Consider the following 72,089-nt stretch of genomic DNA (forward strand, 5'->3'; position numbering starts at 1 on the left):
ATAACACCCTTCTACAATATTTTGTTTAAAAATGGTCATGTTTGATAATGTGATTTGTGTACTTTCCAAGTCCGTTTATAAAATGAGATTGTTTTAGTTCATGGTAAGACCTGGAAAAGAGTGTTCAAATGCAGAAATTGCAGAGTTGGCACAAATCCCAGCTTCATCCCTTGACCTTAACCAATGTGTGATCCTGAACATCTCATTTAATCTTGTATTGCATAACCTCTCAATATTGCCAGTCCCTAAACCTTTCAAAATTGTCAGCCCTTCAGAATGATTTCCTTCTCATGGTATGATCTTCATAAAAGCCTTATTCATGGGTTCACTGTGTCAGTAGTGAGCATATTTATATTGCACACAACAGGCATGTGTTCCTTTGATATCTAATGGCAACACCATTTGAAAACCATATCCCACTACTAATCTCAGTGTGTCTGAATAAAGACACCTTACGGGTAGCTTCTAATCTGCCTCCACTATCCATGCTACGGGATGTGTAGTGTTCTCCTTCCTTCTAATTGGTGGTCTCTATCCATGCATGAGCACTTTTGCATTCTGTGAGACAGCTAATGTGAGTTCTCTGTCTATTATGGGTTACATGTACCTTTATATACAGTCCTGCATTAATACTACAGGCTGCATACCTTCCTGGATGTTATTGATAAAAAGTATCCTGTATGTACTAGAACATTAACCTCTTCGTAGACTGCTAATGTTGGTCTTCAAATGCTACTTGTTTATAATTCTGAATGAAGAGTCTAAGGGGACTTAAAGGGAGTAAACCTGCTTATTATGATGCAAGACAGCAAATCAACCTGTAGGTTGTGAGCGCGGCGGGTGGGGGCGGGGGGCGTGTCCATTATTCTTGAACCCTTAATTCCTTTAGTTTGGTAGAGGGGGCCCCAAAGATGTCTGTGCCCATGGCCCCAAAAGTGCTTAAGATGGCCCTGCATATACCAGGCGTTTCCCCTGGTTTTAAATCCCTTAACTCCTTATGTAGCAGTTGTTTGGCCTTATTGATCTCTCTGTCATAGGGCTGTGTCTCTTTGGTCCACCTCAATGTTATATGGTTACCAAGGGACTGTGAAAGTGAGAAAGTGAGAAAAGGAAGAGTACCTCTGAGGAGGTGTAGCTGATAGTTAGACTTTTTAGAGATGTTAGAGATGTGTGAGTAGAAGGAGAGAGTGGAGTCGAGGATGACCCTGAGGTTTTTTGCCTCCCGAGTGGGTGAAGGCGCAGGGCCAAGGAAGGCCGGCCAGAGTGAAAGTAGGAAGGCGTTTGTAATATCTTACTGTGCAGTATACTGTGGAATTATGGACTGTGTACTGTGTTCTGTACTCCATCTCTTCTAGGAGTATAGAACACAGAACATGGAATGTAAAGGGAAAAATGCTAGAAAAGAATGTTATTGACATAACTGTATTTGTTGCTGGCAGATCCGGTGGGCCTATATATGTGCTCTTAAATAAAACCAATTTACTCCCTAATTGGTAGGAGCGCAGTATCATTTCAATGGCAACGAGGATGGGATTTGCTATGAACAGCAGCCCACCAAGTAGTTGTTCAATCTGGATTTGAAGTCTCCCACAGCAGCTTCACCAAAGTCACCAGGAAGGAATTTCGGCAGCACCCGTTGTGGCACCCTCAACACGCCTTCCAGAACTGTCATCCGCCAGATGGGCAGGAGACTGATCATGAGGAGTTTAGCTGCAGTCTACGCTCGTTGCCAGGATCCCAATCAGGTCTTCGAGCATGTTTTGGAAAGCGTATCATAATGAAAGAAAGTAAGTTTGCCCTACTGCGTATCACAAGGAATTAAAATGTCCTTCTTCATTGAAGTGCACAAATCATATTGACAGTAAATGTGAAACCAGTTTAGTGACGATTACGAAAGAGTTAAATTCGCCTTTGAAGTGGCATCATTTAAACTTGCATCCAGGAAACGAAAACGAACTCACCAGCTAAGCGCGGTCTTTTCCTGCTTCTATTGTGATGCACAGCATAAGTGCATCAAAGGAAGGGACCTAAGCGTGTAAAGTGACGTGCCGCTATATTGTTGCATTTCTTTTCATTCAGTTACATAGCAACACCGTTAAGAAGGCTCAGTGAAACCGAAACGCAGAATGAAGGTTGCAGTACAGCCAACAATGAGTGCGACATGTCATGTACAATATCTGTGAAAGTAGAACACACACAACAACTATTGTACAGCGACAGATAGTACAAGTGCAACTATTTTCAATAAAACCTATCACAAAGTGTAACAATTCAGAATCAAAACAACATATATATAAAGCCATTGGACAGAAATAAATGTACTGTGCTTTCAGCTGACATTTATATACATCACATGCTCCTGCATACACAGGACAGCTTGCAGCAATTTGTTTATTTTGGCCATTCTTACAGAAAAGTCTTAATACTTGCAAATCTAATAATGCAAGGAATACCACCTCCACATTATTTTTGGGATACCAAATGAGAGCCAGCATTACCATGGAAAAAGTGGTAAAAGCCTTTTGAACACTATGTGCTAGCCGCCCATGTGTTAAATTTTGCCAATGAGAGAAAGAAATGCCTTTTGATACATTGTTTGGGCAATTACGGACAAGAACAGTTCAAAAATGTGCCTGCTTTGTCAGATCAACCTGCAAATGGTCTCACAGAATATGAGAAATGTGTTAGAATGCTAGATCTGCATTATGAGAAATCCGTGAGTATTGTTCTTGAATGGTACCACTTTGGTAAGAGAAAACAAGAATGTGGAGAGTCAGTGGAGCAATATATTACTGCCTTACAGGGTTTAGCAACCTCGTGTGAGTTTGGCATCAATCTAGATCAGAGGTTGCATGACCAGTTTATGCTGTAATGTTGTGATGGAAAAGTAAGGGAGGTGTTATGGTCTAAAGGCAACCCATCCCTAGAAGAGGTTCTTAGGGTTGTGAAAGAGTTAGAACACACGAGTAAATGTGTGAGAGAACTTGAGAAGAGAGCAGAATCTGATGATAAGAAAGTTGAGACATTTCAAACGTCTGATATGCTGTTGATTCAAAGTAAAAACTCTACCAAGAAAAGACAATTTGGGAAGAATGCAATTCATGAAAAGAAGAAAGGAAGAAAGTTCAAAGAAAGAAAAGAATTTCAAGATCATACGAGATGCTACCGTTGTACACAGTAATAGTACACAGCATTTAGCGAGCAGTGAAGATTGTCCTGCAATCAAAGAAGTGTGTAGAGGTGCAATAGGAAGTGACACTTCAGCAGTTACTGCAGGACAAAGCAAGAGAATATAGAATGTCTCTGGGAATTTGTGCGATGAAATAGAAGAATACACCTTTTCCATAGAAGACTCTAATGTCAATGAGATGTATGATGATGATTCAGACTTGGAGAAACCTATGGCAATAATAAAAATGAATGGTGTATATCTCGGCATGGTTATTGATTCTGGAGCTAAGTACACACTTTTGCTTAAAGTACTATTTGAAGAGAATTTTAAGGCCAGGATCACATTAAAGGAAATTGATTTTGCCAAACCGGTTGCACATGGAGGCAGGCACATTGAGCTTGAAGGATGGTTTTGGTCTGTTCTCAAATTTAATGATCGCACAGACGAAGGGGAGGTCTATGTCTCAAAAAAGAGAAGATTTCCACTGCTCAGTTGGTCACATCAAAGGAGACTGAAAATAAGACCTGATCCCAGTGCTGAAGATACTGTATATGCTGTGGAGCAAGACAACTGTCCAGTGTCATTTGAGCAACACTGTGTATTTCGTTAGGAACTGGGTTCTTTGAAAGATTTCTATCATAGGATTCAGATGAAAGATGATGCAGTCCCAGTTGTGCAAAAAGTTAGGCCTCTTCCTCTGACCATCAGGTCGGCAGTAAAGGAAGAGTTGAAGAAGATGGAGGCCCAAGGAGTGATAAAGAGAGTGAAGTCGTCAGAATGGGTGTCACCATTGGTAATTGAAAAAAGTAAATAAAGGGGTAGACCTGCACTCAAAAACCCTGATCCTTCAGGTGGAGTATATAACAATCATAGGAAATGGATCAGTGGAATGGGATGACGCTGGTTAGATTCAATACATATCAAATTTTATTCAGAAACTCATCGCATGACAAATCATCTTGCTGTCATAAAATTTCATAAAAAATCATAAATCAATTCATACCTTCATAAGTATCCACATACTAAAACACATTAAAACATACATGAATAAAACACCCTAGTGTAATTATAACATCAATTCATATTATTCCGAATATTTTCGGTTAACATCTCCTGTAGTGACCCAGTCCATAGTATCAGGTGTCATTATGTAGCTGGTATCAAATTTCACCAGGTATCCCTCACAGAGACAACGTTGACACGTGTTTCGGTCAGAGACCTTCTTCAGGACGTCAGGCAACGAGCAAATACTCCGCCCTGTTCTCCACATATGTGGGCCAGTAATAAATCTAAAATAAATAATAAAAAAACAAACTGTCATCCCTATTTCTTGAAAAAGTTGACAGACAATGTCACAATATGCTTCAATTAAAGGAGCACATATGCCCTACTCACCCCCAAGTTCCAACTTGCGGGATGGTGAGTCAGGACAGCGGAAATGAATCCTCCACTGGCGTCAATATCTATGTTGAGCCTGTGGAACCAACAGAAACAGCTCTCAGTATCTATTGCAGACCAGGTCACATAATGTACCTGCCTACAACACATACAGTAGTAAAAAATACCAAGAGAAACAACGCTTACAAACACAACATTGCTGGTAGAAACTCCTCTCATACAATGCAACCCAGGAAATACCTAGGGTCCACGTAAAAATATGCAGGGTAATTTTAGCTGTGTCTTAATCACAATATCCTCTGCAACACTGCAAAAAGGAACACACAATGGAAGTGTATCAGTGGAAGAACGCTCACTGCAAATCATGTCATGATAAAAAATGACACATCCACTATTGCCCCATACAATAGGGGTAAACCCACTATACACTAAGATTAGCCACATGCTGGAAAAATTTCGGTGTTATAAACTAGCCAACCCAAAGCGTGTTAAAAACTAACAAAATGCAACAGGGCTCAATATACTGTATATATTACTCAACCCGGCACCGCCCGCATGATATATAAGAAACACCTGCTGTATTCATGCGAGGACTCTGCTACAATTACTCTTAAACCTATGCGGTAGAATTCTTAAAACCAAACATAACGTGACAAGCATCTCGTATCTATTCGCCATCAATATATTCTGCTTACATCAATTCACAAAGTCCCGCTCGCTCGTACACGCCTTACCTTAACGGGCTGCACAGCTCCGTGTGTTATGTGGACTCCTTTCTTCGCGCGGCACCAGACTTCAACAAAGTGACAACATCAATGCGCACTAAACAGTGCCAAAGGACTAACACTTATAACATACCTCCAATACTATAAACTACTGGCCCATATAGGTGGAGAACAGGGCGGAGTATTTGCTCGTTGCCCGACGTCCTGAAGAAGGTCTCTGACCGAAACACGTTGTCTCTGTGAGAGATACCTGGTGAAATGTGATACCAGCTACATAATGACACCTGATACTATGGACTGGGTCACTATAGGAGATGTTAACCGAAAATATTCAGAATAATATGAATTGATGTTATAATTACACTAGGGTGTTTTATTCATGTATGTTTGAATGTGTTTTTGTATGTGGATACGTATGAAGGGATGAATTGATTAATGATTTTTTATGAAATTTTATGACAGCAAGATGATTTGTCATGCGATGAGTTTCTGAATAAAATTTGATATTCATTGAATCTAACCAGCATCATCCCATTCCACTGATCCATTTCCTATGATTGTTATACCATTGGTAATTGTACACAAGCAAAATGGGAAACTGAGATTGTGTATAGACCTAAGATGTGTGAGTAAGTGTGTGATCCCGGATAGACATCCGCTGGCCAATATTACAGAAATGTTGGGTACTATCAAAGATGCCAAAGTAATGAGTACTCATGATTTGAAATCTGTGTACCATCCGATAAAACTGCATCCTAATTCAAAAAATCTCACAGCTTTTATTACCACAGAAAGTTTTTTCCAACCTAAATGGATGCCTTTTGGCCTCATATCTGCTGCAGCTATTTTTCAAATAATTATGTATCAGCTATTCCACAACATTAATGGGTTTTTATGTTTCCAGGATGATGTTCTAGTGTATGAAAAAAAAACAAATAGAACATGACAATAGAGTTTGCAGGGTTTTAGACATATTTAAGGAGGCAGGTCTCACTCTTAGCAAGGATAAATGCAAGTTCAACAGGTCCAGTATACAGTATTTAGGTCATGTGATTTCTGGTGAAGGTATCAAACCAAAATTAGAATTGATAAACACTATTATTAATTTTCCCAGTCCCACCAACAGTAAAGATAAATTGGTTTCATTTTTAGGCATGGCAGAGTATTATGCCCGATTCATTCTGGATTTAACAAGTAAAACCTTTAACATGGCAAATAGCACAAGTAACTCTTAAAAAGCAGTGACAGCAATAGATCGCCATCAAGCAACCCAGCAGCCCAGAACTCCCGCCAAAACCCGAAGCTCTGGCCATGACATTGACATTGCCAGTGTAAAAAGAAGACATCATGAGCCTGGGATTTCATCACCATTAAAAATACCAATGGCCTCCCTGCAATCTCCATACTCTGCAAAAACCACCGTGTCCATTGTGGGAAGTTGAGCATGCATTCAGGCCCCCCATGCCTGGGACTGTTCAGTCACTTTGAATACAATCATTGTGGGAAATTGCGCACTTAATAGGAAAAGAGTGATACTGGGTCACCTGCTGGAACTTCTATGGAAGGAGCAGTGCTTATGGTCGAGGAAGAAACTGATCATGATGGTGCAGGACGTGTCGAAGCACATGCAGAATCAGTGAGCACTGCATCAATGCCCATGTCCCCTATACTGACCACCAGGTGTTAGAGAGCGGATATTCCTGCTGGTCTGCTGTCGCCATAGTTGAATACACAAGGCCCTCCTAAGCCAGCACACTTTCACAATCACAGAGTCTGGAATAAGCCAGCATCAACACGTTTTACACTAAGTCAATGAGGTACCACAGAAAGTGAAGTATCCTGGGTTGTAAGGTAAATCATTAATGAATGAAGAACCCCTCCAGACCAGGATCAGTATGAAAGGAATGCTTGTCTCTCAGTTACAGGTATAGCATGAAAGTAGGGGAGCAGTATATAAGCATCCTTCAGGTTCCTCTGTCTCTCACTCTGCAATAACGCTCATTCCCAGAACCCTCACAGCTCACAGAACATACCACACTTGCTACGGTCACTACAGAGACCGTGTGCATTTTCACAATGGGCAAATATGTAGTCAGTGCAACCCCACCCCTATTCTTGGGTGGACACTGAAGGATTCACATCATTTGCTGAAGCTACTTGCCTAAAATATCAAGCATCAGCTGTGCATATTTTTCCACAGTTGCATTGGCTGATCTTCACAGAACACTTATCGTGACAGTCGGGAAAACCCTGACGTCACACCATTAATGTGACAGTGGACATGTGGAAACATGGTCATACAACAGTCTTAATGTGCATGAACGCACACCAGAGTATTTTGGGTTTCTTTTAAGGAAATGTACTCCAGCAAAGCAACAACCAATACCAAGGTTTTCAGATGGCTTGCACCAAAATGATTGACTGTTGGTTTTGTTGTGAGAGCAAATGGTAGCAACTCTGTGCCTGCAAATGGCAGTTACTACTGTGCACAGCAGGTGAGCCCCTCTCCTTCCTTTGATTCCTCTTAAGGGGGTCGCCTAAGCCCCTTTCACCCCCTTTGTTTCACAACCCAATCCACCTGCTTCCATTCAAGGGTGCACACCTTTCTTTTCTTCTTTCCCAGGGCCACACCAGGACCCTCATTGCTTCCCCGTGTCCCTTCGTAACTGCATCCACCATCCTCACCTGTTGGCTGAGCCAATGGGCGTCTAGCAACACAGATGCTGTGCTTCCACCTCCTGCAGACTGCCACTGCACATCAGTGCCACGCGGATTATTTCTCCTATGACCTTTAAACCTATGCAGGGTGATGGCATTCTGTTCTGAGATGTCTAGATCCTGGGATTTACCATGTGGCCTTGAGACCCAGTGCAGATTTTGAATCTTTATGGAAGCAGTTTCAATGTTGGGTAGGTAACAGTGATCACAACAGTTTCCTTAACTCAGAGAATTGTTTGGATTTTGGACTCTACAATGTTTTTAAACATTCTTGTTGGATTCTGAGATCAGACTTAATTAATTATATTTCTATACTTTGAAAGTTGGTGTATAAGTCATACTTCCCTCTGAGTGGGATGGGCTGATTGGATGAATATTTACTTGCTTGTTCAGTGGTAAAAAACACACAAAAAATGTTAGTGACAGGTAAGGCTGTAGAAGTTGTGCCATTATGAACAGATCGTGGAATGAAGCCTTCACATACATTGTTTTGGGCCAGAAGTGGTCTAATAACATGTTCTATGTTATTTTACTGCATTTTGAAGGTCAACAAAAAAAGACCGATTTATCGTTTTTGGTGTTGCCTCCAAAATGCTGTGATATCCCAAACTTCAACAAGGGGCTGAGAACGAACCCAAGTAATTACTGCCACATCCTTTGCTGGATGTTGTGGGTAAGGTGTTTGCCTCTTTCACGTTGAAAACACTAGGGGCCTCATTACACGGATGGTGGTAAGGGTTTACCGGTACCAGTAAGGGTACCAGTGCCGGTAAACCCTTACCGCCTTACTACGAGGTCCCTTTGTGGTTTTACCAGCCATTAAGGAAGGGACCCGCAAGGAGTGTCTCTTGTGGTGACAGGAGTGGAAACGGAGGATGTGGTAGAGGAACTCAACCTACTACGTTGATCACAGGGTACAACCTTGCGAATGGCCCCACCGTGGAACGACCTTAGGTGTCGCTTCATAGATGTCGTACCAAAGCTGTACGAACCAGGCCTCCCACGACTCAGCACCATTTTGCACTGGTTGCAGGTGACCTTGTTCGCACACGCTTTTGACACTCCACACTGAATGGTAAACAACCGCCACACCCAAGACTCACAGCGAGTGCTGGTATTAGGGACTTCCACTACCTCATCCTCTTCATCCTCTTCATCCTCCTCTACTACTCACGTCTGTTCGCCTCTGCAGGCCTTTGGGGAGGTGGTGGTGGTGGAGGAGTTAGGGGTGGTGCTGAGGCAGTTGTAGCACCAGGTGGAACAACAGCAGCCATGGATGACATCAGGTTTCAGCAAAGGCAGCTAAAGAAGGTAGTCTTCAATAGTAGGAAGACAGAATAAAGATGAGCTCTGGGGTGTGGCCTTTTATAGGGGTGCTGATGCACGCTCCGCGGACAGCCACACTGCCCGCGGACAGAATGAACACCCCAAAAAGGCTAAAAAAAGTTCCAAAAAGTATGTAGAAAGGCAGTGTCATTGTCTGGGCAATGGTGAATATTTACTGTAGAACAGTTCTATCTTGCTTGCGGACAGTGCGGACATGTATAGTGTCCTTAGAACACCCCCATTTTGGTTAATTATGGACATTCCGGACATCAAGTGTGTTCTAAGAACAGTTCCATTTTGGTTGTGGATAGTACGGACAGGTATAGTGTTCTAAGGACACCTCCATTTTGGTTAATTTCGGACATTCCGGACACTGTGCGTGTTCTAAGAACAGTTCCATCTTTCTTGAGAACAGTGCGGACGGGTATAGTGTCCTTAGGACACCTCCATTTTGGTTAATTACGGACATTCCAGACACCGAAAGTGTTCTAAGAACAGTTCTATGTTGATTGCATAACTGTGCGGACAGGTATAGTGTCCTTAGGACACCCCTATTTTGGTTAATTACGGACATTCCGGACACCACGCGTGTTCTAAGAACAGTTCCATCTTGCTTGCGAACAGTGCAGACGGGTGTAGTGTCCTTAGGATACCTCCATTTTGGTTAATTAATGACTTCCAGACACCCGCGCTGTCCGCGGACACCCCATCTGCCTTTTTAAAAAAATAAGACACAAAGGACTAAATTAAAACACACATATCATTTTTTAAATTATATACAGAAAATGTATGAAAGAGATGGGGAAGCAGAAACTGACACAAACACAGGGGAATTAGGGGTTTGGAGAGGATAGATGGGAGGGGATGAAGGAATGGATGCCTAATCAAAACGTTTTTCTTGGTGTTGAAGGTATGGGGATAATTGAGTGTGATATCGAGAGGGGGAACAGTTGCATGTGGGACAATGATATTTATTTTTTTCTTTTATGTGGTCCTCCACAAAATGTTTCAAAACATTGAAATTTTCCATAAGCATGTTAATTTTTTGTTCCATGCGCTGCAGAGTATTTTCTAATGTCTCTTTTGGTGTATTATTTTCAGTGTTTGTATGGTCTATTAAAAAATAAAATATATATGTTAAGTACACATAAAGTAATGGTTATTAATTTGCTAATATAGAGAAGAGTGTACCATAAGTATCACTGTCTTCAGACATTTCCTCACATGGGAAATTTTCCTCAAGCAATTCCAAAGTACTGGACATTTCTGTGTAAAAAAATTTATATTAGTTTTAGTGTACGAAATACAGTACGTTTCGAAATATATAAGAAAAATGAAGTTTACTTACTAGTTTCTGGTAAATTGTGTTCTTACTGTTGTGTAGGTCTGCTGTTGCTCCTAGCTGTGCAGTTTCTGTCAGGTAATTATGTTGGAGGCATATCTTTTTTGTTGTGGTATTTTCCATTTTAGTACATATGGTATTTAAATGGATGGTTGATGTGTTACAGATATAGGTTCCATTTCTTATTCATTATTACATACAATGTGTTTATGTGCTGCGTTTTGAACTTTTTCAGTGTTTATATAGCATGATAGAACAATATGAGATACCCCCTGAGTTTTTGGGTAGTGTTGATGTTGTCCGCGTCCGAAGACATCAAAATCACTAGCAGGGGGTTCAGCATGTTCTATATTATATGTATATAAAGTAAGGGAATCCTAGTAAACATCTAGCAAATTCACATATGTGTATTCAGTAAAAAAAAACTTTGATAAAAGGACGTTATGGTTAAGTTGCGTTACTAAAAACATATGAAATTCACTGAAACAACTTTGTTAAAGGGATGTTATGGTTAAGTTGCACTATTAAAAATCTATGAAATTCAGTAAAAAACTTTGTTATAGGGACGCTATGATTCCAAGCAAAACCGAAAAAACCCTGAAATTTGCCAGTTATGGTAAGCTAAGCAACCATAACTTGCGCCGCCACCGTGCATTGCTAAGACTATCACCCAGGACCTCAAAGATGACATCACATTGATGACATTTCTATCCAATCATACCTCAGACAGCCAGGGGTGGATGGCAAAGGGTACGAAATCAATGGTAAGCCCATTACTTTGCAACAATGTAATAGTTTCTTGGGGACAGGCCAGACCAGCCACCTGACATGCAAGTACCAGTAGAATAACATCTATAGGGTCCTATATAATAGTGCTCTCGACACCCAATCCTCTGTGATGATTGTTTTTTGGGGAGGGGCCCAGGTGATGACATCATACTTGTACAAAGCTGTACCGCACGCCATGGATAGCTGAGATGTACTGGAGAATTCTCATTGTCTTGTATTGATTCCTGTTGGTTTTATTTGCAATAAACCACAGTTCTAACTTGCCGATGACTGAGTCCTCCATCTATTCTGGGGAAGGGTGTTTGGCCCTTGAGAGTCAGGCGGACACCCAGACCACTGGCATACCATGGGAGAGATCTCCTCACAACAAAGTAATCATGAATTGTACTTAACTGCACAATGATGTCCCTTTTTGCTTTTGTTGCAAACACATGTAAATCAATGTTACAGGTAACTTTTATTTAAAAGCACCTGCTAAAGCAAAACAGTCCGAACCAGGATCCAACAACAGGCACTGTCCAAATGAGTATGCATGACATGTGGTTTGCAGCCATTTTACTGTTAGGGCGATTGTCATGACAAATGAAATGAGCAGATAGTCCTGTGCATTACATACAAAGAAGGGTTTCATGCTTGAATCACTATTGTTATTGTACATGTAGATGTTGAAGTCATTCTTACGTTACCATAATGCTATTTGATTTTATGCAAATCATTACTAAACCACATTGGTGATATTTGTCCCCTGCCCTTTATGATAAGGGATTTATTAACAGAATTAGGGTGATTTATTTACTAACAGATTGAATTGTTGTATATTGAATGAGAAGAATGAGAGAGTGATTCATCTACAAAAGCCCTGAAAAGATATTTTACAATATGCCTACTGGATGCAAATACCATACAGCATCATGCCGTGTGACCCATACTACATGGTCACAGACTCTTGTGATGCATAGTTTTTTTCAGGTGGTGCCCCTCTTTACGACTGCCCTGACCCTCACTACCACCCAACTTTAAAAAGAGGAAGATAAGCTCTTTAGACCTTAATGTATTGTGGGAAGAGTGGGATCTTGTTTTTTTCCTCTCTTACCCCTGACTAAAATTGAAGCCCCACTACATTACTCCACAATACACCACCACACATTACAACAGCAACAGTATACACAACAATCACATCACCAAACAACCCTCATTACAAGCCACCACTCCACACCATCACCACTGCATACCACCATTCCAACACATCAACACTCATACCACACCAACTCATAATTCCACACCACACTCCACACCCCATTCCACAACCCCACTCTTCCACCTCACTACACTTCACCTCTCAACACCACCACACCCTACTACATGCCTCCTCTTCACACCCCCACTACACATTGGCAATCCGCAAACAACCACACTTCAAGTCCCAACACCTCCACAGCACTCCACCATAAAACACCATGCCCCACACCTTCACACCTTCTACCCCACACTACCACAACACACCCTACTCCACATCACACCCCACCACTCCATAACCCCACTCTATACCACCACCACCACCCTACACCACCACTGCAGCCCACCTCCAAACCACCACACTCCAGCACACTCCATATTGCCACACCATATAACCACCACTCCATACCACCACAACACTTTACACCAATGAAACCCCTATACACCAGCACCCTACCACACCATCACTTCACATGACTGCTTCACACACCACCCTATCATTCCACACTTCCACATATCTGTTCCACACCTCAACACCACCATTTTACACTTCAACACCACCAATCCACACTCCCACTCCATCACTACACCCCCACTCCCAATCAAAATGCCACCACCGAATATCCCCACACCACCACTCCCCACTCCCACACTTCCATCCAAAAACAATCCACCACTCACCACCACCAAACTCAACTACACACCACCATACCACCATTTTATAACACACACCACTCAACACAGCCACTCAACACCATCCACCACCACTTCACACAACCCCTCCACTTTGAGATTTCACACCCCATGCACCACATTATTCCACACCTCCATAAACCAACACCTTCACACTATTTCACACATTCGCAATCCCACTCCACACCACCATTGTACACCCCACTCCACAACACCAGACCACACCACCACTGCACATCATCATAAACATCAGCAAACCCCACACCAGCACACAACACCACACATCCTACTACCACAACCCACCCAATAACACTACTTTATGCCACAACACATCCCCACTTTATAACCCCATCATTCCCCACCCTAACTCTTCCCCCACCACTTGACACCACCATACTAAACCAGCATTTCACACAGCTCATGTAAAAATCACCACACTACACACCAGCACACTACCGACCACCAACCTGCACATTACCACTCTATATAACCACCACTCCATACCACCACAATTCCACACCACATCACCACTTCATACACCTCTCCACCCAATCATTTCACATCATCACTCCATGCACCGTTTCACATATCTGCACTTCAACACCACCACTCCATTCTCTCATGACACACATCAATCAACATTTCCACACCACATCACCACACCCCTATACCACACCACTTTTCCACTGCTCTGCACAACCACACCTTCACACCACACTGCCACTCCACACCACTATGCCATCAGTTTAAACGCCCACTATAACCTGCTCCACTCGAACAACATGCCCTCACTCTATCCTCACTCCCAACCTACACCTTTCCCTGACTCTGCCCCAATGTACTCCTGCCCACTCTATTCCCAACTTCCACTTTAACCCTGCCTACTCCTGTCCCATCTCAATCTACACACATCCATCCTTTTTCACCCAGCTCTAGCCAGACACACAATTCTTCACTCCTATCTTGCCCCACCCTATCTTACTTCTCTATACTATACTCCTCTCTATCCTGGCACACTCACACCTCACCCTATTCCTTAGCTACACACTCCAACCTCTTCCCAACCCCACACTATCCACCCTACTCTACCCAAACCTATCTGGCATCAGCCTATGTCCACCACCATACCATACCCACACTACACCCACCCAACCTTCCTCACCACTGTCTATTCTCAATAACTCCCCACCCCTGCCCCCTTTTGCCTCACTCATCCTTGCAAATCCCCACAGCACCACACCCTAATCTATCCCCACCACCCTTACGTCACTCCTATCGACCCTCCCTTTCAAACCCACCCTACCTCACCCTACACCCAACCACCCCACCTGAACCCTACTTATCTGTACCAATCCACCCTCCTTAGCACACTCTGCCTACATCCACTTAATTCCACTTATCCTAGATCACCCATGCCTACCATACTCACCCCTGCCTATTGTCTCCCACATTAGCTCACTCTTTCTCCCTTCCAGTTTAGCATGCCCTTACACTCGTTACTTTAGCTCACTCTTTACAAATTACCATGCTTCCAAAAATAAACGTGGAACATAATATTTGGTGACAGGCAACATTAGTAATACGTCTTTTTATTGTGTCTATTACTAATGCTATTTTCCTGAGAGCACTAATTTGCAGACATGTAGAGCCCAAGTATTTACTGCATTCTTACTTATAAATACAAAATGCAATAAAGCGCCAAAAATTCAATACAATTGCCAATGCAGCAGGGACCAACATTTAATGGGGAGGCCCTGTTGGTGTCTTGCAAATCATGCATGACATTGGGAAAACCCTAAGATGCACCGAGCGGGTCCGTCTCCTAGATGCGAGCCTCCTGCACGGATATCCCAGAATTCCTGGCAGTTCATGGCAAAGCTGTCATAGCCAATAAACAGTTCATTGCTGTTCCTCTGCTGTCACTGACAGGCTTCATTATTTTCTGCTAAGGTGACCTCAGGCCCAGAGGTCCTTTTCACAAACACTTTACTCGCCGGGCGCTTTTCAACAGGCAGGAACATATACATTGAGAAACCTCATTCTAAGGCAAGTGCTCAGTAGAGACTGTCAGTTACGAGAATAGATGTTTTTGTTCTCACATGGAAACGTAAAGATGGAACTGTACAAAAAGTGTCCCGTGTTCTTTCTGCTACATTTATTAACTGGCAGAGCAGAAGATGGGAGGGATGGCGGAGGAAAGAAGCGCAGCTGATGGCTCCAGGCCCAGTGTGGCTCGGCCGGGGAATCCGGGTGGATGGATGGAGGGATGGGAATCCCTACGGCACAGGATCAGTCACAGATTCTCTTGCTGAACCGTAGATTCCTGGCTCCAGTGCCTCTCGCCGCCACACGCCATGACTCTGGCGTGATCTCCGACGTGCATGCTTGTTGCTGCCGAAAAATCACCGATGGGGGCCACCGTGAACAAGCATTGGCAAAGCCAACCGTTTCTGCATTTATGTAGGCATTAGCAAACCATTGCCATAACAGCACAAACTGTCCATATCATGGCAACAGCTGGAACAGTCTGTAATTATCAGAGCATATGGCAGCAGTGCCTGCAAATGCATTTCTAATGCATTTACACAAGCAACCGCTGTTTGATTTGTTAAAGATTTTTTTTTTTGACAGGCCTTCAGAGAACATATATAAATAAAGCTGCAGAAGGCATACTTGTTAAGACAATGTTATTACAGCAGTAGTGCAATCAAAACTACAATTAAGCAATTAACTCTCAGCCGACTACTATGAAATAACACTGGCAGGTCAAAGTGTGATGTCACTGCGTGATACATCTATTTGAAAGAGATCCCGGGAGGATGTGTTTTGGGCGGGGAAGGGCAGGTAGTGGGTGAGGAGGCCCATATGAACTATGAGACTTCAGTGTGGACTAATACAATATAGCATCTTTTTAACATTATATATATCATACCAGTGGTGTCATTTCAACAAATCACAGGTGTGACATTGCACACACGTGCCCTCTGAATGACATCACACTAAATTACAAAGCATGATTCTACAGTGTCAGGGGTGCTGCTCCATGGTGGTGGATTCTACGGGGGTCCATTTTTGCAGCAGACCGAGGAAAGTGGATCGCACGTGCACATCCTCGTGCCCGGGTGCTTCTTGTATATTGGACCAATCAAAGGATCTCCTTATAGGTTCAAATAGGTGCCCATTTTTGCACGAACACACATTCTGACTGTAAAAATAATTAGCTGGCAAATCCTAACACTGGAGCAATGTTCTGCAAGCGTTATACTTTGAAAGCATGTTGAGCAACCGGGTCACATATTTTAATATCAAACACACATTGACAAATAAACATAATTTTCAGGAATTTCAGTTATTTGATGGGAAATGTATTGTTAGTATTGTTGTCTTCAAAACCCATTTCAACAACCCGAAAACTGCACCACTGGCTCTTAAATGTACATTACACTTGAGGAGAGACGCTTAGGGCTATTTTACTATTCGTGTTCTTCAATGCTAATAATTGCAAGAGCTCGTCTTTTGCCTTTGTTCGAAGGGTCTGCAGTTCTCTCATCACAAAGTCATTCCTCATCATAACAAATTTGGTGATGCTGGAATAAGTGGACACAACACAATTACTGTCACTTGTGTGTGTAAAGTGGAAGAAAAACCTCTAGCACTTTGCTGGAGTATTTACCTCCAATAATGGAGAAACTACCACTGGCACAATTACCACCAGTGGTAATTCCTCAAACCCCCAATGATCCCAAACAGACTCCATAATGGAGAATAGCACCTCTTCGGAATGGTTGGGATTTACCTCCAGTTCCACTGCAGTAACTTGGCAGAAATGGTACATTAGATTGGTGGATTTGCCATTGGTAAATCTGTGAAGCACACTGTCTGTCGACATCCAGCTGTTCAAAGTGAACTTGGAATAACACTACCTCACAGTAGAAAAATCCACTGACCAACACTGCATGGTCTAGGGGTTCAAGTGCACACTGAAATATAACACCACATAGAATAGACTCATCATCTCCCTTGCCCCTTCTCTCTATATTATGATTGTGTCCCAAATAGGAAACTAAAGCGCCGTCATGAGCCCAAATTAAAATAAGTAAAGATATTGATTGCAGGCACACATTTATTTGTATTTTTTATCATCGTCTTCAACTTAGAAAACCTTTAGCCTTAATCTTCCCTCCAACTATTAAAACGTCAAAATAAAATACAAATATCTATTAATGTCCATATTCTTTGGATGGTTCAATGTCCTCACTTTGGAGATTGGGTCCTTTCTGTCGGAACGCAATTGTCTATTTTTCTGAATATGATCAACAAAAATGTAATCAAGGCCAAGGAGTAGTAACTTTCATTTGTGATATGGTTGCTTTTACAAGCGGTCGACCCTACCCATGGATAAGCACAAAGCAAACAATAGAAACATACATGTTCTCCTTGGGTGCAGTCGGACATCCGTAAAGAAGACTGCCCATCACATGATCCTCCTACAGGTGCAAAGCGTGAATAGATAAGTGAAGAAAGGCTCAGTTCAAAAAGTATGTGCAATTGATTTATGCTATACTTTAAAATTCAAGTATGGAGAGAAAATGCAATGCATGCCTCATATTGACAGTATTGATTACACTTCTCAATTTTGATAACTTTCAACATCAACAAGATATTAAAAATAATGTCATATACCTGTTCACCTTCAGTGGTGTCATATGATCCAGTCATAAAAGTAAGCATGCCTTTTTCCTCCTGCAGGAAAAAAAAAACATATTTCTGATGGCGATCAATGTTTACAAATGAACAGGGTTGTTATCCATCAATCGATTTTTAGAGACTGCAAATACCTACTTTGCTAGATATGTTTCATAGAAACATCATATGACATAATACACATTTGCATGCAAGATGAGCACCAGAGTTGGGGATTAAAGGAAGTATTTAATATTGAGCAATCAAATGGGGTGTCCCCCTAAAAAAGAAAAGTTGTCAACAAAAGCTAAAGAAAAATATTGATGACATTATATCACTACCTCCTATATAGCCAGGAAGATCAATACAAAATACACATAACAATACACGTCATACCCGATCATCATGAGTGGTTTGCAATGAAGCTGTGCAACGTACAGACGTCCCAGCATCTCCTGTATCATAGATATTGTAAAGAAAATATAAACATTGCCATTTTAGCTTAGAGATTCCTTTTATGTTGTAATATTTTCTACTTTGGGAAGACACAACCATACATGAGGTTTAGGTCAATTGACCTTACACAATTTAAACAAATAAAAAGTATAAAAGTATAACTCCTGTCAATGAAGTGATACACACATGTATAAATATAATTATTGACCGGTATCAGTACACCCATAACGCTATCCTTGGATTAAAACAAATTGCACAAATAGGATTCACCACGACTAAAACATAATTGTATCATAAAACAAAACAGTATAGCATAAAATATAGCACTGGACATATAGAATGCATTATTGTTAGCAGTACAATATTGATTGAGTTTCAAAATATAGAATGTTATAAAAATGTGAAATCCTGTCCTTGCACACCAGACGGGCCAGTGGATTTAGGTAAAGTACTGTTTGACCCTGTTGACAATGTATAAAATGGCTAAATGCTATGACAAGAGCAACAGCAAAGGAAACACACAGCCAGTTCCAAATAACACATTGGGCCTCATTACGACCCTGGCGGAAATCGAAAAACGATGGCGGAAATGCAATACCGCCATCGAATAGCGCTCGGTGCGATTATGACCCGTCACCGCAAAGTACGATGCCATTAGCGACACCGTAGTGAACGCCAACGCTAACTGCACCAAGTACGCGCCCGCGCGCCATGCCAAACCGTAAATACCACCATGGCGCAACGGTACGCGAATACTGACCCTAGCGGACATGCACCTAACGCCATCAAGCACGGCGGAAAGTACCATTCCGCCATGGTGAGAAGTACGGCATCGCGAACCAACCGTAAACGGCCCCACTGAGTGCCTGTACACCGCTCCCTGGCCACATTGTACAACTCCCCGTAGGTGCAATGAAGTCACAATGCAACCAGTGAAATGTACAAGTCACCCATGCATGCCAACGAACAAAAGAATCTCAAGAGGGGCCAATGGGAGCTGCAGGGCACAGATGGCACGAATACAGAAGCTATTCCAATGGACATGACCTCAGTCTCCCACCAAGAAACGCACGCAAACACAGGCACCTGTGACCAGCAATATTCAGAAAATCACATCATTCCACCAATCCACCTGGCTGACCGGCATCTGTTACACAAAACCTAATCCCCCGCCCCTGAGCATGACATCATTCAAACAGTCATATTGGCAGCCCTTATCCCTGACCTCACTGGGCTTCGTAGGCAAACGCGCCCAGCACAGTACCACGCAACTATACTCCGAAGCTGGAACCCAATGCAGATCTCCTCACAATACATCGCTCCCCAAATAGGAATATGCCACATCACTTGCAAAGAAGAACGCTACACGGCCCATATCAGAATAGAAATTTAATGCACAACAAATTCACCAAGCCCATACAGCCATTAGGCCATGAACTCCAAAACACATTTCACCATTGTGGGCTGCATCCGCAATAAATGACCAGCTACTTCTTGTGTGACGCCCTGTTCCTTCATGGTACACAGGGCCACATTCTCGTACGAAAAGGCAACATGGAAGCGCCCAGAACCGCAGGGCCGACCCAATGGGGAGGCACTAGTCCAGCTGAAAGGCCGAAATGTTGCTCCGAGCCACTAGTACTGCGTAAGGGCATGTGGCCCATTGGCGATCGTCCCATAAGATCGTAATGCTGCTCCACTGATTAACACGAAGCAGCAGGTGTCGGGAGTAAAATCCATCTGCAGGAGTGGCATACAGATGTCAGTGGCAAAAGGGGAGGAGATACCTGTCAACCAAATGAAAAGAAAAAGAATAGAATGGCCATCAGAACTACATTTGAATTACTCACTTCAATGATCACACCAAATCCACAGCCATATGCATGCTAGCCCACTCCAAAGGATCATCACCACCCAAAAACCACTTGCGACTCATAACTATCTATATCGAGGTGAAAACACCATCACAAACGAGTGTACCTGTGCATGCGTCTGTTAAAACAGAATCCATCAGATGGGATTGGTAACGTGCATGGACACAAGTGTCTGAAGGCGCGTCGAGACAGGGAGGGCTCAACAAGGCCAGATAGACGATGGTCCCACTATGGCAGCCCTGCATCACATAGCGCAGGGGAGGCGGACAGATTCCAAGAAGCCCTGTACATGGCAAACTCTGTATCAAATCATCTGTCCATGCATCCATTCATCATTCCCTCATCCCGTAATGATAACGCCTGTTTCCATACTCACATAACATGTGAAAATTCCATTGAGTCTGTGCGTTATGCAGCCTGCATAATCCACTGTGCCCCAGCCCGTAATTCCAGTGTTGTGAAGTAACATGTATTTGGGAACGTCCGGCCTCATCGTCCACTTCGCTATTGCGCATCCCAAACTATTCATATCAATCATTGCATCCTCGCCATGGCCCCTGTCCCAAGGACATTGAACAATAGAACGTTATATTTGCAGTCAGACCTGTGGGCATCTCCTCGCCGCTAGCTGAAAACCGAAAGCGCCGCCCTTCGAATTCCTCATTTGCAACATCACGTCGAAAAGGCATCTGTGGCCGCTTGAAATCACAAATTAATCCATCTAGTGCGGCTGTGTGTGTAAATGGCAACTGCCTTCACTCACAAATGGGACGCCCCGCCCGTCGTTGAAACTCGGTACAGTGATGCATGAGGGTCCACCGTTACTCGAGTACTACGTTCCACTGACCCTTCACAAGTCTGTTCGCGACTGCTAAAATAGTATGTGAAACAATGGGACCATAGCCGAATGAACATATCAACCAATGTTACACTGCCATCGGGTACAAATACATGATTGTAATATCAAGATGCCATTCCTCGAATTGCAGCGTTGTGTGCGGGACGTGCTCGCCCAAAGGGGAGAGCAGCTTGCACAGGTGGAATGAATCACCACAGGTGGAGGCCATACAGCCTGAAAACACATAAATAGCACACCCAGTCTCCTCCCACAACCACACCCACTCCGAAATGCTACCGGCAGGACTCGCGATGTTGGCCCTGGGGGACCTGATAGCACTGCAAGTACTCCAACTCCAAGAAGAAGACGAACACCAACTACAACCGGCCGCACGGAGGAGTCGCAGGAGGAGGAGGAGGGCAAGGCAGGGCCAGCAAGGGCCGCCAGCACAGCCACTACCACCACACAGGCAGCCCACAATCCCACGCCTCTGAGCACATCCGTTCAACCTCACTGATGAGCAGATCCACACCGTCTACCGTTTGGACCGGGACACCATAGCCGCCATTGTGGACATGACACAGGCTGACCTTGTCAGCATGATAGATAGCCCAACCGCCATCCCACCCCTACTGAAGGTGGTGTCTGTACTCCACTTCCTGGCCACAGGCACCTACCAGCACACAGTCGGACAGTTGCATGGCATCTCACAGCCACTGTTCTCACGGACACTATTGCAAGTGCTCGATGCCCTCCTGCAGCACGCAGACGACTACATCTCTCTACCACGCTCGGAGCAGGAAATTACCAACACAAAAGTGGGATTCCATGCACTTGCCGGCATACCGGGTTGCATTGGTGCCATCGACTGCACCCATGTGGAATTGGTCGTCCCACATGCCATGGAGGCCCAGTACCGCAACCGAAAACAATTTCATTTACTGAATGTACAAATGGTGTGTGACTCCAACAGGATCATTACACAATGTTGTGCCCGATTCCCTGGATCAACCCATGATTCTATGGTCTTGAGGAACTCAAAAATACCACGCTACATGGAGCGACACGCAGGGAACAGATCCTGGCTACTCGGTGAGTCTCATTTCATGCATGCTGATGTGGGGTATGTGATGCGGCAATGACCTGGCAGGAAGGGGGGGGGTGCGTACGTAGCAATGGCATTCCACATTATTCGTTTATCGTCCACATACAGGTGATGCCGGATATCCACTGAAGAGATGGCTCCTCACACCAGTCCGGAACCCACGGGACCAGCATGAGGAGGACTACAACCATGCCCACTCACGTACCCGTGTAGTCATTGAACAGGCATTCGGCCTACTGAAGACTCGTTTCCGGTGCCTCAGCAGGTCTGGCGGGGCACTCCTGTACCGCCATGTGAAGGTTGCAAAGATGGTGATGGCATGTGTCATGCTACACAACATGTGCGTACGTAGAAATGTGCCCATGCCCCCTGACGCAGAACTGCAAGCACCTGAAGATGGTCATGATGAGGGTGGGGATGTGGCAGCACCTCAAGGAGTCTGCGAGGCACAGGAGGGCCGTGACATTCGTCAGCATCTCATAGATGCATGCTTCTAGCACTCACGCCTGGTGGCTGATACATGGACACGGGACTCGTGGCACTGTGTGTGTCTGGTACATGCACAATATGGACTGTACGCCTATGATGGCCTCGTACACAAAGATCAATGTCCACACATCTCATTGGTTGATCGTGCATTGTTTATGGCATATGTGATATCATGTTGAACACCCTATCGAACCGCCACCCAAGTGAGCCCAACACACCCCCTCCACCCTCCTACCTCCCCCCCGAACACCAGTGTCCAAAGATGCTCATTGTCAGTGGGCAGTCGCTATTGCAAGCCCCCTCTGCGGGTATCAGGGGCACCCCTGCCTGTGGAGCGCAGGTTCCTCCCAGATCTACGTTGGGGGCTGCCCTGGACGGAACTTGCAACGGATGATGTCTCTGCCTGCTCACGTCCATGCATGTCCCTAAGGGTTTGTGAGAGCTCAGTGAGCACACGACGCACTGCGGCAAGTTCGGCACATACGTCTTTGGACGTCGCATGCAGTTCCCCCCTCAGGCTCTCGGTGCTACTCTCCATTTGGACTCTCAGGCTCTCGGTGCTACTCTCCATTTGGACTCTCAGGCTCTCGGTGCTACTCTCCATTTGGACTCTCAGGCTCTCGGTGCTACTCTCCATTTGTGCCCTTAGTGTCTCTGTACTTCTCTCCATTTCTGCCCTAAGTGTCTCAGTTGATGTTTCTATGTCTGCCTTAGTGCCCCCACATTCATCGGCATGGTCCTTGAGGAGCGTGGCCAGTTGCTGCTGTTGCACGATTAACTGGTCGAGGGACTGTTGCCTCTGCTGGGCCATGGCCATTTGCGGTGGTGTCACAGAGGGCTGTTCGCCTCATGTTGCCCTGCCACAGGGCTTGTGGGGGATGGCCAGTCGTCGTCTTGTGGGTGCCCCTGCGTGGTATCCTCATGGTGTACGGGATGGAACAGACAGGGGGATTGGGACAGGTCATGGATGGATCTGACTTCGACATCCCCGTCTTCTGTGTCGGAGCATGCTGCCATTAATGGAGTGTCACCTATGGTGCTGCTGCCACCAGAGGCAGTGCCTTCTGTGGCATCCATTGGGGGGACCTGTGGTGGTGCTGTTGTGGGCATGCTGGCTGCTGGGGTGCCTGTTGGAGTTCCCTCCTCTGTGCTGCCACTTGATTTGTGCTGCTGCCGTGTCTTGATGCGTGCAGCTGAGGTGGAGGGTCTTTGGCCGTTGGTCTTGGCCCTCTTTGCAGGTGTGCTGGTAGGGGTGTCCTGAAGCTCGTCGTTTGGATCGGACCCTGTGGTGGAGTAAAGGAGGGCGAGCGTTATTAATGGGTCTGTGGGAATTGGAATGGCAATGTATCACATGCATTGGGGTGGTACCTGAGGGTGATTTGGGTCGGGGCCTTGGAGGTGCTTTCATTTGTGTGTGGAGTGAGGGTGCAGTTGTTTGGCAGCCTGCAGTTAGGGTGTGCCTGCTGCACGTGTAGAGGGTGTTTTTGGGGTTTTTAATTATTTATGTATTTATTGTGAGTTTTAAAGTGCGCTGTCAGGCCAATGTGTGTGGACGTTCTCCTGGACATGTGTTACTGTTGCGCTATGTGGACACATGGTGATTCACATGATTGGACATTGTGGATTTGGCATGGTTTTATTTGGGCCACCTACCGGATTCTTCGGATGTCTGCACTCCTTTCTCCATCCCTCCGACTCCCTCTATACTCTCCATTCCAATGGTGGAGGCACAGATTTCTTCCCAGGGGGTCAACTTGATGGGTGATTCCGATCCTCCCCCGGTGGCTGTGGCAATGTTGCGGTTGGCAGAAAGTATGCTACGGACGCGTATCTGCAGGTCGTCCCATCGCTTTCTGCATTGCTGTGGGTTGCAGGGTGCGGTCCCCACCGCACTTACCCGCTGTGCCACCAGGGCCCATATGGCCTTCTTGTTCGCAAGTGCCGTCCTGGTCATTTGCGTGGAGAAGACGGCGGCAGCATTCTCCTGGAGGGTCTCTGTGAGCACGGTGAGTTCCTCACGGGAGAAGTGGACCTGCCGCTTGCGGTCGCACGCTTTCTTCGCTACTTTTCCCATTTTTCTTGGTTTCACTAGGGTGGATGACGGGTTGGGATGTGTCTCAGGGTAGTGTGTTTAGTGGTTGTGTGGATTTTGTGGTTTTATAGGTGTACGGCGTGATGTTTCCCGTTCCGGGACCATGTTTTTACTTCCGTTTCCGTATATTTACGGTCACCGTACTTTCCGGTTGGCGCTCACTGCGGTGTCCGCTAAGATGGGTGGCGGTATTGCACCTAGGGCGCCGTACGGTGGCGGTGTGGGCCGTTTTGGGGTCATTTCCGCCATCGCGGACTTTGCACTTCCGCCATGGCATGGTGCTCGTGCCCGATGGGTCGGAATGGGCCGCACTTTGCTCCATCGTGCAATGGCGGAAACGCTATTTACTCTGTGGCGGTCCGGTCAGTCACTTTCCACCAGGGTCGTAACGAGGGCCATTTTCTTTTATGAAAAGGATTTTCGGGGTGCAACATCAGAAACAATGAAAGACATATTGGATTACCACAGTATCAGGCGAAGTATCTGTTGTTTCACCTACAGTACTTGATAGAGAGACCTTCCATTTGCTTGCTCTTTGATATGAACATGGCTAAGAGCACGTTATGACAAGTGATATATGGATATGTTTAACATGCCTCTCTAACAAGAATTCTGGCATATGGAAGCTGCATCACATGGATTCTGCACAAAATATCAGAGTACAGTAGAGCAAGTAGAAGTTGAAACATGTGAATATAATAGAAACAGAGGCAGCATAACAGATTTGAAACACTGTTCTTTATACTCCCATCACTGTGTGTATTATGAAAGATGTGGGAACAGCATTTTCCAGTAGCGTATGAGCCTGTCTTGGATAGACCTTCTTTGTAAATTGAGAGGCCTCATACATCACATCAGAAGAACGCTTGCTGCGCCCATGCACACTATGGCTGTCAACTTGGGGATCTAGAAAACACAATTGGGAAAGTGTTCAGCACCATACCAGGTGTTTTAGCATGACCAATCACAATAAAGGAATGCACCGTATTATTTCTGGAAAATGTGCGTTTATTTATTGGTCATTTACATAGTGCCTATACACTTAACAAGCGTTTCAAAGCGCTCCAACGCCGGGAGGGTGAGAAGCTAAACAAAGATTGACATTGTGAATAGGCATTGGATATTCAGAATGCGCAAGTTCTATGCATTTAGTGGTACAACATGGGACAGGAGGAATACAAACTGTTACAACACATGACAAAAAATGTTGCACGTGCCTGACAGCCGATACAATAATGCAAGAGCTAAACATGAAGAAATGAGAGAGGGGATCAAATGCTCTCTTTGTTCTGAGATGCATGTGCCTTGGAAATAAAACAAATGGTGTCCATTAACAGCATCCATATGTCACTGTGTATATCAGGGAATTTCTTAACAAATAAATGCAGACATGCCCAGGTTATGAGAAGCTCTCATCAAACAAGCGTTCCATTAAGAGATGCCACCCACACTTGCAGAAACTTAAAGTCTGCCATCTGTTGCCTATAATATGGTCAATCATGCCACCCTCATAAATGGGTTCTGTGATTCCCTTGCCATCACAGACTTGGTTCTGGACTGACTGACCTCCTTCATCTCTGACCAACTCTCCCAGGTTCAACTGGGCCCTTTTCTCTGATACATCTCACTCGCCACCTGCGGTGTCCTTCACGGTTCTATCCCCTCGCCTTGGCTTTTCAACAGCTATCTGGCCCTTTCAGTCCGTTTGATCTCCACCTTCTCTCCTAACTTTCAGTTTTATGCAGACGACATGCAGTTTTCCTTCAATATTACCTCCTCTACATCCCACTCTTCTTCTCTCATTCCTGACTGCCTGTCTGCTTTTCAGGCATGGTGCACTGCTAATGATCTCTGCCTTAATGCCAGTAAGACAGAGATCCTTCTCATTGGGACCCCTGCTCCCTCCTTCCCTCCCACACTCTGGCTGCCCTCCATGAGCCCCCTGCCCTCACCCTCCTGTGAGGCAATAAATCTTGGTGTCATCTTCGAGTCCTCCCTCTCCTTCTCTCATCAGATCACAGACCCTGCCAAGAAAGCCCAATCCTTTTCTCACCTTCTGCCATAAACCCATAGGAGGTCATTACAACCTTGGTGCTAAGTGCACCAACTTTACCACCATGGTGTAAACTCCGTTTACACCATGTTGGATGGCGAATTTACCGCCCCATTCCAGGTGAGTGGGGCGGTAAATCCCCATTTCCCATTTTCCCTTCCCCATTCCCATTTTTGCCCCATAGGGCATAATGGGAGTGGGGAAGGCGCTAATTACGCCGCCGTAAATTACGGCGGCGTAATTAGCACCATGGCGGGTTAGCGCCATGGATTTTAACGCCTGCTAAAAGCAGGCGTTAAAATCAGAATCAGGCGTTAAGGGTTAACGGTGGCGTTAACCCTTAACGCCTGAGTTGTAAAGAGGGCCATTGTCTCCAGAGCCTGGGTCTTATCCAGGCTGGACTACTGCAACACCCTCTTCCTCAATCTGCCTAACTCCTCCTTTTAACCTACTCAAACAATCCAGAATAGGACTGCAAGATTTATTCTTGGCTTCAAGGTCAGGGACCACATCTTTCCAGCCCTAAAATCTCTCCAATGGCTCTGGATGCTGTGAGGATCGAGTTCAAGACCGTCTGCATCATTCCTAAAGCTTTAAGGACTTGAGACTCCACTACATCCAACATTCTCACCCTAAATAACTTCCTCCTAAAGCCCTTCTGTCTTCTAGCTCCAACTCTCTGAAGATCAGACGTTTTTCAAAGCAGAGAGTTGGGGTTTGATCTCTGTCCTCCACAGGGGTCTCCCTCAGTAAGGGCCTCCCTGCCACTCTCAGACTTGAGACAGATCTCATTAAGTTCCAGAAGCTTCTCAGTACCTTCCTTTTCTCTTCCTCCTTTCCTCTCTCTCTTCCCTGCAAATGTGTCCCTGTCTGCCTCTTGACTGACTACATAGTTCCTTCAGATTCGTACAGGGCAACAGGTCCTACTCGTCCTGTGTACCCTTGCACTTGTGTCCCCTGCCCCCCAACCAGCACTTGCCCTTATTGGGGCCCCTCCCATGCACAAGCATGGCTGGGCCCACACCCCTAACCCTTCTAGCCCTGTACCTCGCACTTACCACATGGACCTACCTTCCCCTGCACTCTCTGCATCCCCCTGGTTCTGTCCACCTGGCCTCCCTCGGCACTCACTTATCCCATGGGTCATTCACTCTTTCCAGCACTTCCCCTTTCCCATCTCCCCCTCACTTCTTGTTACTGCACTTGCACAATCCAAATGTCACAAGGCCTAATAGGACCAATTCCTGTTTTGCTCTCCTGCCCCCTCTTGTCTTGTTGCACCTTGAAACACATACTGGCCGATTCATGGAATTAATGTGCGCTGAAAATTCCGGCGCAGAGGTGCCAAAACGTGCGAATCGCAGTGCAAGTGCGAAAATCGCAGGGAAACCAGCGAACATCGATTCATGGAAGTCCGTGCGCGAGAAAAATATTGGATGTGCGCTGAAAAAGTGCACGGCGCATGCCGGCGCACAGGTCTTCCAACGGCGTGCGCCACGGCCACAGCGAAATCGCACATAGCGCGGCGAACATAACAAAAGTAGGCGGAACACGGGGCGTAACGTACAGAATGAGGAACAACACGTGAAAATATGGGCATCACGGGGGAAGTACAGGAGGCAAGTGCGCGGAACGCCCACACGCTCGCCTACAACTCGTATTCATGGAATCGAATAGGGCAAACCAGCGCACGGGCAAAGACGCGCACAGGGCCAAACAAGTCCGCCACGACAAAGCAGGCGGTAGCGTCCCTGCGCCTGAAAAAAATGTTCACCAAAATGTGCGCTAACAAAAAGCACCTATATACAGCAATGATGAATGATCCATACTGTGGCCTCTAGGACAAATGAGGTGCAAAGGGGTACGCGACAAACACAGACACCCGCTGTGTGAAAAATAGCGTTATCATGTATTTCGGGGTGCGCGGGAAGTTCCACACGCGATTGGCCTGGGTACGTGTATTTCGGGGTGCGCGGGAAGTTCCACACGCGATTGTCCTTGGTACGTGTATTTCGGGGTGCGCGTGAAGTTTCACACGCGATTTCAGCAGGGTATGTGTATTCCAAGGTGTGCGGGAAGTTTCACACGCGAATTTGCAGGGTACGTGTATTTAGGGGTGCGCGTGAAGTTCCACACGCAATTTCAGCAGGGTACGTGTACTTCGGGTGCGCGGGAAGTTCCACACGCGGTTGGCCTGGGTACGTGTATTTCGGGGTGCGCGGGAAGTTCCACATGCGATTGTCCTTGGTAAGTGTATTTCGGGGTGCGCGTGAAGTTTCACATGGGATTTCAGCAGGGTACGTGTATTCTAAGGTGCGTGGGAAGTTTCACACGCGAATTTGCAGGGTACGTGTATTTCGGGGTGCGCGTGAAGTTCCACACGCAATTTCAGCAGGGTACGTGTACTCCGGGTGCGCGGGAAGTTCCACACGCGATTGGCCTGGGTATGTGTATTTCAGGGTGCCCGGGAAGTTCCACACGCGATTGTCCTTGGTACGTGTATTTCGGGGTGCGCGTGAAGTTTCACACGCGATTTCAGCAGGGTACGTGTATTCCAAGGTGCGCGGGAAATTTCACACGCGGATTTGCAGGGTATGTGTATTTCGGGGTGCGCGGGAAGTTCCACATGTGAATCCAGCAGCCCACGTGTATTTCGGGGGTGCCGGGAGTACTACACGTGAATTGGCCGTGTGGATCCTCCCAGGTGTTCCCTCTACACCCTCCATGGCCCCTGCAGGCAGCCCACACCACAGGGGACTACCCTGCACCCCTGCACATGTCCCGCAGGCAGCCCATCCACCATGGCCATGCCCCCCAGCCAACCCACATGTCACCTTGCACTACTGCCCACCAACGCATGTCTCCCAGCACCCCCATCCCCCAGCATCCAGGGGCACCCTCCAGCAGGCCCCCACTCATGTCCCGTGCACCCCCACCCCCCAACATCCAGGGGCACCTGCCAGCAGGCCCCCACTCATGTCCAACTCATGTCTCCCTGCACCCCCACCCCCCAGCAGTGCAGGGCACCTGCCAGCAGGCCCCCACTCATGTCCAACTCATGTCCCCCTGCACCCCCACCCCCCAGCACTGTGGGGCACCTGCCAGCAGGCCCCCACTCATGTCCAACTCATGTCTACCAGCACCCCCACCCCCCAGCAGTCAGGGGCACCCTCCACCAGGCCCCCACTCATTTCTCCCAGCACCCCCACCCCCCAGCAGTCAGGGGCACCCTCCACCAGGCCCCCCTTCATGTCCCCCTGCACCCCCACCCCCCAGCAGTGGAGGGCACCTGCCAGAAGGTGCCCACTCATGTCTCCCAGCACCCCCACCCCCAGCAGTCAGGGGCACCCTCCACCAGGCCCACACGCATGTCCAACTCATGTCTCCCTGCACCCCCACCCCCCAGCAGTCAGGGGCACCCTCCACCAGGCTCCCACTCATGTCCAACTCAAGTCTCCCTGCACCCCTACCCCCCAGCAGTCAGGAGCACCCTCCACCAGGCCCCCACTCATGTCCAACTCATGTCTCCCAGCACCCCCACCCCCCAGCAGTCAGGGGCACCCTCCACCAGGCCCCCACTCATGTCTCCCAGCATCCCCACCCCCCAGCATCCAGGGGCCCCTGCCAGCAGGCCCCCACTCATGTCCAACTCATGTCCCCCTGCACCCCCACCCCCCAGCAGTCAGTGGCACCCTCCACCAGGCCCCCACTCATGTCTCCCAGCACACCCACCCCACAGCAGTCAGGGCCACCCTCCACCAGGCCCCCACTCATGTCCCCCTGCACCCCCACCCCCCAGCAGTGCAGGGCACCTGCCAGCAGGCCCCCACTCATGTCTCCCAGCACCACCACCCCCCAGCAGTCAGGGGCACCTTCCACCAGGCCCCCACTCATGTCCAACTCATGTCTCCCTGCACCCCCACCCCCCCAGCAGTCATGGGCACCCTCCACCAGGCCCCCACTCATGTCCAACTCATGTCTCCCAGCACCCCACCCCCCAGCAGTCAGGGGCACCCTCCACCAGGCCCCCACTCATGTCTCCCAGCACCCCCACCCCCCAGCATCCAGGGGCACCTGCCAGCAGGCCCCCACTCATGTCCAACTCATGTCCCCCAGCACCCCCACCCCCCAGCAGTCAGGGGCACCCTCCACCAGGCCCCCACTCATGTCTCCCAGCACCCCCACCACCCAGCAGTCAGGGGCACCCTCCACCAGGCCCCCACTCATGTCCCCCTGCACCCCCACCCCCCAGCAGTGCAGGGCACCTGCCAGCAGGCCCCCGCTCATGTCTCCCAGCACCCCACCCCCCAGCAGTCAGGGGCACCCTCCACCAGGCCCCCGCTCATGTCCAACTCATGCCTCCCTGCACCCCCACCCCCAGCAGTCAGGGGTACCCTCCACCAGGCCCCCACTCATGTCTCCCAGCACCCCCACCCCCCAGCAGTCAGGGGTACCCTCCACCAGGCCCCCACTCATGTCCCCCTGCCCCCCCACCCCCCAGCAGTGCAGGGCACCTGCCAGCAGGCCCCCACTCATGTCTCCCAACGCCCCCACCCCCCAGCAGTCAGGGGCACCCTCCACCAGGCCCCCAGTCATGTCCAACTCATGTCTCCCTGCACCCCCACCCCCCAGCAGCCAGGGGCACCCTTCACCAGGCCCCCACTCATGTCCAACTCATGTCTCCCAGCACCCCCACCCCCCCAGCAGTCAGGGGCACCCTCCACCAGGCCCCCACTCATGTCCAACTCATGTCTCCCTGCACCCCCACCCCCCAGCAGTCAGGGGCACCCTCCACCAGGCCCCCACTCATGTCCAACTCATGTCTCCCTGCACCCCACCCCCCAATAGTCAGGTGCACCCTCCAGCTGGACCCCATTCATGTTCAACTCATGTCTCCTAGCACCCCCTCCCCCCAGAAGTCACGGGCACCCTCCACCAGACCCCCACTCATGTCTCCATGCACCCCCACCCCCCAGCAACCAGGAGCACCTGCCAGCAGGCCCCCACTAATGTCCAACTCATGTTCCCCTGCACCCCCACCCCCCAGCACTGTGGGGCACCTGCCAGCAGGCCCCCACTCATGTCCAACACATGTCTCCCAGCACCCCCACCCCACAGCAGTCAGGGGCACCCTCCACCAGGCCCCCACACATGTCTCCCAGCACCCCCACCCCCAGCAGTCAGGGGCACCCTCCACCAGGCCCCCACTCATGTCTCCCTGCATCCCCACCCCCCAGCATCCAGGGTCACCCTCCACCAGGCCCCCACTCATGTCCCCCTGGACCCCCACCCCCCAGCATCCAGGGGCACCTGCCAGCAGGCCCCCACTCATGTCCAACTCATGTCCCCCTGGACCCCCACCCCCCAGCACTGTGGGGCACCTGCCAGCAGGCACCCACTCATGTCCAACTCATGTCTCCCAGCACCCCCACCCCCAGCAGTCAGGGGCACCCTCCACCAGGCCCCCACACATGTCTCCCAACACCCCCACCCCCCAGCAGTCAGGGGCACCCTCCACCAGACCCCCACTCATGTCTCCCTGCACCCCCACCCCCCAGCATCCAGGGGCACCCTCCACCAGGCCCCCACTCATGTCCCCCTGCACCCCCACCCCCAGCATCCAGGTGCACCTGCCAGCAGTCCCCCACTCATGTCCAACTCATGTCCCCCCGAACCCCCACCCCTAGCACTATGGGGCACATGCCAGCAGGCCCCCACTCATGTCCAACTCATGTCTCCCAGCACCCCCACCCCCCAGCAGTCAGGGGCACCCTCCACCAGACCCCCACACATGTCTCCCAGCACCCCCACCCCCCAGCAGTCAGGGGCACCCTCCACCAGGCCCCCACTCATGTTCCCCTGCACCCCCACACCACAGCATCCAGGGACACCTGCCAGCAGGCCCCCACTCATGTCCAACTCATGTCCCCCTGCACCCTCACCCCCCAGCAGTCAGGGGCACCCTCCACCAGACCCCCACTCATATCTCCCTGCACCCCCACCCCCCAGCAACCAGGGGCACCTGCCAGCAGGCCCCCACTAATGTCCAACTCATGTCCCCCTGGACCCCCACCCCCCAGCACTGTGGGGCACCTGCCAGCAGGCCCCCACTCATGTCCAACTCATGTCTCCCAGCACCCCCACCCCCCAGCACTCAGGGGCACCCTCCACCAGGCCCCCACACATGTCTCCCAGCACCCCCACCCCCCAGCAGTCAGGGGCACCCTCCACCAGGCCCCCACTCATGTCTTCCTGCACCCCCACCCCCCAGCATCCAGGGGCACCCTCCACCAGGCCCCCACTCATGTCCCCCTGCACCCCCACCCCCCAGCATCCAGGTGCACCTGCCAGCAGGCCCCCACTCATGTCCAACTCATGTCCCCCCGAACCCCCACCCCCAGCACTATGGGGCACATGCCAGCAGGCCCCCACTCATGTCCAACTCATGTCTCCCAGCACCCCCACCCCCCAGCAGTCAGGGGCACCCTCCACCAGACCCCCACACATGTCTCCCAGCACTCCCACCCCCCAGCAGTGAGGGGCACCCTCCACCAGGCCCCCACTCATGTCTCCCTGCACCCCCACCCCCCAGCATCCAGGGGCACCCTCCACCAGGCCCCCACTCATGTCCCCCTGCACCCCCACCCCCCAGCATCCAGGGGCACCTGCCAGCAGGCCCCCACTCATGTCCAACTCATGTCCCCCTGCACCCCCACCCCCCAGCAGTGCAGGGCACCTGCTAGCAGCCCCCACTCATGTCCAACTCATGACCCATTGCACCCCCACCACCCAGCAGTGCAGGGCACCTGTCAGCAGGCCCCCACTCATGTCCAACTCATGTCCCCCTACACCCCCACCCCCCAGCAGTGCGATTGGCCTGGGTACTTGTATTTCAGGGGTGCGCGGGTAGTTTTACACGCGATTTCAGCAGGGTACGTGTATTACGGGTCCGCGTGAACTTCCACACGCGATATCAGTAGGGTACGTGTATTACGGGGTTCGCGTGAACTTCCACACGTGACTGGTCCTGGGAGAGTGGGGTACATGTATTCCTGGGGTGGCCGGGAAGATTTACACGCGACTGGGCCTGGGAGAGCGTGTTACATGTATTCTTGGGGTGGGCGGGAAGATTTACACGGTCACCTACAACGCGCCAAAAAAGACGGTCCAATCCAGAAACACGTACGCCAGCATGAAGCAGGCGCACGTCGACTCGCAGGAAGCAGGCGTACGTCGACCCGCGCAGCATAAAAGTGTGCGCAAACAACAAACAAGACCAGACGCCAGGATGAATATAACGTTCCTAGCAGCAGTGGCCGTGGGATACCGCAGGAGGAGGAGGAGGATAGTCAGGGCCAGAATCTTTACACCCAGAACCAGCCTTTTTGGTATGCCTGATGACCAGGTGTATGGGAGGTACAGGTTTCCACCTCACATAATACTCGACCTGGTCAGTGAGTGGGAGGATGACCTCACATCACCCACCCTGTGCTCCCAAGCACTCAGCCCCCTGGAGAAGGTCCTCAATGTACTGCACTTCTTGGCTACCGGATCATTTCAGCGGACAAGTGCCATAGAGCGGGGGGGTGTCACAGGCCACGCAGTCACGGTGCCTACACCAGGTGTTGGCCATCATCACTGCACGCCCATCAGTCCGCAGGCACATATACCTGCCCAGAACACCTGCAGAAAGGCAGGCTGTCAGCGGTTAAATTGCCGATGGTAAAATCAGGTGAGTTAGTGATGAGGGCGACCCCTCTAAATGTCTTTATAATTCCCCAGTAATGTCTTTTGTCCTTTCCCCATAGGGGCCGGGGTGCGGTACCTGCCAACAAAGCGGCGCCGACCCGAAATGTGGAATGGTTCACCAAGAAAAGCCGGTAAGTTTTATGGCTGAAAATTCAGCTTCCCTCCTGTGTTCCCTCTGCTCACCTTTTGTCTCTTCTTCTCTCCCCTAGGTGCAGAGATGTGGCGACCGGTGCTGACAGCCGCGATGGAGCCGAGAGATGTCTCGAGGACAGGTGAGTGAAGGCGGCGCTGCAGCGAGCAACGCAATGCTTTTAAATGGAAGTCTTTCTTCAAGAATGCTGGCGTGAAGATTCCGGATGAAGGTAAGATGTTTGAATAAGTGCTTGGATTTCACCTTTCTCTTTTCTTCTTTCCTTACAGGTGTTCCAGGTTCGAGGCGGGCGTGGCTGGAGTCCAGGTGCAGGAGCAGACACGGTGAGCGTTCAGCTGCTGGGATGCAGAACAACGCGAAGCATGTGTGGCTGTCCGGGCGTGGCTTAAATAGCCTTGGAAGAAGTCCTAGGTAAGTATTCTTCCACAGCCCCACCCAAGTAACAAAATAGTCCCTTCAGTAAAATAGTCCCTCCTAAGCCTTATTTGGCTTGGGTCTTCATGCAGCATGGTCTGCATCAGGTGAGTATGCAGCATGGTCTGCATCAGGTAAGTGCACCAAACACTTTCCTTTATGAGCCTGGCTTTTATGGCGCCAGGACTGATGTCCAACATGAGCCTGGCGCCAAAGGCGCCAGGACAGAGTCCAAAGAGCCCCTATAAGGGGCCGCTGGGCTTCTACCCGGGGGCATGATGCCTGCTCCCGGGGGTGCTGGGCCTGGCCTGGTGCTCCGGGGGTAGGCATCATGACAGCGCTCCCCCCGAAGGCCCCTCCCAAGGTCGTTCCCCCTGGTGGTTTCGGTTTGTTTGGGAAATTCCGATGGAACCTTTTTACAAGCCGAGGTGCATGTACGTGGTCGCTGGGTTCCCAAGACCTTTCCTGAGGCCCGTACCCCTTCCAATCAATTACATAGAAAAGTTTTGATTTTGAGATCTTAGAATCCAAAATGTTCTTCACCTCGAATTCAGGCTCCCCATCTATCTGGATTGGTTCTGGTGGCTTTATTAATCTGGTTCCTGGTTGCACTGGTTTCAAAAGTGACACATGAAAAAGGGGGAGAATCCGCATGTTAGCTGGTAGATCTAGCTTGAATGCCACTGGGTTAATTATAGCTTTGATCGAGTAAGGGTCTAAATACCTTGGATTAAAAGTCCGAGGTCCCTTGAGCGATAAGTGTTTGGTAGCCAACCATACTTGATCCCCTATTTGGTATGGAGGCGCCTCTCTTCGATGCAGATCCGCATTCTTTTTGTATTTCCCTTTCGCATGTTGTAAGTGTGCAGTTGCATCCTTGAAGGCTTGAGTAATCGTAGAATGCAAATGGTCCACTGCGGGCATTTCAAGGCTAAAAGGTGAGTTCAAGTCTGAAGTACGAGGGTGATGTCCATATAGGGTATAAAAGGGGCTCTGACCAGTTCCAGAGTGTATCGAGTTATTGTATGCATATTCAGCCACCCATAAAATATCCTTCCAATTACCCTCCGATTGGTGCAACATACATCGTAGATATTGTTCAAGGGTCTGGTTCGTTCTCTCTGTCTGACCATCGGTCTGTGGGTGGTGGCTGGTTGAGAGTCTTACGTCGATTTGTGCCAGTTGACAACACTTTTTCCAAAAATGAGAAATAAACTGGCTTCCCCGATCGGAGACTAGTATGGACAGGAATCTATGCAAACTGATGATATTTTCGAGGAATTCCTTGGCAAGAACAAAAGCTGAAGGTAATCCTTTAAACGGAATAAAATGGGCCATCTTGGAAAATAAATCCACCACAACCAGAATAGTATTGTATCCATTACAAGAGGGCAGGTCCGTGATAAAATCTAGTGACAAGGTGTGCCAAGGTGCTGGTGGAATGTCTAAGGGTTGAAGAAGACCGGCGGGTTTTGTTTTTTTACCTTTGTTTTGGGCGCAAACTCCACAGGATATCACGAAAGATTTAATATCGTTTCGCCAGGAAGGCCACCAGAATTGTTGTTTAATTTTTTCCTCTGTTTTGGCAATGCCAGGATGTCCTTCCATCAGAGTATCATGATGACGGGAAATAACCAGTTCTTGCAATTGCTTTTATGGCAAAAATAAGCGTCCTTGGAAGTAAGGTAAGCCATTGTTGACTGAAAAGTAAGACCCCCTTTTGATCCAATCCTGCAAGGCTGAAGAGTCCAGGAATTGTTTTACCCGTGCTTGAATGTCTTCAAGGTTTGTAAAGTGGTTATCCCCAAAATTCTTTGTTCGGGAATTATCGGCATAGGTTCTGAGTTTGTGTCCATTTCTCCCATTCCAATTCGAGATAGCGCGTCCTCTTTGCCATTCTTAAAGCCGGGACGGTAAGTGATTACAAAATCGAACTCAGCAAAGAACAAAGCCCATCGGAGCTGTCGTGAAGACTGAGCCTTGGCAGTTTTTAAATTTTGTAAATTTCGGTGATCAGTGATCACGGTGATGGTATGCCTGGCGCCAAGAAGATAATGCCGCCAAGCCTTAAAGGCGGACTTAATGGCTAATAATTCCTTATCGGTGATTGCATAATTTATCTCCGGCGGCGAGAACTTTCTGGACCAAAATGCTACGGGGTGCAGTTGGTTGGTTTTGGGGTCTCTCTGAGACAGGACAGCTCCCATGGCTAAGCTAGATGCGTCGGTTTCGACTATATATGGGAGATCGGGACGCGGGTGTTTCAAAATAGGTGCGGACGTAAATTTAGCTTTCAATTCCTAAAAAGGCCTGTCCAGCTTCCTCGGTCCATTCAAAACGTTTATTTTTCTGCAAGAGTGCAGTGATGGGTTGCACCACACGTGGAAATTCCGGGATAAACCTGTGATAAAAATTGGCAAAACCAAGCATGCTTTGGACACCTTTCACCGAACTAGGTGATGGCCATTTGAGGATGGCACCACTTTCCATGAGTCCATTCGGACCCCTTTAGGTGTCAGGATGAATCCAAGAAACTCAACCTCGGTGGTATGGAAAACGCATTTTTCCAGCTTTGCAAACAGTTTGTGCTGGCGCAATTTCTCTAGGACGGCCCTGACATGTTTTCTGTGATCTGATTCCGAAGAGGAGTACACCAGAATGTCATCGATATACACGACAACACAGACATCGATGAGTTCCCGAAGGACATCGTTCATGAAGAATTGGAAGGCAGCAGGCGCGTTGCACAACCCGAAAGGCATCACCTGGTATTCGAATAGTCCATATTTTGTACGGAAGGCCGTTTTCCATTCGTCGCCTTCTTTTACTCGTACCAGATGATAAGCCCCCCGGAGATCTAACTTGGTGTATACGCAAGCATCCTTCACCTGGTCAAGCAGTTCAGGGATCAGAGGCAGAGGTTAACGATTTTTAACAGTTATCTGGTTCAATGCGCGGTAATCGATACAAGTTCTAAGGTCGCCTTCTTTTTTTGGCACGAAGAACAAAGCCGAGGATGCCGGAGACTTTGACGGGCGAATGAAACCATTGGCTAGGTATTGATCTAAATATTGTCTCAAATGCAGATTCTCCGGTTCAGTAAGGGCATAAATCCTGCTACAAGGGGGTTGTGCACCGGGCACCAGATCGATTTGGCAATCGTACGATCTGTGAGGAGGTAACGTGTTGGCCTGTTCCTTTTGGAAGACGTCCTGAAAGTCTTGGTATTCCGGAGTTAGTTGCATGGAGACAGACGTTACTGATGCTAGACTGATCTTCAGATTTTCTGGGTAGCAGGTTTGTGCACAATCCGGGAAGGTTATTCTCTTCCCTCGCCAATCAATTCGAGGATTATGTGTCTCTAACCAAGGGATTCCGAGAATAAACTGAAACTGTGGAGCCTTGATTACATCAAACACAACTGCCTCCGGATGGCCGTCCGGACCTACAAGTGTCACCTCAGCTGTGGAATGTGTTACCGGTCCAGAGGCAATTTCGGTTCCATCAACTGTGGTGATGACATCTTTGCTGGTTTTAGGATGCAGAGGGAGGTTAATCCTGGAGACCAAATCATGATCCACATAGTTTCCTATAGCCCCACTATCGATGTATGCCTTTATTGCATACAACCGCTTACGCTGTTCCGGATCTACGAGGACCATTGGCACAATGAAATGCGAGGTCCGAGAGTTAGTTTTCAAGCTCAGCAAGCGGACCCCTACGCTTTCCCGATACACAGTTTTCATGGATTTTATCAGCGGCTCCTACCACCTTCTTTGGGCGGCTTTGCCGGGCAATCTCGTAGAAAGTGTCCAAGACATAATTGCATCTGCCGTCTTCTTTCACGTTCCTTTTGAGTTAGAGGTCCTTTAACCCCTCCGATTTGCATTGGCTCAGAGGCTTCAGCCCCCTTGAGGTTAGCGTGGGTCTTGACCAACACCCGGGTCTCAAACTTGGACCGATCTGCTTTTCTGTTTTGCAGTCTGTGATCCAATTGGACCACTAAGTCTATATATTCTGAGCATTCTTGGGGTGGATTTACAACTTGGGCCAGGACATCTTTAAGTTCTCTGCGTAGACCTCGATAAAATAACGAGATTCTTTTATCCTCTGGCCACCCAGTTTCCACAATTAGTCTATTAAAGGTTGCAATGTAGGATAGGAGGTCTTGATTGCCCTGTCGCAGAGATAGAAGTTCGTGATCCAGAGCCTGCCCCTGGGAGTGACGAGCAAATAACCTTTCCATGCTTGCTTGACATCCTTGAAAATCACGAAGAATCGGGTCATCTTGAGTTACCAGTGGAACTGACATTCGTCAGCACTGCCCCTGAGATATGACAATACAAAGGCTACCTTGGTCTGGTCATTAGGGAAGGCCCCAGGTCTGCATAGGAAATGCAAACGACACCGATTCATGAATACGGCGAATCGTTTGGGGTCCCCTGCAAAGCGTTCGGCTGGGGCCAGCGGCATGTTTCCAGGTAGATTAATCTGCACCGGGTTACTGTAAAGCACAGGAGCGGGGTTCCCCCCGGAACCGGGTAAAGGAGTTTGTCCAGCTTGACCTTGCAAAAGCTGTCTAGCCAGGTCATCAGCTCTTTCCTTTGTTACAATCACTTCCCTCCTGAGAGCATTAGTCTCTTGACGAGCGGCGTGTACTTCGGCCCGTAATTCCCCCAGTAGTTGGGCCAACTGGTCAGTCTCAGAAGTTTCCATAGCGCCTGGGTGGGAATTTGTAGGAAGGCTTCGCGTTCTGTAACGCTCACCTGGCTCCGACGGAGGCGCTGGTCTAGTCTGGGTTGCTGTGGCCTCTTCAAGCGTGATGCGCAGAACTCGGACCACCGATTGAACAGGACCCCCAAATCTTGCATTTTATGGCCCGTAGGAATATCCTTCTGCAGATGAGAAAGGGGATTAACTGTCTGCAGAATAGTGTGCTTGCTCCCCCCTTTCCTCCTTCGTTTTTCTCTGACTTCCTCCAAAACCCCCGGTTTAAGCTCACCTTATGGTTTGGAAGGATGAACTCTTCATCCTGCTTCTGGTGCAGGGACGCGCGATCGTCCAGTTACTTGACTGGTTTTCAGAATGGCACTGGCAAAATCCACTTGACCTTTCTGAGCGATACGCCGTAAGTATGAAGATTCAAAAGTTCAAGTGTGAGCCTCTTTTTATGTTGTCTTCCTAACCTGTGATCTGTCCTTTATTTCAGGTGCAGAACGAAGGCGATGCGTTGAGGGGTTAAATTGCCGATGGTAAAATCAGGTGAGTTAGTGATGAGGGCGACCCCACTAAATGTCTTTATAATTCCCCAGTAATGTCTTTTGTCCTTTCCCCATAGGGGCCGGGGTGCGGTACCTGCCAATGAAGCGGCGCCGACCCGAAATGTGGAATGGTTCACCAAGAAAAGGCGGTAAGTATTATGGCTGAAAATTCGGCTTTCCTCCTGTGTTCCCTGTGCTCACCTTTTGTCTCTTCTTCTCTCCCCTAGGTGCAGAGATGTGGCGACCGGTGCTGACAGCCGCGATGGAGCCGGGAGATGTCTCGAGGACAGGTGAGTGAAGCGCGGCGCTGCAGCGATCAATGCAATGCTTTTAAATGGAAGTCTTTCTTCAAGAATGCTGGCGTAATGATTCCGGATGCAGGTAAGAAGTTTGAATAAGTTCTTGGTTTTCACCTTTCTCTTCTCTTCTTTCCTTACAGGTGTTCCAGGTTCGAGGCGGGCGTGGCTGGAGTCCAGGTGCAGGAGCAGACACGGTGAGCGTTCAGCTGCTGGGATGCAGAACAATGCGTAGCACGTGTGGTTGTCCGGGCGTGGCTTAAATAGCCTTGGAAGAAGTCCTAGGTAAGTATTCTTCCACATCCCCACCCAAGTAACAAAATAGTCCCTTCAGTAAAATAGTCCCTCATAAGCCTCATTTGGCTTGGGTCTTCATGCAGCATGGTCTGCATCAGGTGAGTATGCAGCATGGTCTGCATCAGGTAAGTGCACCAAACACTTTCCTTTATGAGCCTGGCGCCTATGGCGCCAGGACTGATGTCCAACATGAGCCTGGTGCCAAGGCGCCAGGACAGAGTCCAAAGAGCCCCTATAAGGGGCCGCTGGGCTTTTACCCGGGGGCATGATGCCTGCTCGTGGGGGTGCTGGGCCTGGCCTGGTGCTCCGGGGGTAGGCATCATGACAATAGTGGAGCGCACATTCGGAGTGCTCAAGTCACTCTTTTGCTCCCTTGACCGTTCTGGCGGGCAGCTGTTATACGCTCCCCCAGTAGTGTGCAGGATCATAGTGGCAGCAATGCTGCAACACGCCGGGGCCTGGCTGTGGACATGGTGATGCCCCCACATCCCCAAACCTCATGGGAGGGGAAAGGGCACAGGGTGAGGCAGCCCGTACGCAGCTGGTGGCTAATTACTTCACATAGAAATCACACCCCTGTGGAGTGCACACAGCCCTGGCACATACCATCTGACAATAAATGATGACTCAATCTGACAATTATGATGAATGAAGGGGCAGTCAACTGTCAGAACCATAGCAGCCTGAGATTATTCACCTGGAAGTGTCACAATGTGTGCATCCCTACCTACACGAACACCACCAATGCAGTGTCATCAAAAGACACACTTGTATGCAGCAAAAATGAATACCCACTTGCAAAATACAACATGAGAACAGTGCCATGTCACCCAACCCCTCCCTGGCACCGCCACACAACACACCATGGCATGTCATGCTATGTGAGAGCAAACAAAGTAATCCCCACCACATGACACAAGTGTCACAAAGTACAGTGTCCCTAATGGAAACTGGCCACACATGAAATGCTCACAGTAATGCAGGACCAACAACACACATTACCAAATATTTAGCAATAACACAAATCACCTACACAACCTCAAACCTACCATAAACAAGACAGTACGGATTTAAAAAATTCGTAGTCTCACTACCTGATAATGGCAGCACTTCGACCACTTCCAACTGTACAGTGTTAGCGCCACGCAAAAGTGTATGTGCACTGTTTACAACATGGACTCCATTTCCAAAGTAGACCGCCTTGTGAAGACATGAGGAATGGACCTGCAAATTAGGAGGATGAGATGGATGCAGAGGCACATATCAATACACCATGCAGTGTACAATACAACAACAATATGCACTAGGAATGTATACACAGTATTGACTACAGACTGCCCACACAGCAAATGGGAGTCCAACGTCACTGACTTGGGCACACCCTTTGCAAGCCCATGGAAACGGGAAGCAGGAGGGGTGCGTGTCACACAAACCCAAGCATCTAACCCAAATTCAGGACAAGCCTGCATGTGCCCAGCCACAATACAGTGTATGCCCACGGGAGCCACACAAGGCAACACACTGTTAAAAAAATTCAAAATTCAAAATTCAAAAATCAAAAATCAAAAATCAAAAATGGCCATGTATGGGCCAGGGGGGTGGGGGAGGCCACCCAGGAGGTCCGAGGACAGGGTGCACACCAAAATCCACCTATGTGGATTTTGGGGAAAAAAAAACACCTCCATGGGCTCATGGCCTGCACGGCTACCCTATTGTGAGAGAATCGCTGCTGTTGCTCTCCTCACCCTCTGCAGCTGCATCAGGAGGTGGTGGTACTATGGGAGGCAGCCCCCGCTAAGCCCTAGTCTGGTCCTCCATGGCAGCAAGCATGCGGGTGTGGAAGGTCTGGTTCTGGAGGATAATTGTGCAGAGGTCCCCATGCAACAACTCACGGGATGCCCGGACCTCCTCCCGAGTTGCCTGCATCTCAGCTGAGAGCGTACGTGTGAGTCGCTCCAGCTGCTGTTCTGTCCTCGTGTCAGTTGAAGCCTCAAGCTCAACAAGAGTCACCCTGAGCTGACGGAGTTCCACCCTCAGGGCTTCCCTGTGGCCCTGGGACTCAATAGAAATGGCTTCCCGCAGAGTCTCCAGTGCCACCCGTCTGTCCCTGTTGGACGCCAACATGTCCTCCCTGTGTGACTGGCAAATGGAGTCTGTTGCCTATTGTAGTTGTTCCATCAGCCTTTCTCGGGGGACAATGGAAGTGGCCACCCTATGCATGGGCTGAGCCATCATCTCAGATGATGCTGCCTGTTGGTTTGCCATACCGTATATGGATTTCTCCCATGCGGTATTGCCAGGTGGCGTACGGCCACCGCGTCGGCAGGCACCACACCTGTCTGGAGCAAGGCGAACTGCGCCTTGCTGTGCCGGCATTGCCTGAGGCTGCAGGACTGCATTCCCCCTCTGATCTGCTGGCCCAGGAACAGGATCAGATGTTGCGGAGTGTGACCCTGCATCCGTAACCACCAAAGGCGGACCTACCAACACTGACATCCCCATTGAGGGTTCTACCCCTGGTGCAGGTGGGTTGGACAGTACAGAATCCCTCCCAGAAACACTTACCTGCGACAGCACATAGGTCTCATCATCCGAATCAACACCTGAATAGAGCTTGGGGGAGGTGCACCAGAGACACCCCTTGAGAGAATGGTCTGCAGCAAGTGTGGGTTCTCACCCACCACCACACCACGTCCCTCACTGGTGCCTGGTCGGGCCTGAGACCCCTCCTGGGTCTGCACCATCTCCACAACCCCAACAGTATCAAGTGCGTCATCCCCTGCAAAGACATGAAAGAAAAGAAATGGGAACAGGCATTAGCATCATGGCAAACAATTAGGGCTGAGAAGCAACAGAACCAGTACTTCATTGACACATGTCCCACATGACTATAACCCTCCCATGCATGCACTGTCACTGCGTATGAAGGGGAGGCAAATGGCACACATTGATGACACCAAGATGGAAGAGCAACACATTTGCTGCATGCTGGCTAGCAGTGCCATCACACATTGGCCTGTGATTGGCATGTCCAATACACATACATGAGACATGCCATCACACAGATGGCATGTACCATAGCCATGTCACACATGTGACAATAGGACTGATAAATGCCTAGTGAAAGTGGTGGAATGCAAACAATCAGCCTGAATGAACACAGAATAATATGCAACAATGTTGTGGCAAGATGACACTTCAAGGGCAACTGGCGTGAGGTTGGGCTAAATGTCTACTGTTGCCAGAAGGGATACTGCAATACTCAAATCCTGGTGCGCAGAATGTATTGGATGAAGCACATGGGTGACCCAAACCACTCAGGCACACACACCCTCACCTGGCACTCAATCAGAAGCCCTCACACACACACCATGCACATGGATGACACACACATGCATGTGCACTCACTGGACAATGCCTCGTTATCTGGCAGGTCTCCCACGCCTTGGATCTGTCCCTCCGTTACGTAAGTCACAGCAACATACTCATGTGGAGTGAGTTCAATGTCCTCTGCTGGAGACCCACCTCCAGTCACTAGAGTAGCGGCATGACTTGAGGCCAGCTTTTTCTTTGCCCTGCGCTTCAGGTCATTCCAGCGCTTGTAGCAATCATTAGCTGTGCACCTCACGAATCCAAGGGCACTTATGATGTCCGCGATGGTCTGCCAGTGTGCCAGACGTTGTGCAGGTGTGGTCTTGCATCCTGCAGTAATCACCATTTCGCTGTCATGTGCGGACACATACTCCACAAGTGCAGCATGTTCGGCCTGATTGAAGCTGGGCTTCCTTGGCGGGCCGGACTGTGTCTGAGGCATCAGCCTGTACTGGACGAGCACTCTTCCTCTTCCGCTTGGAAGGTGGTGGGGATCCTGAGTGTCCTACGCCACTCTGGACACTAGGGGCAGGAGCCCCGGTGGACTGTGGACTAGGAGTGTGGGAATGAACACTCACCATGGGACTTGGTGCAGGCATTAGCTGAAGTGTGATGTAGTCAGGGGGAACGTCAGCAGGATGGACTGGGACCGACACTGTCCTGTCTGGGAGACTCAGAGCTGGGGTGGATGGAGCCGCAGCTGCCCCTGCAGCCTCCCCCCCCTGCCTACTCGGGGCAGCAGATGACATAGCTGCCCCTGATCCACGTGGCCTGGTGACACCAACGTGTACCGCCACACGTGGCCTAGACCTGCTGACCTGGAAGTCAGCCATGGAGTCACCCTGTGCCAGGTCTGGTGCCACAATGGGCTGGTCCAACAAGGGCTGAGCAGGGATGGTTCAGCCACGTTACCCTCAACCAGGGGGGGGGGGCACGGGTGTCCCTGACTGGTCACCCACACATGGGGGGCTAGGGGCACCCTGCAAGTCCCGGCCACGTCCCCTACCGTATCCACCACGCCCACCTCTTGAGGCTCGGCCACCTTTGCCATCCTTACCGCGTGCTCGCCTCCCAACCATGGCACTGATATTGTTGTGCGTATGGGAGTTGCAGTAAACTATTGTCCTGGGCAATTGGGGGTCAAAGGGGTAGGGTACTAGATGGAATTCGTACCCTAGTGCTCTAGCAAGGCTGTATGTGACCCCTGATGACGGGTCACGCAACGCACAGGCACCCCAAAAAAGGGAGATAATGTGCACGCAACCCCTCCTAGACCACGTGCGTGGAAAAATAGACCTGCACTACGCTGTGGCACCCAGAAACACAAAAATTAACGTATGCGTGTCACACGCAGCCTAGAATTACCTCTGAAGGGGTACGCGACACACGGGGCAAGCACAGATGTTAAATACGTGCGCAACTCACCGTCTGCCTGGAAAAATAGTGTGAAAAAGACGGCAACACCCCCGCCAAAAGAAAAATTGTACGCTGTCTGAGGAGACAGGACAACAGTAGAAGTGAACGCTGTTTGAGGAAACAGGCCCAGGAAAAAGACAAAAAGAGAAAAAGCTGTAGAGGTAACAGGGAGTACGAACTTGGAACGCCGTGAAGTAAATCGCCTGTGAACCGACAAGAAGTACAGATTTCACCCACTCGCTCTCCACGAAAAGCACGTACAAGGAAATGGTGTTCTACATGTACCTTTTAAACATGCCCACACGTCCAGCGTCACTTCCGCGTGTACGCGCTAAGGCCCCATCCTCCAATTACACGAGCTGACACTCTGACGTGAAGTCATTGGACGTGTAACATGCACCCGTGTACAGGGAAACGCTGCGCATGCACGTCACAGATGCGCATACGCGCTGAGGCCCTTTCCACCAATTACACGCTATGACACTCTGACGTGCTTATTTTTTCTACGCGCCATGGAAAACGCACGTGCGCATAACGTCATAGACGCGCTTACGTGCTAAGGGCCTTTGGTCCAATGGAATCGCGTATGCGTGCTGACGCGCTTACGCGCTAAGGGCCTTTCCTCGAATTACATGCTGACGTGCAGAATTTTCACGTGCAAAATCACTCCGTATGAAGCTGGCCAAGTGTAAGCACACGGAAGACCACGCTCCTGCCCAAAAGGCCGAATTACTGCCCCCCAGAGCCCCGAGCAGCTTTCCACGAGCCATCTGCTGCTGCCTGCCTGCCTGCCTGCCTGCTGCCACCCTGCCCTGCCATTTGGTGCCTGCACATCAGCCATCTGCAGGGGTCCAGTTGCTGTGTCCACCCCTAGTTGAACAGAAGACTCCCGACTGGAATACCATCGCTTAACAGCCCAGCCCCAGGACCCAGTTTCCCACCCACGCCTGCCTCGGGGGTCACCATGTCGGGGCAAACACCATCCGAGACCACTGGCGACCCCCAGCCAGAGGGGCAGAGGGCCACCCGCTTCAGTCAGAAGGAAGTTGGTGTCCTGGTGGAGCTTGTCCTGGGGCATTATGATGCCCTCTTCGGATCATCACGCGCCGAAAAGGAAGGACGGGACAGGATCTGGGACGACTTTGTGGTTGCCATCAACGCGGAGGGGGTGGCAACCCGCAACATCAAGCAAGTCAAGAAGCGCTGGCAGGACTTGAGGTCCAGGACCCTCATAAAGGCCCGGCGCCTCGTGGAGGGGGGCCGGGGCAGCATGAGTACCATCCAGCTGAGGGTCCTGGAACGCGTACGCCCAGCACTCCATGCCCAGATCCTTGAGAGGCAGACCCGTCTGGAGTTGAGCGGTAAGTGGCCAAGCATTGCTGTGTGAGACAGGGCATGTTGCAGTATGCTGGTTGTCTGATACTTGCCTGTATGTGTGACATGGGCCATGTACGGGTGTGTGAGTGCAGGGACATCATGGTCATGCATGTGAGACCAGTCATGTGTGAAGCACACGGTTGGTGTATGTGTTTAAATGCAACATGGGGAGCCCTATGTGGATTGGACACATGAGAGCATGCCAGTCTCTGTTCCTGGACATGGGTGGGGGTGAGGGATGGGTGCTGATGCCATGTACATGTATGGTGTCCATGTCTGTGTGTCTGACCTGCGTGTCTGTGACTTGTGAATGCCATGGATGCATGACACATGTCTGTGACAATGTTCAGAATCACTGATGCAGCCTAGTTATCCTTGCATCCACTGTGTCTGGGGTGTATGAGTCCAGATGGATGAAAGTACAGTGAAATGTTTGCATGTGATAGGCATGACCCATGATGCATGTGAGTTCAAAAACAACATTGTATGTTTCAAGAGTCCCTTGGACATGTTTGCTAATGTCCATAGCATGCGCCATGCCTGTTACTGCATGTGTTTTGCCTGCACTGACCCATGTGTTGTGGAGGGACATGATGGAAGTGATCTTTGACAGTGCCACTCATCTGCTATTGCTTCCTGTCTAGGGGACCATTGTACAGTACCCTGATGCTTGTGTTCTATGTCTCTCTCTACACAGCGCAAAGTGAAGAAGAGGGCGGAGACGGCGCTGTGGAGCAAAGCGGTGGGGATGCCCCCATGGCTGCAGTGGAAGGGGTGGGTGAGCCCCCACAGGGGCTTGCAACGGCGGAAGATGGGGTGTGGCCATCCAGGTTGGTGGTTTCCACAGAGGAGGAGGAGGCTGCTACTGAGCCGCACATGGGGCCTGGTGGGGACATCCCTGCTGGTGCAAGTGGTGCAGTCCAGGGGCAGGGGCAGGAGGCAGCACAGGTCGCCGTGGAGGTGCCTGTGCATGTCGCTGTCCCTGACACTGTGACTGCACCACCATGCACCAGCAGGGATGCCCCATCCCAGGCCCGTCCGCAGGTTGGGGGGGATGTCCATGTCATCTGACTCCCCGCCACCTGCAGACGAGGGGAACCCTGGCCGTATGGAGAAAGTCCTGATTGGTGTCGCGTTGCGCACGGGTGTCATTCGTAATGAGGTGTGTGCTTCCCGGGGGGAGCACGCACGTCATCACGAAGAGCACCGTGCCAACGTGGCCCAATTGGGAGCGGCCGTGGTCGGGGGTTTCGTACTTGTGTCGGGCACTCTGGCGACCCTCTCCTCCTCTGTGGAGGCTATGCGCCAGTCGTTCTCCATGCCGTCTTCCGGCCCAGATGCCACCAGGGCCCCCTGTGGACCTGCCCCGACCAATGCAGCCAACTTGGTGGGGATCCCATCCCTGCCACAGTCGGGAGTCAGAGGTCACACCAGCAACTGGACCCCAGCAGATGGAGGATGTGATGGCATCATCGGGCAGGGCACGTGCACGACGGCGTCGGTGGATTCCATCAGCCTGGATGCCGTCGTGCTGGCACAGGCAGTTGCGTCAGAGGCAGCGGCAGGCTCGACGTGGGAGGCATCATGGCTCGGGGCCATCAACATCAGGGGGGCAGGCATCGGCCGGAGGGCAAGAGAACCCTGGAATGGGAGTGTCTTCCGCGTGGGAGCAGTTGGGCCAGCAGATAGGTGCGGAGCGGCAGCGGGCAGAGGAGGAACGGCTCACAATGGTCAGGGCGGAGAACTCCATGCGGAGGGCGCTGAGGCGGGCTGAGTGCCTCGAGGGTATTCGCAGGGAGTTGGAGCTGGACACTGCATTATCCCTGCGAGACCTCGGAGCCAGGGAACATGCCCGCCTCCAAGCCATTGAACAGGAGTTCGATGATGCCCTGGCTCATGACAACAACCAGTGAGCAGTCAGACTAGCCCGCTGCCATTGTAAATAGTTATGTAGTTAGTGTTAGGTTTCCTTTGCTTTTTTATTTATTTTGGACCTTTTGGACAATGAACCACATTTTTGTATATAGTTTTTTTATTAGGTAGTATTATTAGATAGGTTTCATTTCTTCATTTGGGATCATGAACCCTGGATTGTTTATCTGTATATAGTTGACTGTTGGATTTTAGTTTTTTTTTTTTGGATTTACCCATGGAGCAATGGTTTTCAGTTTTGTTTTTCCCTTGGATTTACTTTTTTGAACTGTGACTTTGGACACCTTTCCTTCGGATTATGATTTGTGGTTTTTCATTATTTTACGGACATGCTGCTTTTGGTTTTTAATTCCCATTGTCGTTTGTTTATTTTTAATTCCATTTATGTTGCTTGTAATACATTTTTTTCATCAAACTTCAATGTGTAGTATCATCTCATTGGTTTCATGCATATCATGATATGGGTTTTGACATTCACTTAGACCCATTGTGTGTATGTGAGGGACATGTGTTCATTTACATACTTGCCATTGGGGTTGTATCATGTAATTGGCATTTCTAAGTGGGTGGATGCAATACTTGGGTGTGTGTTTGGCATGTGGAGGCTGCCCATAAGGGCCAGGGATCTAGATTGTGATGACGTGTTGGCTGGGGGACATGAGTGGGGGCCTGCTGGCAGGTGCCCCACAATGCTGGGGGGTGAGGGTGCAGGGGGACATGAGTGGGACATGTGTGGGGGGCCTGCTGACAGGTGCCCCGCAATGCTGGGGGGTGGGGGTGCAGGGGGACATGAGTGGGACATGAGTGGGGGCCTTCTGGCAGGTGCCCCACAATGCTGGGGGATGGGGGTGCAGGGGGACATGAGTGGGACATGTGTGGGGGGCCTGCTGGCAGGTGCCCGGCAATGCTGGGGGGTGGGGGTGCAGGGGGACATGAGTGGGGGCCTGCTGGCAGGTGCCCCGCAATGCTGGGGGGTGGGGGTGCAGGGGGACATGAGTGGGAAATGAGCGGGGGCCTGCTGGCAGGTGCCCCGCAATGCTGGGGGGTGGGGGTGCAGGGGGACATGAGTGGGACATGATCGGGGGCCTGCTGGCAGGTGCCCCGCAATGCTGGGGGGTGGGGGTGCAGGGGGACATGAGTGGGACATGAGTGGGGGCCTTCTGGCAGGTGCCCCACAATGCTGGGGGATGGGGGTGCAGGGGGACATGAGTGGGACATGTGTGGGGGGCCTGCTGGCAGGTGCCCGGCAATGCTGGGGGGTGGGGGTGCAGGGGGACATGAGTGGGGGCCTGCTGGCAGGTGCCCCGCAATTCTGGGGGGTGGGGGTGCAGGGGGACATGAGTGGGACATGAGTGGGGGCCTGCTGGCAGGTGCCCCGCAATGCTGGGGGGTGGGGGTGCAGGGGGACATGAGTGGGACATGATCGGGGGCCTGCTGGCAGGTGCCCCGCAATGCTGGGGGGTGGGGGTGCAGGGGGACATGAGTGGGACATGAGCGGGGGCCTGCTGGCAGGTGCCCCGCAATGCTGGGGGGTGGGGGTGCAGGGGGACATGAGTGGGACATGAGTGGGGGCCTGCTGGCAGGTGCCCCACAATGCTGGGGGGTGGGGGTGCAAGCGGACATGAGTTGGTGATCAGTAGTGCAAGGAGACATGTGCCTTTGCTGGGGGGTATGCCTATGTTGGGTGGGCTGCCTGCGGGACATGACCAGGGATGCAGGGTAGTCCCCTGTGGTGTGGGCTGCCTGCAGGGGCCGTGGAGGGTGTACAGGGAACACCTGGGAGGGCCCACACTGCCAAATCACGTGTAGGACTCCTCGGCACCCCCGAAATACACGTACCCTGTTGAAATCGCATGTGAAACTTCCCGCGCACCCCTGAAATACACATACCCAGGCCAATTGCGTGTGAAAGTTCACGCGAACCCCAGTTATACACGTACACCGCTCCCCCAGGCCCGATCGCGTGTAAAACTTCCCACGCACCCCAGTAATACACGTACCCTGCTGAAATCGCATGTGAAACTTCCCGCGCACCCCAGTAATACACGTACCCTGCTGAAATCGCGTGTGAAACTTCCCGCGCACCCCAGTAATACACGTACCCTGCTGAAATCGTGTGTGAAACTTCCCGCGCATCCCTGAAATACACGTACCCAGGCCAATCGCGTGTGAAAACACTTGCGCACCCCTGAAATACACGTACCCAGGCCAGTCGCGTGTGAAAACACACGCGCACCACTGAAATACATGTACCCAGGCCAATCGCGTGTAGAACTTCCCGCGCACCCCTGAAATACACGTACCCATTCCAATTGCGTGTGAAAACACCCGCCCACCCCTGACATACACGTACCCAAGCCAGTCGCATGTGAAAACACACGCGCAACCCTGAAATACACGTACCCAGGCCAATCGCGTGTAGAACTTCCCGCGCACCCCTGTAATACACGTACACCGCTCCCCCAGGCCCGATCGCGTGTAAAACTTCCTGCGCACCCCTGAAATACACGTACCCAGCCCAATCACGTGTAAAACTTCCCGCGCACCCCTGAAATACACGTACCCAGGCCAATCGCGTGTGAAACTTCACGTGAACCCCAGTTATACACGTACCCGCTCGCACAGGCCCTTTTGCATGTGGAAGTTACCGCGAAACCCATAATACATGTTCCCCGCTTGGCGTTTGCTGTTTGGCAGTCTGGTAAACTGGTTTTTGGTTGTCGCAGACCTTTGCGCTGGATTGGGGATTTTGATGCCTTTTCCTTGCGCGAGGGCGTTCTTGGGTGCGTAACTGGCACTGCTGCAGGGTCGCTGCGCCACTCTGCGCCACGGCTGGTTTTGGAGGCTAAAATCCATGAACACGCTCTGCGCTGTAATGGATTTTATCGCACGCGGCTGGCGCAGTCTATCGCACGGGAACACTGTGCGCCAAGCGCCTGCGCCACTTTTGTGCGAATTTCCATGAATTACCCTAATAGTGTATAGGCACATTATAAATACCCAATACATAAAATAAATAAATATGTAACAGGCAGCTGATATAATTACTTAAGAGCCCAGGAACTATGTCACCATTTAGCTCTGAGCAGCCTAATTTCAAAGACCCTTCAGACAATAGTGCCATGACAACTAGACCTCTCAGGGGTCCTAAATAGCCCTGCTCTGAGCCACAAAGGACGGATAGCCTATGGCTGTTCCAAGGCCAGGGAATGGAACTGCTATTTAATATTTTGGCAAACCCATTATATGGACAGGTAAATAAGTGCATCATTGAATTTTACACATGGGATCATATGTCACGCACCCATTCAGGTGGCGCTTATGGAATGAATGGAGGTTAAGCTGCCATTGATCAGCACACCGCTTTTTTTCTGTAACGTGACATGATGGTCTAGTCTTTTCCAACATGGCCACCACCAGATTTCATTAAGCCATTCGGCACCCGGCGGTCGGGGTGTTGCATCCCATGAGCTTTCTGCCTTTGGGCATGATGCTAGTTTTCTGCTGTTGCTTTTCGCTCAACACCGAGCCCTTGTCTCCTTCTGTTTTTCTTCTCACCTGGCCTTCCCCCTTGTCAGCTGTTCCCGCAGGGCGTCTGGCTGTTACTTTGGTTTCTTGTCTGCTCTGGTTGCGGGTCTCGCTCTTTCTCTCGCTGCTCACATGGCATTCACTTCATTCCCAGCCTGGTGGACGCTGTTCTTGTCTTCTCTCTTGGCGCTCCCTATGCGCTCTCTTGTCAGAGCGGTAGCTCCTCTCCTTCTCCCCCAGGGCTACTTTGTCTTCTCTCTGTGGCCTTCCCTGGTCTCCCTTCTTGTCATCTTTTTGGACTTCTGGAGCTCCCTCTCCCCTGCACTGCTCCCTCTGTCTGAACTTACTCTGTTTTCCTACCTATGGTCTACGGAAGGGTTTATCCTCTGGATTTTACCCATTTGGAAACTGAGTATTCACCACTCCAGGCTTAATTCTGCACAAGCCCAACCAATCGGACCACAACGAAAAAGGTGTTTTCCACCTTCCAAGGATTTTCCCTCTTTGTGGCTTCCTCAGAGAAGGGGCCCCTAGCCCGCCAATTTCAGTAGGCAGGCATAGTGGCTTCCTTCCGATGGAGACCCTATCTCTACCACAAGAAATGGAACACGCAGCAGAGAGGAAGAGACAGGAATCTAGAGGCAAGTTCCCACGAGACAGATGAGGATGAAGACGAGTTATCAGAAGTAAGTGATGAACCTATTGAACCTGATATCATATTTTCCTGAATTTCCATTTACAGAAGTGGCACAGCAACTTCCTTTTTATTTAATTGTTCAGAGTGACCATTTCTATCAGCTGAATGTAAAACAATATTTTGTATAATATTATTTTAGTAGATATTTTTGCATTGCAAAGTCACATGTCAGTGATTCATAAATTCTAGGGTCCTTGCCGGTTAGGCGGATATTCTGAGATGGAAATAGAATATTTGTATGAAATTATTAGAAACACAAATCTGTCTCATGCACATCACATGTCAAACCAAGCCTAGTATCATTTGATTCATGTGACTGAGACCAATTTGGCAACATAATTTGTATATTTATCACATGTGTAAAACATACTGTTTCAGAAAATCACAATTGTATAAAATTAAATATCCCAGATTACATCACATCAAATGGGAGAGAAACTGGGTTTGTAATGTTACTCCCATTGAACTGCCCTCTTCACTAATATGCCCAATGAGTACAAAGGAGTTGGCTTAGTGTGATGACACTTTTGAAACACTGTCCAAACACATAAATGGTCATTCCAACCTGGGCGCAAAGGGATACCGGGCACCGGTAATGACACCGGTGCCGGTAATCCCTTTGTGCCCTATTCCGAGGTCCCTTTGCGGGTCCTCCCTTAATGCCTGGTTTTAACAGGCGTTATGGATGGGACCCACAAAAGGATAACGGGGTCAATAACGGCACCGCAATTTGTGGTACCGTTATTGCCGCCTTCCCATTGAGCCCTATGGGGGCTCAAAAATGGAATGGGGAATGGCTCTGGTGAATGGGGAATTACCAGTCCCGCCGACCTCCGACTGGACCGGTAATTACTCCCTTCACCAGACCAGAGTCGGACCAATTTTGGAGGCAGCCATGGCGCTAATAGCGCCATGGCTGCTTCCAACCTCAGAATGAGGCCCATAGACTGACCTATTACATTAGAGGAATGATATACACCTCTAAAGGGAGTAGTCCTTTAATCTATAAAAGTCCAAACTCGATTTAAGGACGCAGACTAATTGACTGACATACTGGCAGGAAGAGAGGGATAGAATGAAGATTCGACAACAACAGAAAGGAGAAGACAATCTCTTGATTTCCTTTGGTTTCCTTTTTGATTTCTGACAGACCACTGTGAGAGAGGTTTGTATGGAGTTCATCCCAATGCCTTTTCTCATTGAAAAATGAAGCAGCCAGGAGAGAAACCAGGCTGTGTCAGAAAGCTGACCCATCTTGCTGAGTCATGCTCATCAGTTATTAGAGGGAGAGAATTGAACCAGTCATTTATAGTGCACCCACCTATCTGTGAGAAATCCAAAGAAAAGAAATTCCAATTAGAGTGTAATGCCAAGGTTTTATATGTTTCTGAGCGGAGGTATACTGTGAAGGGGAATATATTAAATCCCAGCCACTCTTAATTATGAACATACTGGTGGGTATATCAATTTACTGTACATCCTGGGAAATGAGTATATATTTCAGTAAGTGATTCTGGAAACATTTGATAACATAGACTCACATGTTATCTGTATTGGGAGATCCCAGACTACCTCTCTGTGCAATGGCCAAGTACAGAATGGGAGCCAAATAATATCTAATTGTGAACATTCCAAGGAAAATAATGTAACTGAAGTCCTTCCCTGGTTATATCACCTGATTAAATCCTGTTACTGGCACTTTACCATTCAAGACAAAAGGGAAAGTATTTTTAACCGCCACCCATTTATCCCACTTTTTTTGCCCATTGAAAAATGATGAATTTGCAATTCCTACACATTAACGCAGTAGAAACACCATTGACGGAAATCTAGCAAATGTACATGTTGCAAGCAATTTGCACACAGGAATGTTAAGTAGTCTCTGTTTAAATTGATTTTCTGGAGTGCTGTGTGCAACCCTGATATATCCAAAATAAATTATATATAGAGAGAGAAAAGTAAAAGGATTAGATAGGCTGAGATGTTCTGATTTATATATTTTTTCTGTGAAATTAATTATTTTTCCTGAACCCTCATTCACATTTCAACCAATATTGAATGTGTGCTAAGGGTACACCAAACTGACATATGGTAATAAATGTTCTTTTAAAAAGTCTACATTCAAGTTAAATGCAGCTTTAACAATTGATTTGACTTGTAATTTCAGTCATCATTGTAGTAACCATTGATATCGGAATTTCATTGAGAATGATAAAGATGTGTACATTGTTTATATTTTATATTGGTTTGATTATTTCAATGTTCTTTATTAATAGACCTTTCTTCTAATCCTGAAAGAACTGGACAATTGGGCTGTGACATCAGGGAGCATAGATCCCCACTGTTCAGGTTTCAAAAAGCAAGTGGGATGCCAATTGGATGGGTATTTAGTAGCCTTTCTGCAGAAACATGAAGCTTTCAGATCTATTTAAAGATGAAATTAATTGGAAGTGAATTGTAAAAAGACCAACAAAATTTGCTGCTCAGGGAGGTGAAAACTAATGTATGATTTTAATTGGAATTTGGAGGGACAATAAGTTGAAAGTTACAACACAATTATGTTATCTCGGTTTCAGATTTTCAACAAACCAAATAAACTTTTATTATTTTCACTTCTAACGAAAACGATTATGATGGTTGCTGCCCAAATGAAGAGGATCAAGCACAGGTTTTGTAGTTTTTCATTAACTCATTTGGTATGATCCATAATGCAAATGTTGTTCCCTCTATAGTATAAAGGATTTGAATACTGGCATATGGAGGGTTAAGGCAATGATAAATTGGCTGGAAGGAATTTTGTGGAAGAGAGTTATGGCATTTCCACAGTGTGCATCAGGAGCCAGAATAAGATATGGTCTGGGACTTTCTTCAATGAGGGTGGGGCTTGGATAAAATGGAATATGCTTTCTTTATATTTTTAAATTATAGTCTGCCCTTCCTATCCAGGTTTGAAGGTCCATTCCTGTCAGTATACAGTCTTTATAACAAACATTTAATAAAGAATAACTATATAACGAAAAATGTATTATAATTTAAAAAATAACGAAAATGTATGTGGGGGTGGAGTAAAGGGTTCAATCTTGTGCGGAAACAGTTGCAGTGGGTTTTTAGCTCTGGGAAACAGCGGTTTGGGGGACACCAACCCAAAAAAAGTTGATTTCTTTTTGTTATATATTTTTTGTTATATAGTCATTCATTATTACATGATTTGTTATAAAGACATGTAACCATTCCTGCCTTTCTTCAAAGGCAAACATCCATTCAAATAATTTATATTTAAGTGTCGTAGCATTCTGAATGACTAAGGTGTCATGAGCACTGCTCCCGAGAAGCCAAGTCAAGCCCAGCATCCCCGGAAGCAGGCTCACGACCCTCGTCCCCGGCTGCAGCAAACCCCTATTGGGGCCCTTTGGACCATGTCCTGGCGCCTCTAGACGCCAGGCTCATAAGGAACCTCAGTCCCGGCGCCAGGGGCGCCGGGCTCATAATTCTTGCAAAGGTGCTTGGGTAGACCTACCTGTAGCAGACCATGCTGCATACTCACCTTTGCAAATGCTGGCAGGGTGAAGTCCCCAGCCTTCTGCTGGGAGGAACTATTCCCTGAACTGAGACTACTTTCTTTCCTGGGTGGGGCTGGTGCCACTCCTCAGCTCTGGAACACAGGAACTCTTTTACCTGGGCGAGGCTGAGGAAGAAGACACCCAATCACTCCAACACTATTTAAACCACACCCGATTGGGAAAACGTGCTTTGAGTTATTCTGCATCTGCAGCAGGACGCTCACCGAGTCAGCTCCAGCATTCCAGTGACATCTCCAGCTTCAGCTCAGCAACCTGTGGAAGAAAGAAACGAGAACTATACTTACCATCCAGGAATCCAGACACCGGCAGAACCTGCAAGCAAAAGAAACATAAGGTTAGCAAGTTGCAACACGTTCGCAGCAGCGCTCGCTTACCTGATCCATCTGTGCTTTCACAGATTCTTCGCAGCCTTTTCTTCAGCAGCCTAACAGCACCTGTAAAGAGAAAGAACATTGTTAAGTAGGAATCGGGTGAAGGCGGCCGCATTTGCTTTTCTTACCTGCTTTTGTGCGCGTATTACGATCTCTTCAACCGCAGCAGCCCGGCACCTGAAAAGAAGAAAATACATTATTTAAGTGCCATTAAAGACTGCAAGAAAGCCTAACACTTACGTGTTTCCCCACGTGCATCCGCGACTGGGAAAAAGCCCACAAGGTCCCGACACCTGCAAATAAGAAAAGAACATTGTTAGAGGTGCTATAATAAGGTCACAGATCATTATATTCACGTACTTCGCACGTGCAACGGCAACGGACGAACAACGCCCGCAACATCTCAAGACCTGAAAACAGAAAACAAGGGACATTATTGAGGTGTCATTGAAATTCCCATACCTACGTACAACCGCACGTGTTGCGCTCTCAGTGACCATGCCCTCAGCATCCAGGCACCTGAAAAAGACAATGCAAAGACTTCATTAAAGGTGCCCATCTCTTCAAGACTATAAACTCTTTATACCTACTGGCATCCGCTCGTGCAGTAACGGCGGCATCACCTTTTGGCATCTAAGCCACTTCTAAGGCCACAAAAGACTTTTGAGGACCTCCAGTGACGTAACTGGAACCCACGCACCCCTGCATAAGTCGCAGGATGGAGAGCCCAGCATTTATACGCCTAAGGTGAGAGCTCACCAGGACATTGGACTTTCGGAGAGTTGGCGATTAGTGAGGAGGAAGTCCAGCCAAACGGTCATTAACCCTTTTTTCCTCCGCCTGCAGAAACCTTACCCTGCAAGCCAGACGGTCAATAAGAGGAAGCCCAGTCCAGAGAGTCATCCGAGCTCTAAGCTTCTCAATTGAAGAGACTATAACAGTTCAGCTGGGACCAGCGCCTCCGTGGGAATCAGGTGAGCGTTACAGAACGCGAAGCCCTCCAATAACCTCCTACCCAGGCGCTATGGAAACTTCCGACACTGATCAACTGGCCCAGTTACTAGGGGAATTAAGAGCTGAAGTATATGCTGCCCGCCAGGAAACAAATGCCCTGAGGAGGGAATTGATTATGTCCAAAGAACAAACTGATGACCTTGCCAGCCAGTTATTACAAACACAAGCGGGGCAAACCCCTCTACCTAATTCAGGAGGGACCTATACCCCGGCGGCTTCAGCCAATCCTGTTCAAATCAATCTGCCCGGAAATGTGCCTTTGGCTCCGCCCGAACACTTCTGTGGTGACCCTAAGAGGTTTGCAGTGTTCATAAATCAGTGCCGATTGCACTTTCTTTGTAGACCAGCTGCTTTTCCGACTGATCAGACTAAAGTAGCCTTTGTGCTTCCGTATCTTAGCGGCAGCACCGCTGATTGGTCGATCCCTCTGGTTACACAGGATGACCCGATTCTTCGCAATTTCCAGGCCTTCCAGGCCAATATGGAAAGACTTTTCGAAAGACATTCCCAGGGGCAGGCCCTGGACAACGAACTCCTTTCCCTAAGGCAGGGAAATCAGGATCTTCTGGCTTATATTGCATCATTTAACAGACTAATCGTAGAAACCAGATGGCCCGAGGACAAGAGGATCACGCTTTTCCACAGGGGTTTGCGTGGCGAACTCAAAGACGTCCTAGCCCAGGTCGTGAATCCCCCTCAAGATTGTTCAGAGTACATTGATTTAGTGGTCCAATTGGATCACAGACTGCAAAACAGAAAGGCAGACCGCTCCAGGTTCGAAACTCGAGTATTCTCTAAGCCACTAACTCACACCAAAGGAGTTGAAGCCGTAGAACCTATGCAAATAGGGGTCGTAAAGGCCCCCTAACCCAGAAAGAACGCAACAGGAGACGACAATTGCAGCTATGTCTCTATTGTGGAAATTCAGGACATTTCCTCCGAGATTGCCCGGTGAAACCTCCGAAGAAGACAGTGGGAGCTTCTGATAAGAATTCCGAAAAGCCCGAGCCGGGAAACGACCTCGCCCAACAAGTGTAGAGGTCCGCTTGCCGAGCGTAAAAACCAGTTCTTTAACCTCGCACTTCATAATGTCAATGGTCCTCATAAATCCAGAATGACCGGATCGTTTGCATGCCATAAAAGCATACATTGATAGCGGAGCGATTGGAAATTATGTAGACCGCGAGATGGCTTCCAGGATGAACCTACCCCTTTGTCCTAAGGTAATTAAAGACGTCATTACCACAGTGGATGGTACAGAAATAGCCTCCGGACCGGTAACCCATACCACCACAGAAGTGACGTTATTAGGCCAAGATGGACATCGGGAGGTAATCGTGTTCGATGTGTTCAAGGCCCCTCAGTTCCAAATAATTCTGGGGATCCCTTGGTTGGAGAAACACAATCCTCAAATTGATTGGCGAGCAAAGACGATACAGTTCCCAGAGTGTACACCTACTTGTTATCCTCGACCCAGGATTGGCCTAGCGGTAGCAACATCCAAAGGACCGCAATTGCCTCCAGAGTATCAATAATTCCAAGATGTCTTTCAGAAGGAACAGGCTAATACCCTGCCTCCCCACAGATCTTACGACTGTCAAATAGACCTGATACCCAGAGCCACTCCCCCTTGTAGTAGAATTTACGCCCTTACCGAGCCTGAAAATCTTCATTTGCGACAGTATCTGGACCAGTACCTGGCCAATGGATTTATCCGCCCATCAAAGTCTCCTGCATCCTCGGCTCTGTTCTTCGTACCTAAAAAAGAAGGTGACCTTAGAACCTGTATAGATTATCGTGCCCTGAACCAGATAACGGTAAAGAACAGATACCCCCTACCTCTGATCCCGGAACTCCTTGACCAAGTTAAGAACGCCTGCATTTATACAAAGCTAGATCTCCGGGGAGCCTACCACTTGGTACGGATTAAAGAAGGTGACGAATGGAAGACGGCATTTCGCACCAAGTATGGACTAATTGAATACCAAGTGATGCCCTTCGGACTATGCAATGCACCAGCCGCTTTTCAGTATTTTATGAATGATGTCCTCAGAGAACTCATAGATGTTTGCCTAGTCGTCTACATAGATGACATCCTTGTGTACTCATCTTCAGAAGCAGATCATCGGAAACATGTTAGAGCCGTCCTTGAAAAACTCTGCCAACATAAGCTTTTTGCTAAGCTCGAAAAATGTGTTTTTCACGTCACGGAGGTTGAATTTCTAGGCTTTATTCTGACAACCAAAGGAGTCCACATGGACTCGAGAAAGGTGGACGCTATCATCAAGTGGCCATCACCTACTTCCGTGAAAGGTGTCCAAAGCATGTTAGGTTTCGCCAACTTTTACCGCAGGTTTATTCCAGAGTTTTCACGAGTGGCGCAGCCCATCACCGCCCTCTTAAGAAAAAACAAACGTTTCGAGTGGTCAACAGAAGCAGAACAGGCCTTTCAAGAGCTAAAAGCCAAGTTCACCTCAGCACCCATACTGAAACACCCACGCCCAGACCTCCCTTACATCGTTGAGACCGACGCCTCCAGCTTACCAATGGGGGTGGTTCTATCACAGAGAGATCCGGAAACTAACCAATTGCACCCCGTGGCATTCTGGTCTCGCAAGTTCTCGGTGCCTGAAATTAACTACACCATCACAGATAAAGAGCTTTTAGCAATTAAGTCCACTCTCAAGGCCTGGCGGCACTATCTCCTTGGAGCCAAACACACTGTCACGGTAATCACCGATCATCGAAACCTACAATACCTGAAAACCGCCAAAGCTCAGTCCTCCAGACAGCTTCACTGGGCACTTTTCTTTGCCGAATTTGACTTTGTAATTACGTATCGCCCCGGCAACAAAAATGGCAAAGCGGATGACCTTTCCCGGATTGGAATGGGAGATAATATTGTCAATCCTGAACCTGTGCCAATAATTCCAGAACAGAGAATCCTGGGCCTGATTTCTTCACAATCCATAGAAGATATCGAAGCAAAAGTTAAACAACTTGTGACCCCTTCGGACTTACAAAACTGGCAACTGAAGGGAAAGGACTTCATCATAAAAAAATACCTGCCTTATTTTCAGGGACGACTATTCCTACCACATGCCGATTTACAAATACAGGTAATCTCTTGCTACCATGATTCCTTGATGGAAGGCCACCCAGGCATTGCCAAAACCTCGGAAACAGTCAAGAGACACTTCTGGTGGCCGTCATGGAGAAAAGACATAAAGGAGTTTGTGATGTCCTGTGGTGTGTGTGCCCAAAACAAAGGTCAGAAGGAAAGACCAGCGGGTCTCCTGCTTCCGCTAGACATCCCGCCACATCCCTGGCATACCCTCTCCATGGACTTCATCACCGATTTACCCTCCTGTTCCGGATACAACACTATTCTAGTAATTGTAGATTTGTTTTCTAAAATGGCCCACTTCGTTCCACTAAAGGGCTTACCTTCAGCTTCAGTTCTAGCACGGAAATTCCTTGAAAATATTGTAAGATTGCACGGCTTCCCTTCGGTTTTGATCTCAGATAGGGGGAGCCAGTTTATCTCTCACTTTTGGTAAAGTTGCTGTCGTTTAGCTCAAATCGATGTGAGACTTTCAACCAGCCATCATCCCCAGACCGATGGACAAACTGAGAGGACAAACCAAACTTTGGAACAATATTTACGTTGTATGCTACAGCAGTCGGAAAGTAATTGGAAAGATATCCTTTGGATAGCCGAATATGCTTACAACAACTCGATCCATTCAGGAACCGGAAAAAGTCCCTTTTACATTTTATATGGGATTCATCATCGAACCTCCAATCTCGACCCGCCCCAAGATCTTGGAACGCCTGCCGTGGATCAACTTCACAATGCTATCACTCAAGCTTCCAAGAAGCGACAATCCACCTACAACAGGCTAAAGAACGGTACAAAAGGGAAACAGACCAACACCGAAGAGACGCCCCTCAATACCAGGTTGGAGATCAAGTTGGTTATCCACCAAACATTTATCACTTAAAGGACCTCACACCTTCAACCCAAAACATCTGGGACCATATCCAATTACAGCCATAATAAACCCAGTGGCTGTCAAATTGGGTTTGCCATCCCACATGAAAATACATCCGGTGTTTTACGTATCTCTACTAAAACCTATGAAACCTGGAACCAGACTGAATAAACCTCCAGAGCCTATTCAAGTAAATGGAGAACCTGAATTTGAGGTTAAAAACATCCTGGACTCCAAGATCATCAAGTCAAAATTATACTATCTGATCGACTGGAAGGGTTACGGACCTCAAGAACGATCATGGGAACCCTCTGACCACATCCATGCTCCTCGTCTAGTCAGAAAATTCCACCTAACTTTTCCCAATAGGCCAAAACCTCTGGGGGAGACAAATTTGGGAGCGGCCTTGAGGGGGGGTGCTGTCATGAGCACTGCTCCCGAGAAGCCAAGTCAAGCCCAGCATCCCCGGAAGCAGGCTCACAACCCTCGTCCCCGGCTCCAGCAAACCCCTATTGGGGCCCTTTGGACCATGTCTGTACTGCACTTTCCCCTCTCCCTTCCCCCATGCACTTTTCCCTTCCCCTCTACCCTTGCACTTGCGCGATCTGAATGACACCTGGCCTAGTAAGATCGTTGTCTGTCTCCCCTTGTTCCCCCCCCTGCCTCGTCGCGCCTTGAAACACTTGTGTATAGGCGCGTTACAAATGCCTTATCATATCATATCATACCTACTGGCATCCGCTCGTGCAGTAACGGCGGCATCACCTTTTGGCATCTCAGCACCTGTGCCACTTCTAAGGCCACAAAAGACTTTGAGGACCTCCAGTGACGTAACTGGAACCCACGCACCCCTGCATAAGTCACAGGATGGAGAGCCCAGCATTTATACGCCTAAGGTGAGAGCTCACCAGGACATTGGACTTTCGGAGAGTTGGCTATTAGTGAGGAGGAAGTCCAGCCAAACGGTCATTAACCCTTTTTTCCTCCGCCTGCAGAAACCTTACCCTGCAAGCCAGACGGTCAATAAGAGGAAGCCCAGTCCAGAGAGTCATCCGAGCCCTACGTTTCTCAATTGAAGAGACTGTAACAGTTCAGCCGTGACCAGCGCCTCCGTGGGAATCAGGTGAGCGTTACATAAGGGATATCTTTGAATACTTTTCAAAATGATCACTTTAAGGCTAAAGTGAAGTTGGTTGAGGCAGACTGGATTACTACAAATGGTGCACTCCAGTTATTTAAACTAAATAAACAACACCTGTTGCAGATAGGTAAAGTGGAGAGCCTACCAGTTTACCTATGACAATTTACCTGTCCGATGTATCGAGAGATCTATTTTAGATTTCAATCGAACATTATTTACAATGGTGAAATTAGAGACATCCATACAGGTGTGCCTGTGGAGGGTAGGAATTGTAGTTTTTGTGACAAGAAAGGTTAGGTAGAATCTATGCATCATGTCCTAAAGCTTTGTACGCTTCATTTTAGCAAATGTATTTCTGATGTTGGGTGGATTCTGTCGGAATATTGTTGGATTAGACTATTTGATGGTTCACTCACTTCTTTGACTATTGCGCTTTGTAGGCTTATTCAAAAAGTAATGATTGGTATTTTCCATGTTTGAACTAAATGAACTTGTGGGATGGATTTATTTTAACTTGATTCTTCTTTTTCTTCTTGCATGTATTTATGTTCTTGTTTTTTTATTGATTGTGTTTTTATTAATTTCAATTACCTGTTAAAATGTGAAATCTTTATTATAAACAAAAACACAATACATTATTAACTTAATAAATAGACTGTCTGTGCCTCCTTGCATATTTCTTGTCCTGAAAGGGGAGGGAGACTGTAGGGAATTAATACTGTTAAACTGGGGTGTCCAGGTTCATAAAAAGAACTTTGTTAAATAAATAGGTATTGTGCACACCTGATTTGGGTGGTTGGAAAATTCCCTCGAACTAGATGTTGTCCGATTAAATCATCCTATATTGAGTTAACTAGTTTTCTTTGTATATTGACTGGGAAAAGAGAGACTTTTTCGCATCCTCCAGGAAAAGTTCAGCACCCACCATGTCAGAGCCTTGATAAACTGAGTCTACACTGCGAATTTAGTGATGAAGGGAGGAGACATGTCTCTAGAGTCCAGCTGGACTGATGACATATGTTCCTTTGGGGAGAACATCAACAAAGGATTTGCTCTAGACAAAGGGCCTTTCTAGCTTCAAGAAGGACCACTGGCACACCCACTTTGTTGAATAGTTTGAAATACAATCAGCGTGCTACACAGTATAACATAAGTAGGTGGCCTCTAAGGAATGTCACATATGCCTGCAGCAAACAGGGCTGTTGAGCCTTTGTTTGAAGAATACATCATTTAATTTGACTGTATGTACATCACCTGTACTATCTGATGTGGGCCTATTCAATATGGATAACATTTTGAATAGTTTCTAGAGCAAACCCATAGAAAGCAGAAAGGAAACTGGAAACTGGATACTCATTACAAGCCCTAATCAGCACCACAGACTTTGCATCAAAATCTCAAACAGTCCCACTAATGAACACTACCCTCCTATTTTCTTACAGAGCCTAGTGCAGAGAGACAACCTCTAATTGCTAAAGTTTGCTTTTCAATGTCACTTACATCGCATTTGGAAGGTGATATGAGGCTTATTATGCTATAGAAGTTCAGTGGTATCCTAAAGTATTCATTTGGATATACAATGTCTGTCCTTTGAATAAAAAGCCACCATGTGAGCAGAGGAATTTTTATATATTTAAAGTGCGTCATCGTTCTTATTTCTAAAAATGTGCATGTTCTGAATTATAAAATGCTCTCTTAACATGGAAGAAATAAAATGTGTTTACAAAAAGATATACTATTACAATAAAAGCATCTAATATTGACTTTTTTTAACTTGTGTCCTCTAGAATTCAAGGCTCTGCTCCTCTTATTTTCTAAAGGATGTGTGGATATAAAAAGCTGAATATTGACAAGCATGAGACAACATGTCTATGGTGGTCCTTTCAGACAGATATGTTTTTTGATAAATTGTGTACCATTGGTGCATAATCTAAAAGGTTTCTTCTGAGGAGAGCATAACAACCTCACTGGAGCAAAATACTCTTGTTTCATCCCTCATTTTCTCCCACTTGTTTAACTGTTCTATTCTCCACCTTGGTCTTTCAGGTACTCACTTAGTCTCCTTTCATGGTGTTTACAACTCATTCATATGTCTTCTTTTCTCCCTGTCCTCTTGTGTTTCTGTTTCTCCGGGTTTGGTATCACTTCACTGGATTTCTTTTGAATCTAGTTTGCATTTATACTTTCTTTGCCTTGTCTTCAAGTCTTTTCATAACCTGCCCCCCACCTATAGTCACTCATTTGTTTTTACTTCCATCCACGTTCCTCCATTCTCAGTCCCGCTTTCTTCTCTCTATTTCTCTGCCACTATGCCCCATTTCGCTTTCACATATTCTCACTACTCGCCCCTAAGCACTGGAGCACCTCTCCACTCTTCTTCTTCATTCGCTCAGTAAAGTTCTCACCTTAAGCACTATATTCTGTCAGTCCAGTTCTCGCCTTAAAGACTATAATCTGTCCTTCTAATTGTATAATTTTAATTGTTTGTCTGTGTGTGTGTATCATTTCATTTTGTTAAGCACTTTGGTGGTGTAAAGGGCAGTATAAATTAAATAAAATACAAATACTTATTCCTAAAGCAGTTGGATGTCAGATAACTTTGTTATGGTTGTGCTTTGTCATGTGATATGCCTATGTATACAATGTTGTAGCATTAGACAAAAATAAAAGAACACAATGGTGTAGCATTAGACAACAAATGGTTAGAATGGTGTACAAAGAGTAACCATGAGTCATAACCACATCATTATTTTTTCTTTATCTTAACTTTTTTTAAATCATGAGATGCCATCAGAATGACATCACTTGTGTATAATATGGTGGAGTATGGGCGGTACGTTGGGACCAGTTAAAATTGGAAAAACAATCAAATGATTTGCATACAATAAATATTTAAGCAATTCATACATTGTGAAAATGTATATGTCACATGTTTTAAGCAAACCAAAAATAAAATTGAAAATCAAACTCTGATTATTTTTAACCAAAACAAAATGTTATATGCTTCTTCATTTGCCTGTAAATTGACAAATCTTTGATATTCATCAGTTGCACTTGTAAACTCCTCCATGATGGCTTGTACAACACATACTTGCATTACTCTATGGACTCTGATTCCAAGTCATCTGTGAATCCACCAAGTATAGGCTCTAAACGCTGCAAGACTGTATCATCTGTTTAAAAAATTGAAATTGTTCAATTGACAGAAGGGGACTATAAAGTTAAATAGTTTAGCATTTCTTTTTTTTGATTTACACTCGGCTAATTCTAGACATGGCAAATTTACTGAAAATCAGAGTTCGACAATAAGTTGTTATATAATAGGAAACATAAACATTAAATAAAATGGCATAAAAATCAGCGACGACAGTATAAACAGGAGTACATTTTTCAGAATTGTTTTTGGGGGGATTGTGTTTGTGAACTGAACATTTGTAATCTAATTGTAAAAAAAGTAACATGCAGACAATGATTGATTGAATCTGATAAACAAGCAAGATATATTAGATACGAAAGATAGAAAACAAAATGGACACAATTGGATATGTAGATTCTGAAGTAATTTGAAACAAAACCCAAGTTGGTTAAATTGTAGAATATATAGACATCATACTCACTCATTACTGGGAATATGTGGACAACAGTGTCAAGAAGTTCATGCATGAGGACCATCAGCATTCGAAGAACTAAACGTGGAAGGCAAGCTGCCTTGAAATCACCTTGCTGTGTTATGCATAGTGACTGAGGATACTTTTCAGATATATAGGTCCTGCAGGTGGAGTTTCCTTGGCAACATGTATTTGCATTACTTGACATGGCAGGGACACCAAATGAACATGTGTTCCATTCTACTAGGCTCTGGATTAGGAAAATGATCCTCCATATCACTAATCTCCTCCAATTTCTCCAGGCGTTGCCTTGAATCCATTTCTTCATCAATGTATTCCAGTTCATACATGAATCCCTGAATACCAGCCATGCTTCTTGACAACAGAAACAAGAGAAAATCTGTTGAAAAATAAAATAAAGGGGTATTAAATTTAAAATCAGAGTGAAATTCACTACCTGCTTAAAATAAAATGTAGTAAAGCCAATTGTTTTTCTCTCTCTATTGTTGTTATGGTTAATTAATCCTTATAATAATCCATAAAACAGTCCATAAAATTCATAATGAAAGCTAAAATACATACAGCTCTAAAATAATGAGAACAAGAAGAATGAAAAGGAAAAGTAACAAAGTAAAAACAAAGACACATGATAAAACTCACTCCCCCTACAAAATTCTTCTATACAGACTTAATTCATATAACCATGTCAAATCCAATAAGAATTCCACACAATATAAATAAAAAACAATATAAACATATAACATTTCTTTTGGATTTCTTTCCATATATGATATACCGTCCATGTTTGATCAGATTGGACATTACATATACTGAATCTTAGATTAAAATAACCTCTTTTATAAATACCATGCAACTCTTGACAGTCTGTTAACACATGTCTAGGTGTTTCAATTTTAGCCCTGCAGATTCTACAGAGTCTCAAGGTATATGGATTACTCAACCCACATTAGAGAGATTTGGGAGAGAATCCAATCTTAGTTTCATAATACAACATCTCACATTGGTATTAAAATGTTTAACCAGGTAATCACATGGTCTCTCCACAGGACATATTGCTTGTGTTTTTTTAATCTTAGCCAGGTGGGTCATGTTAGCATCATGGTCCATGAATCTTAGCCAGGTTTTTGATTTGTCTCACCATCAAAGTTATGGGCTCATTTAAGTCTGCGGAGAATCCTATGTCAATGCGGAGACATTCTGTCAATGTGATATCTACATCATCAAATCCAATCAGGTTTTAGTCGCCTATCATAATTCTCATTAATGTGATCAATGATACCAGTCCTAGTTCACAGTTTATCGCCTCCGCAGATATATTTTTTGGGAGACCCAAGGCATGATGCCATATTCTACCTCCCATTTCTTTGAGTCATTTAGTCTCCTTCATAGTAAATATTTTTAGAAAATAATTGATGCAGGGCAAAACACATGATCCAGACAATGTAAGTAGACCCACAAGAGAGAAACAACCATTATAATTAATTATTTTCATAATAGCAGTAAATCTTTTTTTTTTATTTGTGAACATACATAGTTCTCCAGGCATTGCACATGTACAGTGTCTGTTATTGTGACCCCTAAGTATATATAGCAATGTACAACCTCAAACGATTCATTATTCATCCACCATTTGTACTTATTTCCCATTTTATTTCCATCTGCAGATCACCATAATCTTTATCTTGTTGGTGTTAATTATAAGATTATTTCTTCTAAAGTACTCAACCAGTTTGTCCAGACTATACGCTGTAGTCCAACTGGAGTATTATCCATTAGAACTGTGTCATCCACAAAGGCAAGCCATGGGCCATCATTTCCAATTTTGGGCAGAAATCTAGAGGATTCTCCTAAACCCATCCCCATGTCAGAGACATATATGTTGTACAGAGTCAGGTCAAATGACATCCCTGTTTGAGTCTAAAATTTTCCTCAATTTTATCTCCAAGGTTACCTTCTTGATTTCGCCAAATTTGTATTTCTGTATCTACGGACAATTCTTGAATAAAATATAGTATGATTGGGCTAAAGCCCGAGACTTCCAACTTGCCCATAATATATTTCTGTCAATAGCATCAAAAGCCCCCTTAAAATCAATGAAACATATATACAGTGCCCTCTCACGCCTATCCCTAGCTTTCTGGATTAAGTAAGATAATGTCCATGTTTTCAGTGATGTCCCCATCCCCTGCCTGAATCCAGCTATGTAGTTCCATAGTATTTGTGCAAAGATGTTTGAACAAACATCAGATGTTGCCAGTAGACTGTAGTCATTTGGATCCTCTCAAGTGCCCTTGTTAAAGACTGGAACTAGTAAAGAAGCTTTCAGTGGAATCAAGCCTGTGCTGAGAATATTAGTGAACAGCCCTGAGAGTACACTTGCCCAATAGGACAGATTGCATTTATAGATGATGGAGGATGTTCAGAACCCCATCAGGACCTGGTGCCTTAGATAGCTTGAGTCTAATGATTATCTTCTCAATATCCTCTTTTTCTACGACCAATTTACCAGCGTCTACCACTTCCCCAAACAATCTTTTCCCTCAATCAATGTTCCCGTCTTTTAAATACAAATTCTTTATATGATTCATCCAATCTATCTCAGTTATAACATTGATACATCTTTTACCCAAATCCTCCATGCCATCATGAAGTTGAAAGGAGTCCCAAAATTTCTGAGCATCAGTATTCCGCAGAGATTTTCCCACGTCAAACCATTTCCTTGAGAACTCAGATGCTTTGTGTCTTTTAAGGAAGTTCATATACTTCATTTTCAAGCTGGTGATTTATTGCTTAAGTACATTTTTATCCATGATACTTTTTTTATGGATCTCATCTCTTTCTCCCTTAAGATCACCCAATAATATGGTTTTCTATTTTTATTGTTATTGTTTATAAGCAATGTGTGTTTCTATTATTTTATCCACCCCAGAGTCTCATATGAGATCTTTGAAAAATGTCATTTATCTTCCCATGTTCCCAATGGACCAATGTATTCTATTACCTGAGCGATTCGGGTTACAAACACCAATCATCTTTTCTTTTGGAATTTGGTTCTGAGTTATTAAGAATTTCTGGACTATATGGTCGCTGACCTCTGTAGACAACAAAGTTAGCTTTCTCATAAATTTGGCCATAGAAAAATGTAGCAAAATGTAATTAATCCATGATGTCAACCCCCCACTCACCCATGTAAACTTATCATTCAGATCTTCTACTACCAGTTGCAACAGTAAATTAGAGGATATGAACCTTGACCAAATGTTACCACTTAGCAGACTGCAGGGTTATCACACCATTGTCATTCATGCTCGTCCTCAAGATAGTTTTATATCCTACTTTGAGCTCCCCAGCCTTGCAAACTTCAGATTCCCAATAATAACAAACAAGCATCCAGATTATTCCCACACCAAGCATCAATGATTTTTTCCAGCTCGTTAATTACCCTGATAATTTGAGTGTCCTTTGGTGGGTTATATATATTAATCACTAGCAATCTCATTTCCTTATTTAACTGTTTAAACGCCAACATATTCATATCAATACTTTGAATATCAAATTCCATTAATTTGAAATGGTTACGGGCTCCCACTATTAGCCCACCATAGGGTCTGCCCTTCACACTCCTGAAAGCCTTTCTCTTTAATATTGTGTATCCATCTAGCGACAGGTCCTGAATCAAACGTGTTTCATGTAATGCCAACAGATCAGATTCCAATAGATGGTACAACCCTATCTTCAAACCTTCAAACCTATCTTCAAGGATAAAAAGGAATGATACCCTCTGGTATTCCAGGATATTATAGACAGTGGGTTGAGAATGTGTGGCTCCTGTCAGTACATGTGATCAGACATCATGAGTAGAGCCGATGTGAAATGCCAGTCTCTCACCACTCTGTTTCAGTCCCTCAATAATCTTAAGTGTTAAACCTTCCATTTCCTGTCCATATTCCTTTATAGCGTTCTTTTCCCATTACCTTTAGTTACAACCAGTGCTGTCAGATCTTTATCATCAATTTTTCTCAAACTTATAGTCCAACTCTAAGAATAGCACTGACTGTAGCAATATCATCTCTGTTATGATCGGTGAGAGTAGATGCACCACCGTCCTATTAGGGCCTTGCATTGATAAGGGAATCTCTACCAGCATCATCTCTTTTGAGGTTACCATCTTTAATTCAGGCGCTTGATGTATAAGTTCCAAGACATTGCTTCTATTTAGGAATGGGCTCTGAGATGTAGCATAAAGGTAAGTGATCTGGATCTTCTTTGATTTAACCCCATTATGATTTAACAGAAACGTCCACCCACCTACAAATGCCTTAGGAGCTAAATGCTTTACTGCTGAGGCTATTTCCTTCTCACCCTGTTCTGCTCCTTCCCAGCAACTATCATAATCCTTGTTATTTGATAGCCCACCTGAAGGCTCTGCGTTTGTTCTAGATCTCAATGCACTTTGTAGGATTGGCTTTTCAAGGATAACCCTACTAGCCCCTTTATTATTAATCTATGGTTCCAGGGAGCTCTGTTTTCCCTTACTTGTCTGTTTATTCATATTACTAGGTTGTGCCCTTTTCATTTCATCTGAATTTCCCCTTAAATCGGTTCCTAGTTTTTAACAACTTCAGCTAGTGAGGGATTCCTCCATTTTTTCTTTCCTTCTTTTTTTCCCTTGCTTGGGTCTTTGGCTGTTCTTCTGTATCGTTTGCGGGGATGTCTATTAGCATTCCTCGTCTTATCTCTGTTTATCATCACAGATCTATCTTCTCCTTCCATGGATGTCGAGCTGTCACCATGTGTTGTTAAAAGGGATAATTCTGTATTCTAAATCGATGTAAACATCTCCTTGGACTCCTTATCCTGTGTTACATATAGAACATTT

Source organism: Ambystoma mexicanum, chromosome 5p, assembly GCF_040938575.1.
Source record: "Ambystoma mexicanum isolate Mex_15411 chromosome 5p, UKY_AmexF1_1, whole genome shotgun sequence".
Classification (NCBI taxonomy): Eukaryota; Metazoa; Chordata; class Amphibia; order Caudata; family Ambystomatidae; genus Ambystoma; species Ambystoma mexicanum.